This window comes from Hevea brasiliensis, chromosome 11 (genome assembly GCF_030052815.1).
Source record: "Hevea brasiliensis isolate MT/VB/25A 57/8 chromosome 11, ASM3005281v1, whole genome shotgun sequence".
Taxonomy (NCBI): Eukaryota; Viridiplantae; Streptophyta; class Magnoliopsida; order Malpighiales; family Euphorbiaceae; genus Hevea; species Hevea brasiliensis.
In genome coordinates this window covers 5,403,600-5,464,547 of record NC_079503.1, presented here as the reverse complement: position 1 = coordinate 5,464,547, position 60,948 = coordinate 5,403,600, and the positions used below count along the sequence as shown (strand labels likewise).

Below are 60,948 nucleotides of genomic sequence, written 5' to 3'. Positions count from 1 at the left end.
GTCCTCATCAATGGGCGATGCCAAATCATCAGCAATTGGTAAAGCCTCTCTTTATAATGGGCAAAGCCATTCTCCATAGGCAAAGCCAAGTTCTCCACTATTCTCTTATTTATAGTGTTGATTCCCTCAATCATAATCTAATTAGGAGTCTCACTCAATTTAAAAATAACACTTAAATAGAAGTTTTACTCTATATAGGATATACCTCCATCTTACTAAGAAATATTTTTTTCCATTCAAATTACGAAAAAATATTCTAAATCAATTAGGATTTTAGATCATAAATCTAATAATATTATATATTATCGACTACATTAATGATAAAAAAAAAATTATATCCTATTTAATTAATATATTCCCATTTTCATAAATTTATTAATTATAATATATAATTTTTTATAAAATATTATCGAATGGAATATGTATTAATTTCTAAATCTTCTCTATAAATGATTTTTAAATTAATAAATATTTTTTAAATAAAATTAACTAAATTAGTATTTAATTTAATTTAATTAATTAAATTAACATTGACATATAATAATTATAGATTATTTAATATTTAAGAGAGAGAGAGAGAGAGAGAGAGAGAAAAAAGAAGAAGAAGTTAAGGGCATTGAATGAATTCACTGTGTGGATACCTTCAGGGGTGTAATTGAAAATTGTGAGCTTCGAATTTGGCAAAAGGAAGAGAATGCCCCATTCGAATTCATCATCCTCACCCGGTTTTTAAATGCAGAATTACAACCTCCTTGAGCCGCGTGACACCGGACGGAAGATATTCCCTTCCGTGCGAATATTTGCCACTTGCTCCGGTGAACAAATGTAACCTGACGTCTCTTGCTACGTGGAAGCGGTATCAGTCACATGTGTGTGGTGGATGAAACGTTCTAGCTCGCCAACAAATAGAAACACGTCATCACCTCTTAATCTGCCGGTCCAGTCATCAACCTCTGAAAGGAGAAAATAAAATAGAAAGGAGATTAAATGTCCAGTCATTAGTGTATAAAACAATTAAGTTTCCACGTCATCGACGCCTGACATTAAATTAATTTACAAGAAAAATATAAAAATAAAAAATAAAAATAAAAATATATTAAATAATTTTACGATCTATATATATATATATATATAATTTATTAGGACACGTTGTTAAGGACATTCAAAGAGTCATTAGAAGACGATTTTGTCCCTAATCTGAATTAGAGAAGTAATGATTAGGCATTACTTAAAACAATTCTCTTGGACAGAGATCTGTGTCGTTATATATCTTTTCAAGCACCACCTTTCCTCCTTTGTCTCCCGCGTGTCTCTCTCAATAGCAAGGAAGAAGAAGAAGAAAAAGAAGACGAAGAAAACGAATAAGAAGAAGATGTCTAGCAATGAAGACCCTGTTGAGGATGTAGTTTCCAATGGAGATTCATTTCAGAAAGTGAAGCAGAGGCTCAAGGATCGATCTAAGGTGCACTCAATCTCTGCCTTTTTTTTGTTTGATTGGTTCGTTTGCCTCTGTTTGGTTTTCTTGATCTTTGTAGGTTTGGTTTGTGTACAGAAAGTGGCTCAAACCAAGGAAATGTTATCAAAACAAGCGAATCAGACCAAGGAGATCTTATCTAAACAGGCAGTTAAGATCGCAAAACAAGCAGAGGAACATCAGAGCTTCCTTAGTAAGGTTGGCCCTTTCTTTGGTATTGTATGATTACTTTTAATGGATTTTTTTTTTGGTGAATTCATGTCGGTTATAGATATGTCCTTCTATAGTTGTGCCCCTAGTGTTTGATTTTACGAGCGTGTTAAAGCTTTTGGATTTATTTTTTTTTTTCTTTTTTTATTCTTGTGTTTAGGTGACTCATCTTCTTGGTGTTCTTGGTTTTGGGGGATTTTGCTTCCTTCTGGGTGCAAGTGAGTATACTGTTTATTGATGGAATGATTAGTACAATTATAGTAAAGAATTTTAACTTTTCTTGCTTGCCTATTAATGTTCTTTGTGCAGGGCCTCAGGATATTCCTTATGTATACTGTTTGTTTTATGTCATATTTGTTCCTCTTCGGTGGATATACTATAGATTCAAGAAATGGCATTATTATCTTCTGGTAAGCTTTGTGGTCGTCTAGTTTCTCTTTATAGGTACATGAATTGTTTTGTTCAAATATGTGGCAATGCATGCTGTACAGATTTTAGGAATCATTTGTTTGAGTTACACGATTGATATGTTTGGTAACTTCCAGATCACTGCAACATAAGGTTAAGGTGATGCATCATGTATTAGAAAATAGATAATATGACCTCACAGATAGAGTAAAATGGTAACACAGGATATATGTTGCATGGTCCCAAATACATGAGATGGAAAATTGCTAAGTTTCAAAGAACAATGGACTTCATATGATGTAAAATGTAATATTACCACTATATCCTGTTCAAAGCATGGTGGAAGCTTTAATCAATTCGCTGTGCTCTGAATTTTGAGTATGCATGTCACAGTAGTATAGATCTTTCAGAACATTTGAATACCTGTCACTAAAAAGTTTTTCTGCTTGTACCACTTCCCTATCATCTAAAATTGAGAAATAAGAAAAGTAACATAGTTGTTCTTGCATTTCAGGACTTCTGTTATTATGCCAATACAATATTCTTGGTCGACCTTCTTTTATATCCAAAGGATGAAAAGCTTTTCATGATTTGCTTCTCATTTGCTGAAGTAAGAAAATAGTCCTGGGGTAGCGTATATTTTTCATTTGATGGATGATTTATCTTATCCTCTTTTGACTTTTTAAAATGATGTTGTAGGGGCCATTAGCATGGGCATTGATTGTTTGGCGTTGTAGCTTGGTTTTTAGTTCTGTTGACAAGCTTGTCAGTGTCCTTATTCATCTTTTGCCTGGTGAGTTGGTATTTCCTCTATTGAGTGACTTAAATGTCCCTTAGAACAATATGAATATTTTATTTTTTGGAAAAGGATCTAGTTTTTTTTTGGAGGGAAAGGGATTATTCAAGATCAATGTCTGTTAAATGTCGCATGACTTCTCAAGAGGGTTAAATTGTGCATGTATTGTAATTGGATTGTTCATAAGCTAGTGATAAATATAATTCTTCTGAGTTTGAAGCTAATCGTTTTTGCATATTTTGAGGGAGGAGCATATAATTCACTCTTTGATTCTTAAATCAAAATCTTCCTATTGTCCAGCCAAACTTACTGTTATGATCCTGTATCAAATCATGTTAGGTTTGGCTCCCTAGTGCCTATCTTAAGAGTTGTCTGTCTGTTGCTAAGATCTATGCAATTCTTCAGCAAATTTTAATTCCTACCCTTAGGTGTCATTTTGAGTAAGAAGTTTATACTGCATAGGTACTTGGGGTGACTAGTGTTCTACATCAATGCTGAAGAATCTGATTTCCGTGTTGGTTGATGAATGATGTTTGGACTATAGCTGCTTTTGCAGACTCATAGAGAGATTTCCAAACTAAAAGGAAAAAGGGAATAAAGAAGCGCATAAATAAAATGGTCTGATTGATGTTAAATGCTGGTTTTGTACACAGAAAAATTGGGGAGAGTGACCCTGGCAATGTTCACCAAGCCCAAAGCATGCTTGCAAGTTGCTGTATGTTTTTGTGTTGTGACCTTAGGTCGATCACTGATATAAACTCTAAAATTTAATGCTTTACTGTCAGGCTGATATGCTCCACTGATCAGGCTAACTGTTACATTATCAATAAAATAAGAGGAAAAATGTAAGAAATGACAATTGTTCTCAGAGTTGAACTGAAAATTGAGTTTTTGATAGTCTTTTACAGTGTGCCAAAGCAGGTCTTTATGTTTCATTTAGAAAGGAGCATTTGCATGGGCCTCAACGTAAAAGTTCAATTTTTCTAAATAATTCATTTCACAATCATTTTATAATGATGATTCTAGAGAGTATAGCAAATCGCAACCTTTATCAATGTTATTTTTCATGGATAGTGAGTGGACTGAGAGTGGAAGGGCAAGACCCACGTTTTATAGTATATGTCTTTCATTCAATTGTCAATAACTTCAAGAATTCCCAGTTTCTGACGGAATAGTTTTCTTTCAGGTTTAGTTTTCTTCACTATAAGGTGGTGGAATCCAGCAACCTTTGAAGCCATGCATCCTGAAGGAACGTCGCAAAGAGCATCATGGCCATATGTAGTAGAAGACAAATCCTTCCTGTTAACTTGGCTGTTCTGGGTGCCCCTAGTTGCTTATACCCTGTGGCAAGTTCTCTATTTCCTCATTGTCAATGTCCTACGTCGGCAGAGGCTACTAAGAGATCCTGAAGTCATGACTTCTTACAGGTTCTGAACTCTCCCTCTTTCCACTAATAATATGTGTACATGTTACATTTCATTGATTTTTTACTACCTTGTTTACCTTGTCTTCTTTTCTTTTCATTGATTTCCATCAGGGAGCTCTCAAAAAAGGCGCAAAAGGCCAACAATATATGGTGGCGTTTAAGCGGTTTGCTTGGGGATCAGAATCGCATGTTCATGTATATTCTGTTGCAAGCTATATTTACCGTGGCAACTATGGGGCTGACTGTCCCTATCTTTATGTCCTATGAACTGCATGCGGTTTTCCAAATACTCAAGGTTTCTGCAGCTGTATGGAATGGAGGAAGCTTTCTGCTAGATGTAATGCCAAGACAGGTGATTCTCAAAGAGAAGAAGAAATCAGAGATGCAGGCAGCACCTACCCAGCAAGACCAATGCCCAAATGTGATGGAGAATACAATGATCATTGATTCTGATGGAGTGGGATGCACCGAGTCCTAATGCCCGTGTGTCAATAGTTTTCTGACAATTGTAACAGACATGTCTTACTCTGTAGAACTTTCCATGTCCAAAAAGTAGCGGCATTAGCTCTCAATAGTTTAAATTGTGTTAGTGCTGAAAATGAAATTCAACAACTCTTTACCTTTGATGGGTCGCATAACATAGTTTTACTGAGAGAAGATTGCCATTTTTTTATTTCATTGTTGTGTACACGAAACTGAAATTTTCTGGGGCTAGAGTGAAAATTACGTCAATCTACAAGTCTTGATTTACTTTGATAACATGTCTATCAGATGAATGAGCAAGTGCTAACCAATAACCACGCATCTACTCCCACAAACAAGCTAAAAAACTTCTCGACAAAAGTAATTTCCGTATTATGGCGATGGCTCCATGCTTAAATTTGGCATGCAAGCAACATACTAATTCATTGCCTCAAGCTCCAGTAATATACTTCTACCACCTTCATTCAGAAATCTGACAATTCCAGTGCTCAGAATTATGTGCAAATGTGTTATTATTATTATTATTATTATTATTATTATTATTATTATTATTTCATCATATTTGCTTCTGGAATTTCAAGCACTCAGAAAAGAGAGCACCTGAAATCAGGAACAAAAAGTGGGGGGAAAAAAATGACGAATACATACAAATTTTTTTCTTGTACAAACAATTGCCTATAAAATGCGGCAGAAATCATTTACACTCAAAAACCACTAATCCTCAAAACCCAACAAACTATATAGAAGCAGCCTGGCTAAAAATAATAAAAAAATATGAACCAAGCCTGTTACAGGCATGAGAAAATATGAGGCATCATTGCCGCCTCCTTTGATTGCACATTATCACATTATCTGTGATACGGCATCTTAACAAATACCCCTCTTGTTTACATAACGCGAGGGAAAGAGTGATTGACCTGGACACCAAAGATGGTAGCCTGAGACTGATGCAAATTATAATATACACATGGATGGTGATAAAATAATGAGGGTATATGCGCAGGTCTTAGCTTGTTCTTGCACAGGGCGTACCATGGACATCCATGAGAACAAGGTTCCGGTACAGGGGTTGAACATGAACATCACTCGGAGCGTGGAAGCAAGAACCCAAAACCAGAGTTTTCACGAATTAATGGCGGAGGATCTATGTCAGCTATTTCTACTTGTTGCATTGACTTGGAGATGTCATCCACAGTGAATGGGATGCTGGACAGGTTTAAATCGCAACTAAAATTAGTCCTATTTTGAATGCAACTGCTATTAAATATGGAATGCACAGTTAAAAATGCTACCTTGAGTCATCATCTAACAGAAAAGAACTGCTGACAGCATTGTTTGAGTCCTCAGTCATCATAATTCTCATACTAGATATAACCTGTACAACCAAGTTGTTTAAGAATGCAAAAGCACAAACTAGAGCAGGAATTTAACACCAAAATCTAGGATGGATAAAAAAATTTTAACAATGCTCCACAGGCCACACAAATAAATACTATCATCACCAACTTTAGGGAAACTTACATCTGAAGATACACTATGCGTGCCATATTTGTCATCCCAGTACATGGTACTGATCCTATATAGTTGCTGTATGCTCAGCACCTGAAGAAGCATCAAGCAAATGATCAGTTGTGATTTTACAAGGAAAAAAACACAAACAGATGAACAGGAAATAAAATCCAGCATTAAAAAGTAAGTTGATTTAAAAAGATAAAGAGGTACTGACCGGACAAAGTTCTTTAGTAATTTCATTCAAGGTCTTCTTAGGCTTTTGATGTATGACCTGATTGCAATATTGAAAGAAAAAGTAGGTCAGCATACCATGCATATGATATTTACTAGTTAACAAGAGAAGCAATAGATATAAGTATTACTAGGAATCCAACAGCCTGTCTTATATGCTTCAATTCATCCCATGCAGAGCCCGCAAACTGAAAAGAAAGAAGATGTTAGGTATATATGTGATAAACCTGTAGGGGATAAAGGTCAGGAAGAATGTTGAATGCTCACTTCTGCAGTTGCCTCATGGCACCACTGCTCTAATTCAGCCAAACCTGCTTTCACATATTCTCCGTTACTGAATGAGCAACACTCACGCCGCAAAAGAAGACTGCAGAATGTATAAAAAAGAGGACATCAAGTAAATTGCACAAAAATGATAACCCTTTGCAGTGTCACATCATTGAATAAAAGAATGAAAAGAGACAGGAAGAGACATGAAGAGATAGGTTTTGACTGCATTTACCTATTGAATAACTGAACATTGATAAATGAGAATATCTGAGTGAACACTTTACGCATTAAGAAGGGAGGCACCTGCAAAATGGCATATCAGAGAGTGATATTTCTTCGAGAAGGAAGATCACAGTTGTTGACATTCTCTATGAAGAATTAGAACATTATATCAGTCATGACTCACATAGTTCGCCTTCATTATCATCAAATAACTGTTTAAGCTTTTAACAATGCTTTGCCAATGAGCGATTAAAGCTTGTTGAGCAACAGCGTTAGCCTGAGAGCGTCCTTTTACTAAACTTGCCCGGGAAGTTCTTGGTGCCTGCACTCATGTTCACAAGATAATAATCAACAAATGTGAATCCCAGAATTCATACATTCATGCATGTGGACGGACATCGAGAGAAAGGCAGTCCTAATCTCTAGTTCTTTCCTTTTCTCCCCCTCTTTTTAAAAATATCTAGGAGAGCAGTAGCAGTTAGTGTATGCACGAAGTAAATAAGCAGCTACCTGAATACATAAACCAAGCAATGGAGAGATCTCTTTCTTCAAATTGTCCCTGATCATTCCATATATCTTTTCAAGGAAGGCAGTAAGCTGTTGTTTAAACAGTAATGCTGGATACTTGGCCTCAACCTGTCGTAAATCGTCCAGTCTACTAAGTGCTCGACCATTAAGGAATGAGAGTCCAGCACTTTGAGGAGAAGCCCTTAGCCCCTAGAATCCATATAAACAATCAGAAGAAGAAGAAAAAGGAGAAGGTAAAATTTATAAGATTAGGAAAAAGAAAAGAAAAGATAAAGATAAATACTTACTTGAGACATCCTCCCAAAAAGAGAAGCTGATGCCGTTCTCCGCCGTTGTGGTGTTAAACTGGCTGCTCCACTTGCTTTGAGTGTGTGTTGGAGCAGCAGCAACAATGTGGATGAATTTGATAACCAATAGGCTAAGACATCATTGTTATCTGGGACCTTCAATAAAATGCAAATTTGTCAACATCAGTAATATATTCATGACTTGTTTGAGATGACAACAAAAATATAAAGGCAAATAGAGTTTGTCTGAGGCTAGAAAAAAAAAGGTAGATTAATCTCTGATGGGAACTTACCTCTATAGCTGAAGCTACTGTTTGGATAATACGATCAAACACGCTAGTCCTTTCAACTTCAAATGACCTCCAGTGAAGAAGACATTTGTATATGATGCAAGCAGCAACTGGTTTGCCTCCTGAGAATCCCAAGTTTTGTGATACACACTTGATCAGTAGATCCTGGTTCTCCTGTACCAGAAAAGCAGATTTCAGAAAACAAATTAGTAAGAGAGTATGAACTTCAGAGGCACCAGAATTTAACACTTCAAATAGAAGAAAAGAAATATTACATATCATTGGGGAAAATTGTTTCACGAATATTATCACCTTAAACATTTAACTAATTGTTCAATCAATTAAATACTTCATTTGTGAGCATATTAAAGCCGTTTACCTGCTGCTTTTCATTTAGAGATTTCTGTGGTTTTTCCTCAGATTCAGGTTCACGTGCATTTGATACAGCAACCATCATATCCTGAAACACATAATAGATGATAAAGGGTAATTTAAAATAAACCTACTATAATGATGACACTGCATTTTTTCCATTATCAAGAAAAGAAAAAAGCTCCTTACTAATGCTACCCTCGGTTCTCCATTTGCAACATTTCCATTCTCCGGGGTCCTCTGTAATTTAATAAATAACATAAATTTCTAAAAGCTTTTATGTAAAATGCATGGACAAATAACCAAAAATCCTATTCAAACCTGTAAAATTATTGATTTTGGCCGTCCAGACAAGGGTTTCCCTGTTGGTGAGATGGTTAGTGCTTGCTGACGAAGAACTTGATTCTCGGACTCTGAGTTGGAAAGTTTCTCCTCTAACCTGAAATATAAATAAACCTGCTTTTAGAACTTCTGAAGTTTAAGCAAACGAAAGCATCCATGCAGAGACAGAGAGAGCAAGCATATATGTACATGCTAAGTGTGGACAAAATCAAAATCATATGCAACACTAAAAATGATGAGGAAAATGTGTAATTGCAGACACACAAGCCGTCATCACAATGGTGAAGTTGTGGACGAACTCAAGTAACCAGAGAGGAGAGGGGAAGAATTGCATTGAATTAATTAGGCATAAGCCAATCACCAATAGTGCAACAACAAACAACAATTAAGCTTTAATCCAAAACTAGTTGGAGTCATTTATATAGATTCTTTTTTGCCATTCAGTTCTTTTTGAGACCAGTTCAACAATTAATTATACATATATATATTCCTTAGAATTCATATTGTTCCTTTTCACTAAGCATCAACAAACCTCTGCACTGATTCCTGAAGTTGATCCACCTTTTGCTGTGAATCTTCCAGTTTCTTGCTTAGTTCCGAGTTTCTGGCCTCAGCATCTTTACCTGCTTTCCTTGCTTCTTCTGCTGCCTGTCTTTCTGATAGCAGTGAAGCCTGGACAGCAAAAGAAATTCAAGTAGTACCAAAACAATCTCAAGGAGACTTATCACTAACATTTTTTTTAATACCGTAAAAAATTTTGATGCAAAGCAAACTGGTTTATTTATAGACTGATCCAGAAGGGGAAAAAAAAATCTAATCCACCATCATTCCCTGTGAAACTTGGGTATTAGCTCACCTATCCATAAAAAAATGCCTGGAATGCATTTTATGCAATATTTTAAGCAGTCAAACCAAAACAACTATTGAAACTCAGGAAATGTGAAATCCACAAGAAGGTTGAATTGTGTTTGAAACTTTGAAACATTCTGCAACCATTAGTTACCAAATTGATTACAGTTCTAGCCACTGCTAGTAGTGAAGACTCATAGCTTAATAAAGTTTCTCATAAGATCCCTTCAGTTTTATATGATTTTGTTAAGAACATCACTATCTTGTCCACAGAAATGATAGTAGGTTATAGACATTTGGGTAATATAACATGAACAGTGATAATCCATGTTAAAGTGCATACCTTCAAACTCTCCACCTCGGTCGTTAATTGTTCAACCTTTTCTGTATCTTGAACAAGAACAGGGGTCTCCTTAATGACCGGAGGTGCCTCTTCAATAGCTTTTCGAGCTGCCTCTCGTTCTTTGATAACTCTGGAATTTGCTTCTTCTACTTGTATTTGCATTGCATGCAAAGCATCCTGTAACTTGGCAATTTCTTGTGCCTTTTCCTCTTCCAAATCAGTCTGATTCGAATCAAAACAAAATGAAATGATAGTGCAGAGCAGTTTGCCATACTAGCATTTGTATAAAGTAAAATAAAGAAAGTACCCTCAATCTCTTCTCAAATTGCAACCGCCATGTCAGCTCTTCCACACGCTTCTCTAATTTGTCTTTTGCTTCTTTAAGAGCACCCGTTTCCCTTGCAGCCTGAAAAGTTAATCTAATCACTACCATGCACTAAAATCTAAGTGAAACAAAGCCATAATAAGGAATTTGATCAAACCATTTTAAGCTTTCTAAGCTCTCTCCGAGCAACTCTTCCCCTCCAGCCACATTGAGAAGCTAATGCAGCCTTCTGAAGCCTCTTATAATAAGAATATGCTATATGGCGACGCAATTGTGCCTAAAAGTCATCAACAGAATTAATAAAAGTAATTAATCATTTATAAATTTCAAAAGTGAAAAAGAAAATCAATCTGATTCCAATTATAGCAACAGAATTTTTAAAGAGTAATTGAGAAATCCATGGCTTCTTTTTCAATCATAAGAGAATATAATAAGAGGTGTGTAGATGAGACCTGGATAACAATTGCAGCTTTAGTTTGTTTTCTGAACCTGAATTCATCACGAGCAGTCATTGCCCTTAAGCCAGTCTGCAATGTGACTGCAGACAAATATAGAGTCAGGTAGGATTTCCTGGCAGTATATCGTCTGAAATTCCTCTGAATCTTCAAAGCTGCTGCTTCCCGCCGCAACTGCTCAAATATTTTGCGAGCCAATACACCTGGTTGTAGTTGCAAACAACAAAAAGATTATAATCTCAATCAGAATTTAAATGTATAAAAATAGTAAAGCAGTATTGGAACATGAATTCATGAAACAGGCAGAGGAAAAGGGGAGAAGGGGAGGGAGGGGGGGGGGACTATTTGCAAAAGTAGCTTTATAGATATTCCCTTTTGAAGTTAATTGAGTTGTTATTTTCTTGCACAGTTTTATCTCCTCCCCCCACCCCCCACACCACCCCCCCCCCCCCCCCCCCCTCCTCCCTCCTCTTCTTCTTTCCCCCTTTCTGTCTCCATCACACAGAAAATCTAATGTAAATGTGCATAGAACTTAGACACAAATACATGTACATCAACATGGCTGCACATTCAAGACAACCTACCATGCACATATGAAGATCTATATTTTGCCATTGGAAGATAGTGTCAATCACTTTATGTCTCAGCAATGGTGAATGGCTGATAATATTGAAAGGCAAAAAGACACAAACAATAATGTTTCAGAAAAAAAATAAGAAAAATACCCCGGCAATGAGATTGCAAGTGAATAGCAGCTTGCCGTAATGCAATAAACTCCTTGCGTGCAATATACGTGCGAATTTGTCTTTGAATGGTTCTAGCTGCATTTCCAAGCACCTCTGCTCTTCTTGCATCCAGTTCAGCCATCTGACCAGCTCTAAGGAAAACCTTTGTCTTGCCTATCTGTGAAACCAGCAATTTTGCACATGGTTTCATATTGCAGACTAAAATACTCCATTGGCAAGATGCAACACACAGATGAGACATTTATTATGAACAACATATAAGATGTGTGAAAAACATAGAGATTAGGCAATGGCAGGCTAGCCCCTATTAAGTAGCCCCGCACAAAGGGCTTCCAACAAAAAAAAAAGCCCATAGTTACGGAATTTTAGTGATAGGTATCACACACACAGAATTTGACAGCAGTTACCATTATAGTATTCAGTGAAGCAGTAGAAACTACTGAGGGGACCTATTTGGATTGGTGGGTGTGATTAGCCATTGGTGGTTGCAGTTAAGGGCTCAAACAACAAAGAAATCCAGATTTCAAAATTTAAACTAAAATTTTGAAATGTCAACTGCTAGATTTTGAAATCCATTTGCAATTAAAATATTTAATTACTGATAGTAATTAAACACTCCAAAGTAGCAATTGCCAGTAGGGGGTCCAAAAACCCACAGCTGGCCCCAGCCACTAACCCAAATACCCCTTCAATAACATTTTGATGAAGTTAAGACTGTTTAGTTGGGTATCCAACACCAAAGAGCCTGTAGTAAGGGACAAATGGGGACATAACTCCTTGGAACATCCGAAATTGCTCAGACCACAATGGGGCATGGCAACTGTTTCTTTAAAAGTTCACCACCCCTGCCCTCCCTTTCTCGCTTTCTGCCACTCACCCCATGAATATATGATAATCTGTCTCTGGCAACAAATATGAGGCGTAGCATAGGCAAGCGGCCACGTTTACAGTAAGATATGTCAACATGTCAAATAGCCAAGTGAAACAAATTTAAAATAAATTTACCACCCTTCTGATGTGTCTCATTATTCATTATACTCATGAGGCAGATCAAGTCAGGCTATGCCCCCTCGTACCAAGGATACTTCATTGCTGCTCCAAAGAGCATAATATGGAAAATTAGTTACAAAGAGAAAATTCCATTACCTGATAACCTTTCAATCCCATTTTATCCAGAATCATTTGGCAAGCAACCTTGTCATCATGACTACACAAAAGGCAGCGACAATTTGTCAGAGAAATAAAATGCTTTCAAAAAAATATACCAGAAGGTATCCTGAAAATTGTTCCACTTTGAATTATGACTTACTTTCCTTCCAAAACTTCCGGAGCAAGAACACCAAAACGGAGGAGAAACTCGTAGAATGTTCGTCTTGTAGGATATCCAGCACAGCTGATTCTAATTGCCTCTAGAACGCCCTAAATAATTTTACGAATATGAAAGAATAATATAAATCATGTTACTAAAATGGCCAGAATCATAAGCACAAACGTGAAATCTTGTAGGTTTTCAGAAAGAAGAATCACAAAGAAAAAGGTACAGTCTCATCATACTTACACCACAACGTAGTTGCTGGATAATGTTACCATTCTCAAAAATTGCAGGCTTGAGTACATTATTTGGCTTCACACATCTGATATAGTGGGGCTCAGTTGAACTCAAGGTCTCCATCAAAGATTGGAGTTGTAGCTGCAATTTTTAAACGCATCCCCATTGTCAACATACAATGTCTTCATGAATATAAGGAGTTTAAACAGCACAGGAAAAACAGTTCCTGTTAAGAGTTGGCATGTCTATTACTCTGATGTATGACTAATTCTACAATTACAACTAGACAAAGAGCATCATATTTAAAAAAGAGTACACATCCTTCTGGCAGTATTTTAGTGTTTCTTAAAATGATTTTGAAGTTATATCGTATTCCAAGTCCAACCTGCAACATGTCAGCTAAATCAAAATGTATTCCTTCGACAAGATAATCCCCATGGCACCCAAAAGAAGAAGGTTCAGACTTCTGAACCAAATCTATGGCCTTCTTCTTTTGTGTGCCGATGTGCATTTAAATGACACAGATTCACATGCAATGTCTTTGAAGTATTGTTTCACTCAACGCTCTGAAAAGAATCTAAAATGGAGAAATAAAGCAAAGAACTGCATTCACGCAATTTCAAATGATAAGCTACAAGGACATGACAGACTCCATTGTTACCCTTGTCTGGCCACAAGCCTCACATGTTAGGTCCAGATTTGCTGCCATTTTTTACCCGTTACAATATGCCATTCACAACTTGACAATCCATTACATCATTCATTCCCTCAAAGCAAATGCACAACTCACAGAGCCTTTGCATCACCAAAAACCTACTTCAATAAAGCTTTAATCCCAAACTAGTTGTACTAAGTTAATGTGGAACTGTCTCCTCCAATCCACCTGATTTACGGCCACATCTTCTGAAAGATCTAAGGAGTCAGGCCACCAAGTCCTTTATCTCTATTTCTCTCCATTCCATCTTAGGTTTGCTGCTCCATTTCTCATCCACCACTCTCCAATGCACTCAACCTTTTGACTAGTGCATTAGCTGGTCTACAATGTATGTGTCCTATTCATAGTTATTAAAGGCTCAAGGCGCACAAAGGCGCCAAGGGGTCCTGGAGCCTAGGCGCAAGGCCTCAAGGCGAAGGCGCAAGCCTAAGCAAGATAAGGAGCAAAAAATAAAAAATAAAAATAAAATAAATATGAATATGAATATTCTATCAAACTTCAAATAACATAAAACTAAAAATAATAATAACAAATAAGCATTCAAGTACTAAATTATTAAAACTTTAATAGTCTTTTAATCTTTCATAACTAAAGTTAAGAAATTATAAAATAACTATATCTTCTTCATCTTTTTCTACACCTTCATCCTCTTAATATTCATCTTCAAAATCAATATTTTCATCATTTTCCTCACCTTTAAGAACTAAAAGAGTATTAACTTTTTTTTTTTGAAAAAGATAATGAGTGGTAGTGTTGAAAATGAAAATATGAGAGGTTTGTAATCCTGAGTATGTTAGTTTGATGAGATTTTGGTGACTAGTTATCACCCACGATACTAATTTTGAAAACTTCTAGATCAACAAATTTCGAGTTGGGTGGTAGTACTTTTTGTCAATGGAAGTACTCGCCGAATGTAGAAATAAAAAAGGAGCGCCTTTCTAGCCTTGGGCCTGGAACAAGGTGTACGCCTAGGCGCATAAGGCGAGGGCCTAGTGAATATTGCCCGCCTTTCTCCTGTAGAGGCACTAGGACTGGAGCCTGGTGAGCCTGGAGCCTGAGTCGCGCCTTTAATAACTATGGTCCTATTAGAGTCCAAGTCCAATTGGGATTAAGAAGTATAATTAGTTTAGAAAGTTCAGTAGAATTTAAATTATATAGTTTAATAATTAGAGTCCCAAAATGACTATATTTTTTAGTGACTTATATATATGAGAAGTTGGTTGGCCTTTATATTGGGGAGAGCTTACAAAGTAAAGAGATGTATCAAATTCTGTTAGTTTTGTTTGTGTTATTTGTGAGAATGGCAAAAATAATTAGTAGTTGTAATTATTTTTCCTTGATAGTGAATCTGTTTGGTGCAATAGGCTTAGGCCGAACTATGTTAAATTTTGTGTTTTTTATTTTCTGTGGGTATGATTTTTTTACAACAAGTAATATCAGAGTTATGATTCAAAATGATGAACACAAAATTTGAGCAGAGCCATTCGAAAGGAAAAATAATTTCAGTCTGCGGCAAAGCACAGTGAAGGATATCGTTGTACAACAAGGATTAATTAAAGCGTTAAACGAAAAGTAATCGGCGATCATGAAAGATAATGATTAAGAGGAGCTTCAATAAAAGGCGGTGAGTACGATTAGATTGACGTTAGTCCCTAATGTGAAGTATAATATTTTGGACAAGATTTCACCAGTAGTTCTGTGGAAGAAATTGGAGAGATTGTACATTTCAAAGTTACTCACAAATCGCTTATACTTGAAGAAGGAGTTGTACCAACTCAAAATGGATGAAGTTACTAAAGTGAAGGATCACCTTAATGTTTTTAATAAATTAATTACTCAATTGACTAGTATTTGTATGAAGGTTGATGATGAAGACAAAGCCCTCTTACTTCTAACCTCTCTCACAATCTTATAAAAGCTTGGTGATAATCCTAACAATTGGGAATAAGACTTTGAAGGTGGACGAGATTATTGCAGTTATCTTGGATGATAAAAAGTTAAGAAAACAGATAGTGACAATGAAGGTAAAGCTTTTGTGGCTGGTCCTGGTTGTGGTAGAAGCAATCCACGTGGAAACAGTTGGAGAAAGTAGATCGAGCTCGAGACCACGAGTAGACTTTGAAGATAGAGAATGTTACTAATATCATGAAAAGGATCACATTCAATACTATTATATGAAGATGAAAGAAGATCTTACAGAATTTAAACAATTTAATAAGAGTCGCAGAAAATAAAAAGAAGAAATTACTGGAATTGCAATTGATGATGGTGCCGACGGTGAATACTTGAATGCGAATGATGATAAGGAAAAGGCAAAAGATCCATTACAAGATGAGTGGTTAATGGATTCTGTTTGCCCATTCCATATTTCCTTAAAGAATGAGTGATTTGATTTGATTGAAGAAAAGAAAGGAGAGAAAGTGAAGCTAGACAATGAGAACAAGTTGCAAGTTAAAAGTGTTGGAAAAGTGAAGATCAAACTACATGGCAATCGTGTGAAATTGTTAGATGAAGTAAGGTATGTTTCTAAATTTGAAAAGAACTTAATTTTCTTGGGTAAGCTGGATTCTTTGGGTTATGAGTATTCAATTCATGGTGAATCATAAAAGTTAGCCAAGGTGCTCTTGTGATCATGAAGGGTAAAAAGATTGGTGCAAAGAATCTTTACAAATTGAAAGAAAGCACATTGATTGGAAGAATGCAAGTTAAGGCAAGAGTCAACATCAATAATTAAGAGTGCAAGGAAACACCCAAGAGAAAATTGACATTTGCAGAAATTGTGAAGACTAATTCCATTTTTCTTGGAGGTGGCGATTATTAGAGTCCAAGTCTAATTGAAATTAGAAAGTACAATTAGTTTAGAAAATTTAATAGAATTTAAATTATGAAGATTAATAATTAGAGCCTCAAAAGAACTATATTTTTTAGTGGCTTATATATATGAGTAGTTGGTTGACTTTGTATTTGAGAGAGCTCACCAAGTGGAGAAGTACGTCAAATTCCATGAGTTTTATTTGAATGATTTGTGAGGGTGAGAAAAATAGTTAGTGGTTGCAATTATTTTTCCGAATTTTCTTGGTAGAGTAGGTTTACGCTGAATCACGTAAAATTTTGTATTATTTATTTTGTGTGGATGTGTTTTTTCACAACATGTTCAAACCATCTCAAACTCCCTTCTCTAAACTTTTCTTCGATAGAAGCTATCACATCTTCAGGTGAATATATTCACTACTTATCTGGTTCATTCTTGTATTTCACATATATCTCATTTTTTCTCAATATCAGCCACTTCACCAATCACCTAAATGCTATAAATTTTCAATAAGTGCTGCATACATTTACATTCAGAAGAAGCTCTTCTTCTTCTTTTTGAGAGCTAACAACTGCCATGTAGAACCAGGGTTGTATATGCTTGAAGGCATTTGTTGGAACATTTTCTCAGCTTTCCACAGCCTTGGACCACAAGTTTTGATCCAAAACAACAGGCATAACCAACGAGCTCTTATCTTCATCAAATAAATTAATTAATGAAAATAGTTTCTCTTCTAGGAAGACTGAGAAGAAAGTAAATCTTTACTACCTTAAAGCGTGACCCAATGGAAGAAAATTTAGAGGATTTTGATGATTCCTCTGGAAGTGGAGGAAAGAGATCAGCCACAAAGGAGCACTTCGAGGCCGTCAGAAGATCCTGGTGTTCTGCCACTACATAATCTTTGTTCTTGTCAAGGAATTGATCGGCCAGATAAGTTACCTGGATTAAACATGAAGCATTTTAGCATATATTGAAGTTGAAACAAATTGAACAAAAATTTATAAGAAAAATGTGTTTACCTCCCCTGCATAGTGCGATATGGTAAAACTAGTACGAGAAAGCTTGGGTTTGATAAATCGCTTGTTGTTTTTAAATGTCTGGTACAACTTCTGAGCAAAAGTTTCATGCGTCGATTTAGGAAACATGCTGTATGAAGCATTTAAGCACACTTGAGTCAATTCTTAAAACATACAATAATAAGTAGCAACATGTAGTGTGGATTCTGTGAAGTGTGATCACCAAAATAAATATAGCAACTATCTAAGTCCTGAGGAATATAAAAAAATTAGATCAAGCAAAATCAAATGAGGGCTATACCAGGCTTCATCTAGAAGTGCTATAATTCCCCCAGGTTTCTGCAAAATATTGAAGAGAACAGTTTGAATATCTTGACCATGCATCAGAAGTATAAGGCAAGTGCACATATAAATAAAAAAAGAATATATATGTATATATATATATATATATATATATATTGTAATGAGCTTCACAGTGCTCCACAAAGCATATTATTCTTCAAACAAATGAGAAAAGCACTGGTCAAGCATATAAGACCTTCTCAATCAGATCTAGCACATCTTGGTTATCAACAAATTCTATGTAGCTCCAATTTATTTCTTCTTTTGTATATTCTTCCTGCTCCATTTTAAAGACATGCTGCATACATACAATCACCATACAGTCAAATTCAGCAAAGCCAATGTCACCACAAATTAGTGACCAGGGACAATGCAAGGCACCAAACCTGATTGAAATGCTGCTGCAGTTTTTCATTTGTAAAATTTATGCAAAACTGCTCAAAACTGTATAGAAAGGCAAAATAGTGAACATTAAGGAAAAATGTTGTATAGCAAATAACATCTAAAGTTAAAGACTTACCTGTTTTGCCAGGGGGAAAAAAAAAGGAGGCTTACCTATTGAACTTAAAACTTTCAAAACCATATATATCCAGAACTCCAATTAATTGTTTTGAGTTGGGATCCTGCCCAATTGAACTATTAATTTTATCCACAAGCCTGCAAAAAATTTTTAAAAGGAGCTCATTAAAACAAAATGTACGCAAATATGATTTTGAACATTTAAAGATTCAGTAGCCCCCCTTTTTTTTTTAATTGTTGTTAATGATCCTTTCACACAGTGAATATGCTACAAATGTGATCACAGACACGCACACACACAGAGAACAAGAATGGATACTTTACCAATCAAACAAACGGGAATAAATAGTTTTAGCCAAGGCATCCCTGCTAACCACTGCAGCAACAGGATCAAGAGTCCTTGTGATAATCTCTTCTGGAGTTACCATAACACGTTTTATCAGTGCATCTTCCAAGCTCTTGGCATCACACCTACAGTACAACATAATTGGCATATATGGTTCAAATAATCATACAGAACAAAATCACTTAAATGCATCAGAAACAGGAAAAGATTAAATAAGCTATACTTGAGCAGCTCTGCTGTCATATTAAGATGAAATCTAGATTTGTCATCCTTGATAACAGAAGAGTCTATCTCCACTCCCTTTGCAAATTCAATGTTTCCAAGATGCAGAATTGCAGCTACAACCCTAAAAATAGCTTCCTAAAAAGACATAATATAAAAGTTGTGAGTGCAGTAGCATGTAGACTACAATTCTTAGAAAACAATTAAAATCTAACCTGTGATTCTTCACCGATGCCAACTACATCCATTGCCCTTCTAGTTGCAAGATATTCCTCAGCATCATTTACTCCATCCAGCTGATAGCAGTTGGATTGGTTCAAGTAATGGAAAGACTTAGGGTATTCCAACTTGTACTTCTCTCTTTCCTAAAAATCCAAGGGCCAATAACAGTTACATTTACAAAAAGAGGCACAGGCAGTACGAAATACAACTGGAGTCAGGACATATTTCAATACAAAGTGCAAAGAATCAATACCTCAGGTGGAGCTGCACAAAGAAGGTAGAAACAATGATAGTTTCTTTCAGGATCAGAAATTTGGCAAACCCGAGACCTCTCAAGCAAATAAGTTCGTATAGCTGCCCCGGAAATCCTCCCATTCTTGTCAAATTGGATCTCAACAAATTTACCAAAGCGACTGCATTTGATACCAAGATGAATATAAAAAAATGGTTGACTAAGCTCCTTGAAGTGAATAAGCTCATTCACACAACAGTTTGAACAATAACACTAATGAATTCAAGGAAATAATGTCTCAAAACAGGAGGGAGCAAAAAATAATGATGGGTAAGAAACAAGGAAAAGAACAGTTAATGGCACAACCATGAAGTGACTCCTGGGTTCATCTAAGTCGACCAGAAAAATCAGTTACAGCTGAAAAATAAAACATCAATGGCATTGCTCATATTTATGTTCTATATGCATTTATTTCATCATTCAAAAGATGAGAAGAAGAGGACACGCAAAGGACTACATTCAACCTTCTGAACGTTACAACCAATCAATCAAGAGAGAACTCTTAAGCCTTGAGGAAAAAGAATTTAATTCCTATATAATCTCTTCATTGGCTAACTTGTTCAACTCCTTTTGCAGTTCAACCTCCAAATCAGACTGCATATAACATTAATATTTTTAATACATTTGTCAAAGAGTAAAATGGTAGTTACCTTGAGTTGTTGTTCCTAACAGTTTTGGCATTGCCAAATGCTTCAAGAACTGGATTGGACTGCAAATTTAAATGGACCAGAAACCCCATATCAGAGAACAATTCCCATTTAATAAAAGATACTGGATCTATAACAATTTGCAGATCTGTAGACTTTAGGAAGAGGTGGGAAAGCTCTTCATCTTACTTCTAGAACTTGCTGTTCAACAGTTCGCCCTTCCACCCCAGCCCGACCACCCAAGTGTGCAAGATATCGCATGAGCATCTTTGTTGTCTCAGTCTTACCAGCACCACTTTCTCCACTAACTAGAATTGAGTTGCTCTTTCCCTCATTGATCATTGCCCTGTGCAAGCAAAGCAGAAAGTTCAGCACAAGCATGGCAGGAAAAAATAAGATCTAATTAATATTACCTGTATGCAACATCTGCAACTGCAAAAACATGAGGGCTTAGCTCCCCAAATTGAGCACCTTTATATTGTTCCATCATGTGAGTATCATACAGATGAGGTAATCTTTGAAATGGGTTTATAGCAATCAGTATATTTCCAGTGTACGTCTGTAAAACATAAAAGGGACATCTTATCAACAGTTCAAACAATGAAAGGTATTTTACTGAATTGGGAGCTTTATTGATGCAATATTTACTTCAGCACATAAATTGAGAAATAAAAATCTGAAAGTATTCTTACATAGATTTCATTAAGTTCATATCTGGTAGCCAAGTTATGCAAAACTCCAGGTTCATGCAAATATGACAACTTTGTCATGTCATCTACACCCCCTGGAGGAGCTTCAGTATCCTTGGGGAACACTTTGGATATATTTGCAACAACCTGAAAAGTTATTCAATTTTACAGTCATGAGACTATAAACTATAAAAATTAATTTGAAAGAGAGAGTTGGAAAAGAAGCCAAATCTCAACCAAGATTAAAATTGAAGTTGCCAATTGACACTTGGTAATCGCTATGCATTTTTGTTACAGGTAAATTCAATACTTGAGATTGTAGATTCAAATTTACAGAGTAAATGATAAACACAGTAATTAATACACTCATAGATCCACGTAATGCAAATAAAACAACAAAATGAGTCTGCAATGTCCGAACTCACTGTTTTCCCATTTGTGGTACGAACACGAACTTCTTCACCGTTTATTTTAAAAACTTCACCATCTATCCATGCCTCTGCTGCATCTTCAACCCATACATGAGAACCTACTATAATGTTCACTGGTGCGGCCTGAAAATAAAAAATCATATTAGACACATAAAGAGAATGAAAGGTGAATCTTTGAACAAGAATAGGATTTGATCTGAGAAGTGTTTAGACAGTGAACTGAATACGTAGAGCATGTAACTGTCGGAGCCATTTGTAATGTTTCCTACCAAAGGTTGAAAAGTATTATGAAGATGCAATCACACAAAGAAGGATCACCAGAAACCAATTAAGGCAATTCATTTTCTAAACAGAAAGACAATATTCACATGCTCCAATGATATAATCACATGAACAGAATATTTGCCTTGTAAAAATTCATAAATAACTTTTGGGAAATTCCACATTGAAAATATACATAGTAAAAGGGCATAATATAAATGGTTGAGTTGTAACATTGAATTGACTAGTCATTTTGATGTATAAGCAGCTCAATCACTTATATACGCATGTATTAAAAACAAATTAATATGTAATATGCCCAGCGCTCTCTCTGAATTTAACAATAACCATAACTAGATGCTGTTAGAAAGAAAAAAATATATAATTATGGCTGCATTTCAGATTGATGTTTGTGGCATATCCAGTATAAAATGCATCCACTGAAGAAGTAACAAAGAGTTACTACTCATATTATGGAATCACCTAGAACTATAAAGGGAAGGGGGGAAGGAGAAGAAGGATAGAGAGAGAGAGAGAGAGAGAGAGAGAGAGATAGAGTAGGGAACAACAAGAAAGAGAATGTGGCAATTTCTTGATTTTGGCAATGAAAACATCGCCACAAATATACCATAACATTCTTTTAAGTATTTCTACAATTGAATAACAGCTGAGAAGCTGACTGTGAAGTAAACATCAGCAGTCAGCATTGCAGAACAAACTTCCCAATTCCCAAACAGAACTACTCACCAAGTTTCAGCTTTCTGAGGCTAGAAACAGTAATTAGGTGGGTATACCGTTATGGTACCACCATACAACGAAAAAACAAAAAATGCTAGTTTGCCCGACTAACCTTACTACTTGATACTTTATCTAAATCTTAAGTTGCGATACGCAAAAACCAATAGTATTAAAAAATGAAACTGCCATCTAATTTTCTAGTTGCCATTCTCCATGTCCTTGGTAAAAGATAGTTCAAAGCTATTCAAAATCTACAATTCTCGCATCTCATATGCCATATCCTCTCATCTAGTAATGCAAGTTATCAAACAGGCTCGAATTGAAACATAACCCATACTTTCTAATCCATAAAATTCACCCAAGAAAAAAGTCAAAATCCAAAAATAAAGAGGCGCAGTTTGCCATGAGCTCAACACACAAAGTTCATATTCATTATCACAGAAGCAAATAATAACAATGGATTAAACTCAACAAATCAACAAGAGTAGAAGAAATCAGGCAATAAAAAATTGAAAAAATAAGAAATGTTCCCATATCTTAAAATTACCATGGCGATCCAACACTGCGATCTTCTTTCTCTTTCAACTCATTAGAAGAAAGACCAAGTCGACGCGAAATGAGACTCAGTGAGACGGATCGGGAAGAATAAGACTCGGTAGGTTTTGTCTTTGTGAGTTCCAACGCTAGAACTTCCCTTCTTCTTCGTCTTCGACCGACAAAAAAGAAAGCGGCGGTTGAATTGAATTTGAGCTGGAGAAGAAGATGATAACCAGAAGCAAACAAAAGTTTTTTACGGATTTTGCCCCTTTTCAAAGCTTTTTTTTTTTTCTTTCTTTTTTTAAATTTAAATTAATCTCCTTCAAAAACGAGGTTAAGGAAGCTCATATATACCAAAAAGCAGGCGCTAACCTCTAAGCTCCCTCTTCTTCACTGTCTAAAATTCTCTCTTACTGGTCAAGTGGGGTCCAAGCAGGCAGGAGGCTAGTTGGGCATTCGTGGTCGCCAATAACAATTTGTTTTTTTTTTTTTTAATTATTAATTTTATTACATCAAATAAATAATTAAACGCTGATTTAGCTCTAAAACCGCCATTATAGGAAGATTAGAGACAATTTATTTAAAAAATAATTTTTTTCTTGTCCTTTTAAAAATATGCTTGCTGGTATTTACCGTTTCAGGCATCAGGCATCCCTGGAATACTCGAAAACGACAGGATTACTCATCTGTACATAAGAAAAAGTTGGTACGTCATTAACCGACCAAAGCGACTAATTCAACAACGCTTTCCAATATGTAGTGGAATTGCTAATTAGCAAATACTATGAAAACTCTTGCTTTGTTAATATAGGCTCATTTTTATCATTTTAATAATAAAAAAAAAAAATTTGCAAATAATTCATCGATAAAATTTTTATTAAAAATCTTTTGATGTTGAAGTTTAGAAGTAGAATTCTAATGAAAAGAGAAAGAAAAAAAAAGTAGAGTACAGAAAAAGTATATAAAAAAATCTTTTCCTTTTTATTTGCTAATAATATAATTTTTTTTAAATAAAAAAATTAATACTTAAAATTGCATAAAATAATTATAATAATATGAAACACTACTAATGTCATGAAAAATTAAGTTTAATATGCTTCTTATTTATTGTATTTTTTTAATTAAATTAAAAGTAAATTATTATAAATAATTTAATGGTGAATATTATAATTTTTATTTTAGAACAATTTGAAGTGTAAGGAAAGAATGACTAAAGAAGGGTATTTTTGTACTTATCTAATTACTTGTGAATGAATAACTGGGGTAGGTAAATAAATAATTTTACAACCATGTAAAGAAGAAATTTAAAATCAGAAAATTTGAGACATTCCAGTACGATGTCCGCCCACCATTTGCTGGATCGTAAATATTTTAGATAAATATTTAGGTAAGCGAATCTCTAACGTGTGTGCCACTGATACCCTTCTTCTGTCCTTACATTTCCACCTCTAGACACATTTCATTGAGACTAATTTATACGTATAATTAAAAACTCAAGGGCATCTCATTATATTTTTTATCGAATAAATTCAATTCATTTAAATTTTATTAACTTTGAGACAAGTAATATTAATTTTTTTATAAAATTTAAAAATATTATTTATATATAATTTATTTAATTTAATGTAACTAATTAATTATTAAAATAGTAATTTTATTAAATATTATTTGAAACTCATTTAATAATAAACATAATAAATCATAATAAAAATTTAATGTATTTAATTGTTTTGAAACCATATTTTAAGTAATTTAATTATATTATAATTTTAAATAATAATTTGTAATATACCATTTATCTATTTTTAAATCTAAATTTCTTATTTATTTAATACAAATTAAATTTAAAATAGACCCATTAAAAAAAAAAGTCAAACAAAATAAAATTCTTTGCCGTTGCCTAAAAGTAGGCTTAACGTAGGTACGAAACACCTAAACAAAGCTTACGGAAGCTCCCAAATTGGACACGAATTCGAGAGGGGGCGACTGGCGACGTGAACATTGACATTAAAATTACAGAATCAACCCTACTTTTGAGGTACTATTGACTCTTTATTGTCGAAAGCATATTCTTCGTGGCATTGCCTCATGGGTTTGTAAGAAAAGCTTGTAGTGGAATATCCCCACCGCAAGGAGAGCCAGCGTGTCATTGGTAAGAAATTTATCATTTGAATTTGTCACAATTTCACTTAAAATATGCTTAGTTTTGATAATTTTAACTAAGATTTATTATATAAAATATTATTTACACCTTCCTTTGTTAATTTATATTTTTACCAATAAAATAATTAATTTTAATATTATTAAATAAAACATTTGACATGATAATTCTGTAAAACTTTTTGAACAAAGTGCTTTCTTAAAATTATATAATGCTGGGAAAAAATTTTTTACTGTAAAAAAATGAAAAAAATACTGTTAAGTATTTTAATTAATTATTTTTTATAGATTTATATTTTGAATTTTTTAATAAATTTATCAATGTCAAGTTAAATAATTTGTCTATATATTAGCTATTCATTTTTTTTATTAATTACTTAAAATTAAACTTAAAATCTCACATAATTAAAGATAATTTTAATATTATTATGTTAATATTATATATTAATTAATTAGTTACTGGGTAGGAGGTGAATAATTTCTAAAATTTATTATATTTTAATAATTCCTAAAATTAAATCGAAATTACCCCAAAACTGTTTTGAATAAAATCATTTTAAATCAGAATCATTTTCGAACTGAAATTGATCCGAGTCGTGAAGTCGATTGAACCGGTAGTTCCGGCCGTGGCCGGGCCTATGTACGAACGTGGGCAAACCAATCGGACCCGCACACCAACCGTCCTCCCCGTCTGTTAACAACCACCACGCGCATCGAATCCTATTTATCTCTAAAATAAGCAAAAAAAACCCAAATCAAGCACACGAAGTCATCCGCCGCCTCCCTCACTCACTCACAGACATGGCTGCTTCTTCCTCACTCCTCCACTCCTCTTTTGCTTCTTCTCTAAGCTACAAACGGAAACGATTCCATCAAAACCCGAAACTAGCCACCTTTCGTCGTTCGCCAACAATAATTTCTTGCACCTCTTCCACGCTTGATCCTTCCTCTTCGTCCAACAACACCCCCGCGGTAACCAAGCACCGCCGTCCTGCTGACGAGAACATCCGCGATGAGGCTCGGCGCCAACGCTCCGGCTTGGCTGCGAATACTTTTTCAGCTAAGTACGTCCCGTTTAACGCCGGGCCGGACTCACGCGAGTGGTACTCCCTTGACGAGATCGTGTACAGGAGTCGGTCCGGTGGTCTCCTCGATGTCCAGCACGACATGGAAGCGCTGAAGAAATTTGACGGTGTGTACTGGCGCGACCTGTTCGACTCGCGCGTGGGCAAGACCACTTGGCCTTATGGGTCGGGAGTGTGGTCTAAGAAGGAATGGGTGTTACCGGAGATTGATCCTGACGATATAGTCTCTGCTTTTGAAGGAAACTCGAATCTGTTTTGGGCTGAGCGTTTTGGCAAGCAGTTTCTGGGCATGAACGATCTGTGGGTTAAGCACTGCGGCATTAGCCACACCGGCAGTTTTAAGGATCTGGGAATGACTGTTTTGGTCAGCCAAGTGAACCGTTTGCGAAAAATGAAACGGCCCGTCGTTGGAGTTGGCTGCGCTTCCACCGGAGACACCTCAGCGGCTCTTTCGGCCTATTGCGCGTCGGCCGGAATTCCATCCATTGTCTTCTTGCCCGCAAACAAGATCTCAATTGCGCAATTGGTTCAGCCAATTGCAAATGGAGCTTTTGTATTGAGCATAGATACAGATTTCGATGGGTGTATGAAATTAATCCGAGAGGTTACAGCGGAATTGCCCATTTATTTGGCGAATTCTTTGAATAGTTTGAGGATTGAAGGGCAAAAAACTGCTGCAATTGAGATTTTGCAGCAGTTTGATTGGGAAGTTCCGCATTGGGTTATAGTTCCTGGTGGTAATTTAGGGAATATATATGCCTTTTATAAAGGGTTCAAAATGTGTTATGAGTTGGGGCTTGTTGACAGAATACCAAGGCTAGTTTGTGCTCAAGCAGCAAATGCTAATCCGCTGTACTTGTATTACAAGTCGGGGTGGGAAGAGTTTAAGCCCGTGAAAGCGAATTCTACATTTGCTTCAGCTATACAGATTGGAGACCCGGTTTCTATAGATAGAGCTGTTTATGCTTTGAAGAATTCGAATGGGATTGTTGAGGAAGCCACAGAGGAGGAGTTGATGGATGCAATGGCACAAGCTGATTCTACTGGGATGTTTATATGCCCCCATACTGGGGTTGCACTGACAGCCTTGATTAAGCTAAGGAATAGTGGGGTTATAGGGCCTATGGATAGGACAGTAGTGGTGAGCACAGCTCATGGGTTGAAATTTACTCAGTCTAAGGTTGATTACCACTCCAAAGCAATACCAGATATGGCTTGCAGGTTTGCTAACCCGCCTGTGCAAGTTAAGGCAGATTTTGGGGCCGTCATGGATGTTTTGAAGAAGTATTTGGGTGACAAGGCCCCTAAATAATCTGTTTGGTGGCATTGTAAGTTCAGCGCTTGTACTCTTTTGCTTTGTGTCTGGTTTTTTTAAGAGCTTTTTTTAAGAAGAAAAGACAAACATTTCTATTTCGTGGCGTTTCCCTTGTTAATGTTGTTGTAGGTTAGGTTGCATGACAGTATTTTTTGTCTTATAGGTTTTTATGTGTAGAAACTTCACAAAGCCACTGTTCACTATAAGCATTACCCTTTAGACATGTTCACAATTGTCGCAGGAAGCTACTATTTGGCATGGTTGTAAACTTGTTTGGGGGTCAGGGGCAGTACCAAGTTAAAGTGGGGACAAGTTCTCCCATTCAAACTTGGAAATTTTGTAGTCATGTAAATAGTATATTTACATTTTTATTTATGCCCCCTCTTACAATTTAGTTGCCTCTATGTTCTTAGAAAATTTTGCCCATTGCTTATAAAATTCTTGTCTATCAGGTCTATTAAATCCATCGTGGCAGCAATAACAATAACAACAACTACTACTACTACTAAGCCTTAATCCCAAACTAGTTGGGTTGGCTACGTTCTGCTAATCTCAGCCTATATTGAAAATATGATTTATGATGTCCACTGAAATTCTAATCATTATTGATTAACTATTACTTCAAAAAGAGAAAAGCCAAGGTATGTGCCTTGTAAGTTTAGCATCATCACACTTGTTAAACCAAAAATATGAAAATAGAAAAGGAAAAAATGTGAAAAGAGTGAGGAGTAGATATCAATTAGTAAAAAATGATCTCAAACTTTTAGTAAGTGGATTATTGGGTCTCTTTCTTTAGCAGTTTAGAAGAGAAGAAAAAGGGACATAAAAAAAGCCGAAAAAACAAGGTTGTCCAATCTATCCCACACATGTTGAATGTGGGGGAATCGCATTATTTTTTTGACCCCCATTTTAAAAGTGAATGTGCTTTCCATGTGAATTCACTTTCTCATGCTCATGAAATGGTACCATATTGAGAGTTGTATCTATTGTTTTTTTATATGAGAAGGTATCTTATTAATAAATTTTTGTGCCCCTACTAAACATAATTCCTGGGTGTGGAATAATGGAAATGCATTGATTTAAGTTTTTCATTGAAATTCATTTTCTTACAACTGGTTTAACATTTTAGCTTGCTTTTTAGTAGCAAGTTCAGTTGAATCAGATCATTAGAAAGGTTTTCTTTTTGCAGAGAAGCAACCTCCTTAACTATCTAGTTTCAGTAAGAAACTTAAATGTGAAGTGATTAGTAAGCAGCGTACAAATTTGTGAAAGGGGAAAGGTTATTTGCTACTTAAGTTTTGGCATGAAGATATAAAATGGTGTAGCATGCTGAGAGAAACATCAATCGGCAATGTTCTACAGTTGGGTGATATGATGAGATGCTAAAGGTATGGATTTTGGTTCATGCTCTGTAGACTGCATCTTTAACAGTTTGGAATCCCATCTATATCAAGCATATGGTTCATGCGCAGAAATGCTCAATAGATTGTTGAAGCTTAGTATCATGTACCTCGATTTGTTTTTGTCAGAATGTGGCCATGGGCACCGCAGTATTTCGGATGTTAAATGGCGTTTCCTGCCTTCAGAATTATGTTTTTCTTTACTAAATAAGATCTAAAAGATAGAAGCTTCTGGCAATTTTGAAATTCAGATGTTCTTTTGATTATAAATATTAAAATGTGAGACATGGTTTATTATGTTTGTAGGACGAAAAATTAGCGGATTCTGCCATTGGATGGATTGTTGGCGGGTTTAGCTTTGTTAGCTGGTTAGGCCCTTTTAGCTCTTTGTAAGGCTGCTGCCTGGTTTGGCATGTTCTGCTTGCTTTATTTATGATAGTAATGTATTAACAATCAAGGGGGTGATGAGTTTCAAATTTTATCGAATCGGCAAGTTTAGATGAGCTGTTTGAGCTGGGTTTGTTGAACTCGTAATTGTTTAATGGTTTACGGGCTGATTTGGGTCAGAATTGCCTGAGGATGGTCTTAGTTCTCAAGCATGATCGAAATTTCTTTGAAAAAAAAAAAGCGTGATCGAAATTTTAAATTGTGAATTTTTTTTTTAACCAAATATGAACATTTTAAAAAAATTAGTTTAATCTTTAAATTGTTTCAAGCCGAATTGAATGAGAATTGAATTCAAATTGAAACTATGAAAAATAGTTCGATTCAAGTTCCTCGTGACCACGAATTCAAGTTCCTCTCCGCTATGAATTAGGACCATCGATTCTCGGGAATCAATCTTATAGCACCACTCTATGCGTGTTAGATCTTAAAAAAATTTCAATTTTGTTATTTTTCAATTTAACTTAACTCAATTAAGCTTTTATCTCAAGAATTTGGGGTCGGCTATATGGATTCTCTTTTTCCATTTTAAACAATTTTGAGTTAAATCATAAAAAATGTGTAATGCTTTTAGGTCATGTTGTACCACTCTCCTCTAAGTCAATTTAAATCTATCTCTTTTTTTTTTTTATCCTCTAACCTAATGTGCTCTACTTGTTTAACTGGAGCCTCCATATGTCCATGCTTTACATGGCCAAACTATCGCAATCTCTCTTTTCTCAACTTATCCTCAATTGGCACTACTCCTACCTTTTCTCTAATACTCGACTTTATCTAGTCTAGTATTATTACTCATCCATCTTAACATTCTCATCTCCGCAACTCTTATCTTAAACACATACAACTCCTTCAGTGCCCAACACTCACTACCATATAACATATAGCTGTATGGTAAAATTTTCCTTTCAACTTATTAGGAATCTTGCGATCACATAAAACTCACTTAATCCTTCTTCACTTTAACCATCTAGCTTTAATCCTATGACTAACATCCTCTTCACATCTCCCATCTACTTGAAGGATTGAGCCGAGATATTTAAAGTGATTATTTTGGAGCAGTACCACTCCATCCAAACTAACTGTTTCGGCCTTCAATGAATTTGCAATGTATGTATCTGTCTTCGTTTTACTTAACTTAAAACCCTTTGACTCTAGAGTACTTCTCCAAAGCTCTAGCTTTTTATTGACTCATTTTCGCATCTCATCTATTAAAACTATATCATCTGCAAACATCGTGCACCAAGAGATACTCCCTTATATATGTTTCTTCAATTCATCTAAAAATAATATAAAAAGGTAAGGGTTTACAGCTAAGTTTTGGTGTAATCTAATTGAGATAAAAAAACATTTTGTGTCCTCTTTCACTGTGCGCACAATAGTAATTGCTCATTCATACATATCTTTTAACAGTTGTATGTATCTAATAAATATACTCTTTTATTCTAACACTCTCCATAAGACATCTCTTGGAACATTATCATAAGTCTTCTTCAAATTGATAAAAATCATGTGTAGATCTTTCTTCAGATCTCTATATTTCTCCATCAAGCTTCTAATGAGAAAGATCGCTTCTATAGTTGAACGACCGGGCATGAAACCAATTTGATTGGTAGAGATAGAAGTGTCGTTACATAGTCGATATTCCACAAACTTATTATTTTTATTTGCAAAAATTATTTTGGATTAAAAAAATCTCTATTTATTTCTCAACCGTCAGACGTCTCAAATACAGATTTGATAACAAAATGGATGCCATTGGTGATAGCCTGTAGGTGCATCACAATTGACCGGCAAAAGCAGCACTATGGCTGATCAGGTCAGCCTAGTTCAGATCCACAGGCCATTTCTTAGAACGTAATCTCTTATTTTCCATCCTTAAGTAATCTCTTATTTTCCATCCTTACGTAATCTCTTATTTTTTAGCCCCTCCCAAACAATGGGAAATGGTAAAGAATAAATCTCAGATCTGCCTCTTCAGTTCACCATATCATCAAGCAAAGACAAATTAAATGTAAGATAAAAGAATCAACAACCAAACATTTCTCTGAGTTCAGTTTGATAAATAACAAAAAAAGCAGCAGTGAATCTTGTAAGTTGTAACAGAAACAGGTGCTTGATGCTTTTACACCCAACATACCATGTATGCTCAGGAGTAATCATAGAGTGATATACTTTTGTCATCTGATACACTAGCTAGCCGACCAGCACGGACAACAGTCCCTCCAGGTGGCCGAAATGCCACTCCCCAGACCTGGTCTGCATGATTACTCATTGTCTGCACAGCAGCCCTCATGTTGAGATCCCATAGCCTCACGGTTCTATCACTTGAGCCTGTTGCAATAGCAGCCCCATCAGGGCTTGCATCAACACTTAATACCCAGCTTGCATGACCTGACATTGCTGTAACCAGGCTTTTCCCCTCGGCATCATACATGTGCACATGAGCATCATCTGATCCAGAGAAGAGCACCCGAGGATCTATAGGAGAATACACAAGAGAGCGCACAGGCATGAAATGACCTTCCAGATGATGTAGAAATTTTGCTCGAGCTACATCAAAAACAGAAATAGTGCCATCCATCGAGCCACAAGCAAGCCTTTTCCCATCAGGACTCCATGCAACTGACAAGACAAACTTCTTACTGCTATTCTTATCTGAAGGCTTGGGTCCTTCTGGACGAGGAATAGATAGGGAGGCAATCAGTTTCCATGTAGCAGTGTCCCAAAGCTTGACTGATGCACTACCTCCGCCAGCAACTGCAAGAGTGGTACCCTGTAGGTAGAACTATAGTTAAAATCGGTTGAAAGCAAACATAGAACATCTGACATGTTTCCAATGCTCTGCATTTTGACATGCCTAAATAAGAAACCATTCACATATGTAGTGTTTGCTTCCTATAAGAAGAAAATGGAAGCAGTATATATATTCACAACATTTTCACACACACACACACACTATGTCAACACAAAGAGGCTTTTGATTATTGTGGCCTATACGCATTTATAGTTGTGCAGTGTGCTTGTGTCTCACTGCCTCATTGTCAAATTATTTAATATTCTAAATTGTTTTAAGCTTCAACCTGGGCCTAAAAATATACTCATGAACAAGACTGGTGAGTTTAGCAGTTATTTTAAGAAGTGAAATCCCAAAATCATATATAAAAAAGCACTCTTCATAAATTACAAGAACTTACAATTGTCAAGTAATTTCCATATAATTCCCAGAATAATAACACTTGAAGATCATAAAGTCCATAAAAAATGTGTTTGACAAAGTAATGAGCTAAGTTATAGAACTTTGTTAACTAAAAAAATAATGAGGCAGCTCCATTGATCAGACCTCCTTAATGCATTTTAGGAGTAGAGAATTTTCAATTGTTAGCTACCATATCACCAGGTAGATAATTTGAGTAATATACTCTATAAACCCAACAAAACTCTTTCTGAAGGCCATATTCTGTTGTCTTCTAATCAAAACATAAAAGAATCAATAAGCTATACTACCTAATTAAGCAAAGCCACCCATGGAGATGATTATTTGAGAAACCTTTTAATGAAAGTCCAATGCATGAAAATATATCCATTCAGCAGAATACAACCCACAAGCAAGTTCCAAACTAATTTTATAAATGAAATTGTAACCTATCAACTGAGAACTGATGCAAATTGGAACTGAAGAATTGAACTTAAAAAGCTTGTACACCTCCAATTATCCCGTGAGAAAGGAAGAACAGAGAAATAGAAGAATATCAGCTAATTGGGATCTATATAGCTTCAAAGTGGATTACAAAATAGGAATATACAGATTTCTAGGCTATTTTACAGATCCTAGTAATATCACACATGATTACAGTAGTCTAATTAGGCAAGAATGTCAACATAGTCCATATAATATTCTACTGAAGCTTTCAAGCGGTTAACAAGCCCTAAAATTTATTTCAGCTTCTAGTATTATTGCAAATGAGTGCCCTTATTTCCGCAAATACTAGGTTTGAGCAGCCTCAATGCCTTGCAAAGCATTTTTTTTCCCCTAACTTCGTTCTCACAACTGCGAGTCACATCTTCTCAAAGAATATCAATATTTTCATATAATTCCCAAAAATAAATCTTCAAGGCCAATTGATTTCCCCTCATGAAGTCTATAACTGTTAAATGAATGCTCTTACTGCTATAAAAATTCAAGTTCAATAAAGCAGCAATTTTCCCATATTCAATTATGAGTGCAAAAGATGTATCTCTCAAATTTAACAGACAACGAAACCCTAAACAAAGAAAGCGAAAATTCTCAATCCCTTTTTCCCTGTTTACCTTGGGATCAAACCGCATTTGCCACACTTCCGACGGTGGAGCTTCGAGAGTCGCAATGCTAGCATTAGTATCGACATCGAAGACTCGAACGAAGCTATCAAGCGACGCAGACGCAGCGATGACGCCTGAGGGATGTGCAGCCACGGCGACGACACCGAGGCAGTGTCCGGTGTTGGTGCGCTCAAGGTTAAGCTCGTCGGGCTTCCAAAGCTTGACAGTCTCGTCAAGCGATCCGGTGAGAAGAAGCGCTGGTCGGGTGGTGGTGGCAGGGACCCACGTGGCAGCCCATACAGACTCGTCGTGCGCGTTCTCTACGGATTTTAGGCCTGCAAGTTTCATTGATTTGGTGCGGGAATTAGGAACCGCTGCTGACAAGAACCCTAGAAGGCTAGAACGTTTTTTGGGGAATTTAAATTATTGTGTTTGCCTCTTGAGTTGTGACGACATGTCGTTGATGTTCTGTTTCCCCTTCGCTAATTGCTATGATATTTTGGCGTTTAGTTGACTTTGGCCCTACTCAAGAGTTAAGTAAACGGAGCACAACTATACCATGTTTGCCAACAGACAAGGGAAAGGAAAGGGAAGGAAAGAAATGAAACGTCAATATGCGAGGCACAGTACATTGTCGTACAGTGCTATCGGATCTCAGCGGATCAATTCCATCACACTAATGTCATTCAAATTATTGTGTAACACCATCAAACAATCCAAACTTGATATTCAACTCTCTCAAACTCTAAGCATGGCTCCAACATGTGACCAAAAAACACACCCAGAGCCCAACACCATTCACATGGTGCATACCTATACATCAATCCTATCTTTGCCACATTCCAAACTCTATTTAAAAAAAAAAAAAAGAAATCAACTCACATTCTCTATGAGGGGAGCTCCAATAGGTGGCTGAAAAAACATGCCCAGAGCTCCCTCCTATTTATTTCATATATACTAAAATGCATTAATTATGTTTTAAGACAATTCTTTTTTGTGTGCATCAGATGAAAATGAAGGAAATGCGGGCAAACTTTGATCGTCAGTTCCAAGTCGTAGATGGGCGAGGGATTGGGCTTCTTTATGGGCCTACACTTCTCTTCTCCTTCATCGAATTTAGTTTCTCCAGTCTCCATTCGCCTCTCAGCCTGGCAATGAAAGTATCAGCCTTGGCGTTCACATCTGGACTGGGACAGAACACGGATCCACCGCTTCCGTCTCCACCCTCCATCATGTTGACCGTCTCCGTTGACTGCTTATCCTGCTCCTCCAACTCTGGAGAGCTGCATCGTGAGCTGTGAGCGCTTCTTATCTTAACATAGTCCCCTTTGACTGTAAATTTAAAACCTGGCACTCGGAACGGCGGAGGTGGAGGTGGTGGGGGCATTGGAATGAGAGGGGATTGCCCTTGGCTATTCACATTTTCCTCGTAGGAATTATTATTAGCTCTTGTTGGTAACGGTGGCCGGCCTGTTGTTGTAGAATTCCGCCGTCTGGAGGGTGCTCGGGGAGGTGTTACTGGTGCTGGGGGCGGGGGCGGGGGCGGTGGAGGAGGTGGTATCTGACTCTTACGCTTGGACCACCTCTTTGATGCGGTGAGAGACTGTCGTGGTGGAGGAGGAGGTGGTGGTGGAGGTGGTGGTGGAGCTGAAAATGAATGAATTCTCTTATTTTTGCTTCCTTTTCTGAACAAATTATAGAACACTGATTGAGGTGGAGGTGGAGGTGGAGGTGGAGGACGAGGAGGAGGAGGAGGCGGAGGTTGCGAAGGTGGAGATATACCAAAGGATGGTGATTCAGGCTGATAGTGAAGTGTGTCATCGTATAAACTCTTTGATTTCTGCTTCTTCTTTCTTTTACTCTGATGGTAAAATGAAATCAAAGCCATCTTTAACTCCGTAGTCGCATTAGTCTTTTTACTCCAGTACTTACGCTCTGGTCGAGTCGCCTTGGTAATTGGCGGAGGCGGAGGTGGTGGCGGGCGCGGGGGTGGTGGTGGTGGAGGAGATGGCGTTGGTGGAGAATTTTCTTTTCTTGGGAATTCATAATCATTTTCATCCGCTTTCTCTACCTTTTCTTTACGTGGAACAGTTTTACAAGTTCGCCTTTGTTTGTGATTGCTTTCCCCTGGTGGCGGGCGCGGGGGTGGTGGTGGTGGAGGAGATGGCGTTGGTGGAGAATTTTCTTTTCTTGGGAATTCATAATCATTTTCATCCGCTTTCTCTACCTTTTCTTTACGTGGAACAGTTTTACAAGTTCGCCTTTGTTTGTGATTGCTTTCCCCTGGTGGCGGTGGAGGATCAACAGGAATTTCCTTAACATTAGATTCTTCAAATACACTTCGCTGCCTGCCATGATAAATATTATTGTACTCGGAAGATGCCGATGACCGATACTTGCTTATTTCAAAATCGTCAAAGAACCGAGACCGGTCATCGCCATATTCCCAAAAAGACTCTTGCCTCAGATCTGGGTAGGAGCTACTGCTCCTCTTTAGCCTCCGCATACCAGCAGCAGGTGTCGCAGCCGCTAACTGATCAAACCAATGATTGGAAACAGGATGGCGATCTTCTTTATTATCGTGAACCCCATGTAAAACGTTGCGGTTAGGAGCAGATTCTTCGTCATTTCTTCTGGCAAAGATCCCGCAGATGATCGCAAACAAGACAAGAAATACGTTGAGAGAGTCCCAACTCTTCTTGACAGTATTGGGTCGAAGTTTAGTATGAGTAGAGGAAAAAGAGAAAAATGAAGGGATTGCCAAGAAGAAGAAGCATAGAAGGAATGCAAAGATGGATAAGAGTAGGATCAGTAATGGTAGGTTGAGGAGAAGTGATGGAGAGCTACGGCCTCGAGGAGGCATGGAGGAGGAAGACGGCGAGTGAGTTGTGGGCAGAAGGGTGGTGGGTCTGTGCCCAGTTCTTTAGCTTTGGGTTTTTGCTTGAGAGGAAAGAGAGGGCTTGGCTTTTTGAGAAACTTGACCTAATAGACAGAGATGTAGCGTGCTAACCAAATGAGTACAATGCTCCTTTTTAAATGCCAGTAAATAGTAATAATAATAATATTTTTTTTTAATTTAATTTATGTTAAAAGTCCAATTGAAAAAAGGTGAAATGCATTTTTCTTTTTTGAAATGAATGCATTTTCAAATTTTTGAATTTTTTTAATTCTAAAAACATTTTCATTTTTCCATAACTTATGCATAATTTTTTTTATAATTTTTTTATAGAAATTATAATTTTTTTAAATTTAAATATGCATAACTTATTATAATTTGTGAAAAAATAATCATAAAAAGACAATGCATTTTTTTGTAAGTGGGAAATAATTGAAGTTGGAGAAATAGAAAAATCAATTTCTAAACACATGAAATTTTTGAGGTTTATCTATTAATTATAATTTTTTAATTTTTTAAACTAATTTCTTGTTTCTTATTTTAAAAATTTTTTACGTTCTTAAATTAAAGTATCTGTGGATTTATTAATAAAGAGATAAAGAATAAGAATTCAAAAAATAATGTTAAACATTTAAGGACTTGAAAATGGAGTTTTCTATTATATTTAGAGAAACACTTATTTTTATTATGTAATTCAAATGATAAATAGTAAATAAAAAAAAAAGAATATGACGCTACATGTGAGATATGCACACGTGTGAGTTATAATTAAATAATAATAATAATAATTTAATATTGCTTAAATCATCTTTAAATTTGTAAAAGTTTTAAATTTAAATTTTACTCAAAATTAATATATATGATATTTAAGAATAAAATTTAATATAAAATCATAATAATTTTATTAAAATTCTCCTTAATTTGCAGGCAACTTTCCCCTTTTATTTTATTTTTCTAGGTGGGTGCAGTATGATTGGAGCGTGGATGCAATCATTGAAATCATATCCTTTACAACAAGAAGCACCAAAATAACAATACCTTTAGGCCTTGGCTTCCACTTTCTGTGTTAAAAAGAGCATATTCAAATGTTTATAACTCAACTATGCCCCTTTTCACTGTTTGCTTCCATTACCCATTACCATTATTATCATTAATTTTTGTTTAGATAACTGTGCATCTCAACTGGGTTTTGTCTGTTGAAAATATATGGAAATTGAAACTTAATTTTCTTCATTGTTCCTTGATACAGCGGAGTCAAAACAATCGAACTCATAAAGTTCAGATCAATCCAATCTAAATCTGAACGTTCTCCAAATTCGAACTTAAAGATGGTCGCTGAACTGACAGTCTCTCCTCCTAGTTTGATCGCCCAGATAAAGATTGACATTTTTAGATATCAGATTCATCACATTAGAGATTTCGGCTAAATTTTTATCTTTTTTTAATAATTATAATGCTTGATCTTAACCAGCATCAACTTTTGATAGTCTACGTATTACTTTCCTAAGCCTATACATCCCATTCCCAAGAGAGCAATGGCTATTTTTCTTTTCCTCCAAACGGCGGCTTCAGATATTTTGAATTCGATTTCTGAGAACCTTAATTTGCTATAAAACCCAAAAAGATATTCCTACGTATATTATGCCTTTAGCTGTCATCCACACGCATGGAAAAGCACTGTTTGGCAAGTGGAAAAATAATTTTGAGACAAAGATTGCGTGTGACAATCGCTGCTGCTTTAAAATCATGGCAAATTTATAAAAAAAAAATTATATAAACGATAATTTAATTTAAAAATATGTAATTATAAAATATTTAAATTCAAATTTATAATATAATTTTTTTATTTTTAATTTAAATAACATAAAATATTTTTAAAATATTTAATAATTGATTTTCAAGTTTACAATATTATATTTTTAAGAATTAAATAGCTTTATAAGTAATATATTGATATAAATAATTTTAAATAATAATAATGTGAATATTTTTTTAAATAAAATATTTTTAATTAATTACTATATATTTAATATTTTATTATCTTATATAATTAATTTTTTATAATTAATTTATAAAAAAATCATAATTAATTTTATTATTAATATATTGAGGAAAAAAGAATTATTTATGTTATTTTTATTTTATATTATATAAATGAATTATTAAAGGTTAAAGAAGTTTATTATATAAAATTTTAAAATTTAAGAAATTTCATAAAAAAATTTTAAATTTAAAGGTAATTCTTGGAGCTTATCCTGTTCGTATAGTATTTGTCCCCACCCTTGAACCAACCATATGTCATCTGTGCAAAAGTTCCCATGGCCCAGGGCTACCCATTTTCTCAACATCATGGAGGACAGCTTGCATGCTGTAATTTGCTACGTGAGAAGTACGCGCGCTTGTATGGATTAGAATTAGGGTTGTGGGGGTGTTTGATTACAAGTTCAGTGGGGGACTTAGGGTTTATTTATTTATTTCTTTCTTTCTTTCTTCCTTTTTCTTGGAAGATAATTTGAGTAAAATGGACAGCCTGAAAGATCATAGCCACTGGCCCTCGATGTGTCCTCCAAGTCTCCCCAACCGTAGCTTCTAGTCGACAGCCTCTTCTTTCTCGCACGTGACTATTTTATACTCTAGTTAATGGGTGAATAAAATAAATATAAATGATAAAACATTTAAAAGAATTGCTGACAAAATAATTTCAAATACAAATTTTCGTGGCTAAATAAATAATAAAAAAATTAAAATATTTTACTACAAATTCAACAATGAAAACCATTTTCTCACAAATTTTGATGCTAAATAAATTATTTTTTTTTAATTTAATGAAAAATGATATTTAAAGTCTCAACAAATAAATTAAATTAATTAATCATCGATATGAATGATTTGATTGATATGACATTTATATGCATGTTATAATAACCTTTGAAGCAAATGAAATTAAAAGGTAATGAGTCATGCATAATTCCAATACATTTATCATATAAAACAAAAGCATTGATTATCTCATAAGCAAAGGAGTCTCAGCCAAGAATTATTAGATTTTTAAATATTTCTATAATGACATCCTTATGATGATGATGATATGAAATTAACTAGACAGTTAAAAATCCTTATGATGATGATGATATGAAATTAACTAGACAGTTAAAAAACAAACTACCAAAAATTAATGCGAATTTAAAAGGTTGATTCCCTTCAAAAACATTATTAATTAAAGATTGGTTCTCTGCGTTAATTAATACGTCAATTGTGGAATCATTCATCACTTCCTAGCGTCCAGCTTATCAATAATTTGACAACGAAAGGTGCCAATAAAATATTATATTAATTTTTATTTCAGGGTTTTTTTTAACGATTAATGTAAAAAAAATTTTATTTGAATTTCCATATATTTACATTTTGAAAATGAATTTATATTTCCTATAAATTTTAAATATTAAAAATTTTAATTAATTCTATATTATAGTCAAATAATAATTTTTTTTTTCACAATACAAACACACAGTCTAAATTATCATCGTTCAGCTTGGACTGTGAAATTCATATGCGCTGGAAAATTCGAGATATCCAAACTAGGCACATTCAGTTTTGTGGCTGATGCCCAATGATGGAATTAAACGGTGTCGCTTTGATCGGATAAAGCAGCAAAACAGGCGGATTGCCAGCTGCCATGTTGGCTCTAGTCCAAGAGATCCAAAACGGTGCGTGTAGGAGTACGCTGGGTCTCGATTCTCGAAGCTTCTGGGCTGTGGGTCCGTGAATTGGAAAGAAATAGAGAAACCCTAATTACCTTGTCTAGCTCCTACTTGCAGAGCTCGTTTTTCACCTTCTTTCATCCCTCTTAATCGAACCAGAGCACTAGAGCAATGGTGTGGTTTCAGTGTGAAGATTGCGGAGAGAACTTGAAGAAGCCTAAATTACCTAATCACTTCAGAATTTGCTCAGCCAACAAGGTTTCAATTTCTCCTTTTCTTTATTTGATTTTCGTCCAAAGCAATTGTATCTCTGTTTGATTTTTGAGTTTTAATGCTGTAGCTATCATGCATTGATTGCGGAGAGATTTTCGGGCAGGAAAGCGTTCAGGGCCACACTCAGTGTGTTACTGAGGCGGTTCGTTTTCTCGTTGTCTTTTGCTTATAATTTCATCATATTCAGCTTAAACTTCTCTTTACAGTTTGTTTTGTGATCAGGAAAAATATGGTCCCAAGGGTCAAGGGAAAGCTTCAAATGGTGCGACTCCTAAACCCAGTAAGAACACAAAGCAACAGCCTGATATTGATATAAATGTTGGGTTATCTGAACGTCCTCCTTGGTTTTGCAGGTGGGTTCAAGTTGTTGTATGCTTTCTCATTTCCGTTGTGTATGCTTGTTCCTTTATTCATCAAATCATACTCTCTCCAATGGGAGACAAAGTTTGTGCATCTCTTACCTTGTTTATTACATATATGATATTAAGTAAAGAAACTAGAATTTTCATGCTTGTTTTTCATGGGCAAAAATGTTTTGCAAAACGTTATGGAGTGGGAATGCATTCAACAAATTACAAATATGTATTGCTGTATAGGCTTTTGTGAGTAGATTGAGGACTGCTCTATTGGAAATGTCTCTCCATGGTAAAAGAAATGGGTTGAATTGAGAATGGAAGGCAATCCTGGCTTCTTCCATGAGGTTTGCATTGTATTATTAATTCAATGTTTGTTGTGGAGCTAATCTAATGGTAAGAAGTTGAGAATGAATAATGTAAAAATTTATCTTAGAATGACACCCAAGTGACTGATACATGTGGAAGTGAGGAGATAAATTTTGTGAAGTCACTTGTAGATGCTTTTATTTGTCATATTTTTTCTTATGATTCCTTCCAAGTCATCATCCTTTGTAAAAATGTATGTATTTGCAGTCTCTGCAATACCAAGGCTACTAGTAAGCAGACCTTGCTTCTCCATGCTGATGGAAAGAAGCACCGGTCAAAGGCCCGAGCTTTTCATGCTGCTAAGCGGCAACAAACTAAACAGATAGAAGAATCTGCTCAAGATAAAACTGCCATTAATGGAAATGCTAGAAATGGTGAAGTGCCTGATAATAATCATGTTGAGGAACAAAAAGGAAAGGAGATGCGAAAACGTGACAGACCAAGTGCCATCTCAGAAACAGAGACTGGAAAGTTGCAATCGAAAAAGAGAAAACTTGATGAATTTGGGAGTGATGGTACTGTGATAATGACTGATGGTGATGCTACAGACTATATAGGCGATGGTGTGACCCAAGTTGATAAGGTGGTGGAATCTGGCTGTAAGAAAGATGCCAAAAAGAAGATGAAGTTGAAGAGATTGATCAAATCAGCCTTGAGAACTGTATGTATCTTTGATGAATGTCATGTCTTACTTTTCCTTTCTTTTCTTTTTTGTTTTTGGAGCATCTTTTACATTATAATTTGGTATACAGTAGTTGAGGCATCTTGATCAAATACATATATTTTGGATATTTTGATAAACTCAATGACATGAACACAGATATAACCTTTCTATTATATTGAATTGGCTTACATTAACCCATTTTCCAGTATCTTCCTTATCCTGGTTTTTATATTTTGTATGTTATTGCATGCAAACACAGAATCCAGATGGGGTTTTGAAGATGAAGAAATTGAAAAAACTTGTTCTGAATTCTCTCCGGGAATCTGGCATAACAGATGATAAGGCTCAACTCAGTGGCGTGCTTGAGCAAAAGGTCAGGCCTTTAAAGAGTTATATTATTTCTTTCTACCTTCAACTTGTTCAAGGTTAATGACCAAAAAGGCACAAACTTTATCTAAATTTTTTTATCATACCATAATTGTAGCCAAGATCCAAACTTTTAACTTTTAGGTTATAACATGGTTATTAAAATAATATTTGTTTAATGAAATATTCCTCTGTTAGGCTCATAGTATGAGAGTTTAATATCAACTCCATCAGAATTCATATCACAAAAACAGAGTCTCATTAAAGAAAGAGACTTTCTCGTTGGATAAATATGATATATTATTTTAAAGTTAAATTATTGTCTGAAATGAAATTTTTGATATATAAACTCCATTTGATGAAAACAAAAAGGATTATATCAGTTGATAAATAGTATAGTTTTGATATTTATGTCATTGCCTTGGATGGAAATTTCAACCTTGGCTAAAATTGTATCATTTGATAAATTTTTTTTTTTTTTTCATTGGTTTGAATGGAAATTTCAACCTTGGCTACAATTGTATCATTTGACAAAAAAATGTAGTTTTGATTTTTTTTTTTTTTTTTGGCTTGAATGGAAATTTCAACCTTAGCTACAATTGTATCATTTGGTAAATACTATAGTTTTTTTTTTTTTTTTGGTCATTGGCTTGAATGAAATTTCAACCTTGGTTACAATTGTATTTGGTGTAGAAAGATTGCGCTATATGTTCTCATAGAATTGGCCCTAATTGTAAATTTAGCAAAAATTTGTGCTATTTTTAGTAGTTAACCTATTTTTAATGTTGTGGGCAGATAAATTCAAGTTCCAGATTTAGAGTTGATGACAAATGTGTCTGGCTGGTGGCAAAAGATTGAAAATGGAATTGAGCATTTTGATTGTGTGGAAGAGAATCTGCTATAGGAGACAGCTGCATCAAATTGCATAGCATCCATTAATTAACCCGTTGATTAAAAATCAAGTTGAGCTGGTCCTCGACTCTTTTTTTAGACCAACAATTTTGGGGGCCTTTTGTAGCTTGTGCTATTATTTAGTGCCGTCTCATTTTTGTATTACGCTAGGTCAGCATCATAGAGAAAGGATTTCCAGAGGATGGGCAGCCTTATTTTATTTTATTTTGGCTCTTTTCATAATTGATAAATCATTTTGAGTTCTTGTTCACAATTTAGATCTTATGATATGAGGACGGGAATGCAATAGACTTTTCCTAATTAACTAAAGACAAGTTAGGTTTATGCATTCGATTCTATTTTTGGCTACATATCCAGTGATCGTCATGGAAGAAAATAAATATGTTTTATTCAATTGAAATCCCATCTTGATTTTAAAAAATCAGACTAATAACAAGCTCAAATCATGTTCTCGGGGATCAAAATGATTGGGGGCCCCTTTTTGTCTCAGCAGAATACCGTGGACGCAAGCATATAATTAACTATAATGTGCCCTTTTAAGTTGCAACAGAAGAGTTAAAAACTGAAAATCCACTTTAGACAATCACGTTCGTCAAGACCTTGAAGATGCAACGACTGCAGTTACTCTCAAAATAGCCATGGCTGAAATATCACAATAGAACCAGTGTACTAAGTTCCCATTCAAGATAAAGAGCTTCCAGTCATGTCCGCAAATAAATCTATTTGATTGAACCCATGACATATCCTCACATATAAACAGTGCCTCAAGCATCAATGCCTAATTCGTACATAATTGTGTATATATTAAGCTAATCGACAATGTTCCCTAACACCACAAGCCCATTGGTACAATAAAACACAGGGAAAGAAGTTCCAAGTTTTTGTATATGCTTATGAAGTGTTGGTATCTGCAATTGTTGAAGAATAGCCTTGTAATAACATTTACTTTGTGCTCTTCCACCAGTACTTCCTATCTACATTTGCATTGGCAATTTCTTCCAGTTGAAAGTGTCTTGTTTTGACACGTACATGTTAAGAGCACACTAGCAAATGAAATGCTGAGCTAAAAGAGAACATGGTAAGCTACTATGACCAATAACACAACAGAACATGCCATCGCCTGCAGTAGGAATTGGATAAAAATTTAGGTGTTAAATTCAGTTTTACATTGAACATTATTCTTGAAGATTGGGCAGAGGGGACTGAAGATGCATTCACTTAACGCCTTGGTCATTGGCACAGAGTAATAAGAATCTAATTATCTAAGTCCAGAAAGCACTATTAACGTTTTCACTAATGCATGTTTTGGGGTGTAGGTGTGCGTGCGGGTGGGTGGGGGTGTGTGTGTGTGTGTGTGTGTGTGTGTGTGTGTGTGTGTGTGAGAGAGAGAGAGAGAGAGAGACTTACAGCAATGGCAGCAGCAGCGAGGCCAGCTCGCTCCCTAGGATCTTTTCTGTAATAATTTCCAAAGTAAAGAATTGTGGCATAGTACCACATCAATGGGAACACAAATCCTAAAAGAAAGCTGCAAAAGAAGAGAGAATCATGAGAATACATGAAATGATGCAGAAGGAAGCAGGTAGTTTTAAGAATACTCACGAAAACCATCCTATACCACAGCCAAAGCATGGAAGGGGTTTGTCATAGATCCCAACTTGGAAGTCCTCAGGATCCCTAAGAAGAGTATACTTTCCCTTTTCACGGTCTGCAGCATCTGGGGCTTGCCCTGCCATTATCACAGTGTCTTCAGCTGTTTGGATAACACTAATACATGCTATGAAATTTATTTATTTAACATTAGTAGAAGCCTGATTGACAGATAAAATATCTTCCACCAAATCGAATAATGTAATGTGACAATATAGAAACTGGGATGTGCCATTGCAATAGTAATCAATAACATTTAGGACCAATGAATCAGTTTCAAAGTAAAAAAATGAAAGAGGAAACAGGATTCTATGACACTGATGTAGTTGAAAGTAAAAGAAAATTTCAGTTTCTACCCGAATTATAGATTGTGAGTATGTGCTAGATTCCAATGGTAGAAAAAAATAGAAGAAAAAAATGGAAGAAAATGGAAGGTAAAATATAGAGAACATCAAAGTCCTTAGGATTCATGGTCCATGCAATTGGATCCCAAGAACCATACTCTGTTATTTGTATCCGTACAACCGTGACTGTTTCTCAGCCTAAAAAAAGAACTGTCTTTTTGCAGTGGTTCCAGGGGAATATACAAAAATGAGTCATCAATGCATACGCAAACATGAACAAAAGTGACAAGCAATAAGCAAACCATGGTCATATATAAATGCAATTCACAATATATGTAAGAGATATCCATACGACAAACAATTATTAAGGTTAAGGTCTGGATAGGATTACTACCTCTAGCCGCTGAATGGTATCGAGCAGATGGCCTAAGAAGATCAATATGCTTATCAGAGGCAGATTTCACCATCTCAAGGCCATTCCGTATATCCTCTTTCCCCTCAATTGCAACACCTGCAGCACCAAGAAGTTATACATAAGTTGAAATAACTTAATTTTGACATGCTAACCAATTTGCTTTATGGTGTTCTGCAAGAATCTCAATGAAGAAATCTACAGTAAAAAAATCCATAGATATAAGCCTAGAGATTCCCACAAATTCCTGTCTTTTAACACATGAGCATACATACATTATAAATGCAAGAAAATCAAATTGTAACAGGATTCTAATAATAATGATGATCATCATCAATTCTCAATGAACATATTTATTCCAATTCAAAAATTGATCAAATAAATCAAGAAAGGCACAGTACTTTGATCCATTAGTGCTAGGGCAGCCTGTTCAGCAGGTTGTACTCCTGAACTCTTTATTGAACTCCAAAAATACCTGAGTCAAAAATTAAAGAAACTCTTAATATTAAATTATATACCAATTATGTCAATGATAGTTTCTTTTAACTCGATGCAATGCTCAATGGCAAAAAACTAATAAAAGAAAGTAGCAGTATAACCATTGGTGATTTGATTAGATCAAGGCTTAAAATGTCAACAAAATTACAATGGGACAAGGAAATTTAAATACATACTCAACTCAACTTTTATCCCAATAATTTGGAGTCGGCTATATGGATTATTTTTCTCCATTTTAAACCATTTTGAGTTAAATCCTCGGAAATATGTAATGCTTCTAGGTCATGTTGTACTACTCTCCTCCAAATCAATTTAGGTCTTCCCATTCTTTTCTTTCTATCCCCTAACCTAATGTGCTCTACTTGTCTAACTGGAGCCTTCGTATGTCTACGCTTCACATGACCAAACCACCTCAATCTCCCTTTTCTCAACTTATCCTCAATTGGTACTACTCCTACCTTTTCTCTAATACTCTCATTACGGACTTTATCTATAGTCTAGTATGACCACTCAACCACCTTAACATTTTCATCTCCGCAACTGTTATCTTAGAAACATACGACTCCTTCAGTGTCCAACACTCACTACCATATAACATGACCGGTCGTATGGCTGTACGGTAAAATTTTTCTTTCAACTTATTGGGAATCTTGCTATCACATAAAACTCCCGTGGCACTTCTCCAATTCAACCATCCGGCTTTAATCCTATGACTAACATCCTCCTCACATCCCTCATCTACTTGAAGGATTGAGCCGAGATATTTAAAGTGATTACTTTGGGGCAGTACCACTCCATCCAAGCTAACTCCTTCCCTATCACCAGATCGGCCTTCACTGAACTTGCAATGCATGTATTATGTCTTCGTTCTACTTAACTTAAAACCCTTTGACTCTAGAGTATTTCTCCAAAACTCTAACTTTCTATTAATTCATTCTCGCTTCTCATTTATCAGAACTATATCATCTGCAAACATCATGCACCAAGGGATACTCTCTTGTATATGTTTTGTCAATTCATCTAAAACTAATGTAAAAAGGTAAGGGCTTACAGCTGAACCTTGGTGTAATCCAATTGACATAGGAAAATCTCTGGTGTCTCCTTCCACTGTGCGCATAATAGTAATTGCTCCTTCATACATATCTTTCAACACTTGTATGTACCCAATAGATACTCTCTTTTATTCTAATACTCTCCATAAAACATCTCTTGGAACACTATCGTAAACCTTCTCCAAATCGATAAAAACCATGTATAGATCTTTCTTCATATCTCTATATTTCTTTATCAAACTTCTAATAAGAAAGATCGCTTCCATAGTTGAACGACCGAGTATGAAGCCAAATTGATTGGGAGAGCTAGAAGTGTCATGACGTAGTCGATGTTTCACAACTCTCTCCCACAACTTCATAGTATGGTTCATGAGTTTAATTCCCCTATAGTTTGAACAACTCTGTATGTCTCCCTTATTTTTTAAAACTATAATATTTTCTATATTTCATGTGACAAGGTCAACCATTCCCGTCAACACATACATTCATAGATAACAGCTGAAATCATTAAAAAAGTCGACTAGATTTTGGTAACAAGCACCATCAACTTGATAGGTTAAGGCTCTAGCATAGGCCTAGTCTCGTTACTCTCGTATATGATAGAGTGAGAGAACTTACATCCCCCAAATTCACCATTACACAACCATGTGCAAAGATTCATATGAGGCTTACATATCATGGAGTAAGAAACATAAAGTTTACAAAGTCCAAACAGGCAAAACTTTTACCTCTAGCAGCAGTGTTTTCAGGGGATAGGCTGGCGTTGTTAGCATTTTCCCATCAATAATTCAATAATAACTTTCCACGGGTCTTAAAATATACTATATAGGCATATAAGCCAACATGAGAAGTTCTCAAGATGGAGTATTAAACTTCCATTGGAACAATAAATTTAGCTGCATATTCCAAAAAGCTAGCAAAATCTAATTCAGTTCAATGGATAGTAATACTCAACAAACTACTAAGATAAACGCATAAGAAACAACCCCCAAAATTCCATTAATCACTAAGCCAGAAGACAACTTCAACACCCCGCTGGCAAACCAAAAATCTAAGAATATTATCCAAACCATCAAAACATAGATACCCACAACACGAATAATTTTCTACTCATATCTAAACATTAAAAAGAACAAAACTTTGGATTAAAACAGATGAAAGAAAAAAAAAATGGAAAAGGGTTCTTGCCTGCCAAAACCAGGGAGTGAATTGTTTCAGATCAAAGAGGAGATACAAAAAGAGGGTTATTTGAAGCGTAGAAGAAGTATAAAGAGAATAGATTTACATAACAAGCAAAGGTCTTTGTTTGGTATAAATCGCTCACTGGAGACGCTCAGCAAAATTGACTCTTCTTGGTCCCTTCACTTCTGATGATGGAAAATAAAATGATTTTGCCAAATAATTAATAATTATTAAATATAAATATAAAATGTAATGCTTAATGGAGTAGTTAAAATGACCTATAGAAGCGAGGTTGGCAGGTCTGAAAATAGTGAACTCTGATTGGGCATTAACATTTAAAGACCATTATGCCCCTATTGTTTATGTTTTGTGGTCTACAAAGCTAAGTAGTTTCATTGGACAATAGTGCCATTCATGGTTGAGAAATCAATTTTTTTCTTTTCCTTTTTTCTTTACTTTTAGATAATTATTAATTTTGTTACATCTAATTATTTATTGATTTACTCACTTATTTATTTTACTTAAGTAAATTTTAATTTTTTTTAAAAGAATTAATTTGATTTAATAGTAAATCACAATGTATATTTTTATTTTAGTAAAATGTCCAATTTAATTTATGTACTTATTAGAAAAGATAAATTTAATCTATTTTTAATTTTTTATTTAGAAGTTTCACTTTAATCTCAATTTAGTTTAAAAATTAAAATTTATGAACTAAATTTTTTTTATTTTTTTTTATTTCTGCTCAACTCAAATCAACTAAGCCTTTATCCCAAAAATTTGGGGTTGGCTATATGGATTCACTTTCTTCACTCTAAACGATTTTGAGTTAAATCCTCAGAAATTTGTAATGCTTCTAGGTCATGTTGTACTACTCTCCTCCAAGTCAATTTAAGTCTACCCCTTTTTTTTATTTCTATGTGCTCTACTTGTCTAACTGGAGCCTCTGTATGTCTACGCTTTACATGACAAAACCACCTCAATCTCCCTTCTCTCAACTTATCTTCAATTGGTACCACTCCTACCTTTTCTCTAATATTCTCATTACGGACTTTATCTAATCTAGTATGGCCACTCATCCACCTTAACATTCTCATATCTGCAACTCTTATTTTAGACGCATACGACTCCTTCAATGCCCAACACTCACTACCATATAACATAGTCGGTCGTATGACTGTACGGTAAAATTTTCCTTTCAACTTACTAGGAATCTTGTGATCACATAAAACTCCCATGGCAAGTCTCCACTTCAACCATCAGGCTTTAATCCTATGACTAACATCCTCCTCACATCCCCCATCTACTTGAAGAACTGAGCCGAGATATTTAAAGTGATTACTTTGGGACAGTACCACTCCATCCAAACTAACTCATTCCCTATCACCAGTTTGGCCTTCACTGAACTTGCAATGCATATATTCTGTCTTCGTTCTACTTAACTTAAAGCCCTTTGACTCTAGAGTACTTCTCCAAAGCTCTAGCTTTCTATTGACTCTTTCTTGCGTCTCATCTATCAGAACAATATCATCCGCAAACATCATGCACCAAGAAATACTCTCTTGTATATGTTTCGTCAATTCACCTAAAACTAAAGTAAAAAGGTAAGGGCTTATAGCTGATCCTTTGTGTAATCCAATTGAGATCAAAAAATCTCTTGTGTCCCCTCCCACTGTGCGCACAATAGTAGTTGCTCCTTCATACATATCTTTTAACACTTGTATGTACCTAATAGACGCCATTTTTTGTTCTAACACACTCCATAGGACATCTCTTAGAACACTATCATAAGCCTTCTCCAAATCAATAAAAACCATATGTAGATCTTTCTTCATATCTCTATATTTCTCCATCAAGCTTCTAATGAGAAAGATCACTTCCATAGTTGAACGACCGGGCATGAAGCCATATTGATTGAGAGAGATAGAAATATCATGATGTAATCGATGCTCCACAACTCTCTCCCATAACTTCATAGTATGGCTCATGAGTTTAATTCCCCTATAGTTCGAGCAACTCTGTATGTCTCCCTTATTTTTAAAAATAAGTACTAAAGTACTCCTCCTCCATTCATCAGGCATTTTCTTTGAGTTTAGAATCTTATTAAAAAATTTAGTTAACCATGCCACTCCTATATCTCTCAAACACTTCGACACTTTAATTGGTATTCCATCGGGTCCACAAGCTTTACCCACTTTCATTCTCTTAAGTGCTTCCTTTACTTCTAAAGATCTAATCCTTCTAGTATAATTCACATTCTTTTCTATCGTTCTATAGTCTATATTCACACTATTACCATTTTGACTATTATTAAAGAGATCATTAAAATAATTTCTCTATCTTTCTTTAATGTCCTCATCTTTCACCAACACTTTTCCTTCTTTATCCTTAATGCACCTAACTTGATTGAGATCTTGACATTTCCTCTCTCTCCTCCTTGCTAATCTATAAATATCTTTCTCCTCTTCTTTAGTTCCAAGTTTCTTATATAACTTTTCAAAGGCCTGTGCTCTTGCTTGACTAACTGCATTTTTTGCCTCTTTCTTTGCTATCTTGTACTGTTCATATGCCTCATTATTATCACATTTAGGTAATTTCTTATACCATTCCCTTTTTCTCTTCACTGCCTTTTGTACTTCCTCATTCCACCACCGTCTCTCTTTTGAGAGTAGTTCATGTCCATTAGACTCTCCAAGTACTTTTCTAGCTACTTCTCTAATCTTTGATACCATCTTTATCCACATATCATTGGCCTCCATATTCAGCTTCCATGCTTCGGACTCGAGAAGCTCATTTTTGAGCTTCATCTGCTTTACTCCTTTGAACTCCCACCACTTTGTTCGAGCTACACTATTTCTTCTGACCTTACTTGAATTGTTCATAAACTTGATATCCAAGACCACTAACTGGTGTTGACTTGTTAAAGCCTCTCCTGGAATGACCTTGCAATCCTTGCATAGAGCTTTATTTGTCTTCCTGGTTAAGAGGAAGTCGATTTGGCTTCTATGTTGCCCACTTTTGAAAGTCACTAAATGTGACTCTCTTTTTGTAAAGTAGGTATTTGCTAGTATTAGGTCGTACGCCATAGCAAAATCTAGGATATTTTTTCCCTCCTCATTTCGACTGCCAAAACCAAAACCCCCATGAACATTCTCATAGCCTTGCCTATCACTTCCTACATGTCCATTCAAATCTCCACCAACGAAAATATTCTCTTCATTCAGTATGCTTTGCATTAAATCATCCATATCTTCCCAAAACATTTGTTTACTCTCACTATCTAGTCCTATTTGTGGGGCATAAGCACTAACTACATTTATTGTTTTTCCTTCTAGTACTAGCTTTACTAGTATAATTCTATCTCCTAATCTTTTCATAGCTATTACAATGTCTTTCAATGTCCTGTCTATGATTATGTCAACTCCGTTTTTATTTCTCTCCTTTCCGGTAAACCACAGTTTGTACCATGAATTACTCATTTCCTTGCTTTTTTCTCCTACCCATTTAGTCTCCTGAATGCAAGCAATATTCACCCTTCTCCTTTCCAAGGTATCCACAAGCTCCATTAATTTTCCTATAAGTGATCCAACATTCCAAGTACCAACCCTAATCCTCATCCTATCCTGTTCCTTCCTAATTGGTCTCCTTTTATGATATCTTCTATTGTTTTCTATGTCTATCTTATGTTCTGTTTCACTATCTGTTCTACTATCTATCATATGGGCTAACTTCTTTACCCTCACCCGTCCATGATGTGGGAATCCTTGCTCACTTAACACCACACCCGGGCTCCTGCGTAGCGCGTCGCTTTCGGTGAACTCCCAATACCCTTGCATATTTCTCACTACACCCGGGCTCCGATGTAGCGTGTCGTTAGTAGAGGACGCCCCAACGTTTATATCATTTGAATCCATATCATAAGGTGTGACGAAATTTTTATGCTAGTTGTCACCTACCACAACCCTTCTCCTTTATCTGTGCTTGAGACCGGCTAAGCGCAAACTACCTAGGCGGAGTTTTTATTTTATTTTTTTTATTTAAATAAAAAAATTAAAAGTTTAATATCTTAATTTTATGACTAAATTTTTTAATTTCTTAACTTAAATAAAAATAATCAATAAGCTCAGTTTGATTATGGATTGTGATTCTCTAAAGAGATAAATAATATTGTGAACTATTCATAAATTTATAATATTTCTAATATTAAATAGAATTTAGTAAGAAAAGAAGCTTTCATAATCTGATTTTATGTGTTTTTCATTCTTAATATTAATTTTTATTGTGAATTTCTTTAGAATAAATCACATGCAATATAACTCAACTCAACTCAACTCAACTTAACTAAGCTTTTGGCCCAAAAATTTGAGGTTGGCTATATAGATTCTCTTTCTCTACTTTAAACGATTTTGAGTTAAATCATCGAAAATATGTAATGCTTCTAGGTCATGTTATACTATTTTCCTCCAAGTCAGTTTAGGTCTACCCCTTCTTTTATTTCTATCATCTTACCTAATGTATTCTACTTGTCTAATTAGAGCCTACGTATGTCTACGCTGATAAATCATATACAATAAATAAATTAAATTAAATTTTCGCACAATAATTACACAATTTTTTATCTATTTTTTATTTATTTTAAAATAATTTTTTTGGGTTAAAAAATTTTGAATTCTCTCATTATTTTCCTATTTAGAAATTATAATTTTATAATAATTCAATTTAAATTTTTTTTATCAATTTTTATGCCAAAAACTTAATAGATTAAATAATTAAATTATTTTTTTACTTAAAAAATAATTTTAAAAGAAATAAAAATCATATAAAAAAAATATGATTTTGCTAGAATTGAATTGAATTTTTTTTTATTGCAAATGATTTTTCCTCTAAATTGTCATTATATTTCTAAACATGATAATTGATAAAAAAATGAATTAATTAAATTAAAGTCTTGTAAATTTTTAGTTTTCAAACAGGCTACATATGATTTAATTTCGATATATAAATGAATTTAACAAATAAATTAATTTTAGTGCAACAACAAAATTATATTATTTGTTATTTAGATGTTACCTTCTTGTAAATTAAGAGAAATACTGCATAATCATCTCCATAACCCACAAGTGTGGAACGTTTGTTTCATGCAAAGAATTACTTTCTTTTTTAGAATAATTTTAATGTAATGATAAAATTATTTTTTTTAGTATTTAAAGATTATAAATTTAAATCTAAAAAAATAGACTCAAATAAACTTTCCCAAAGCCCATAAATACAAAAGGTTTCATGAACTCATTAATGAATTTAAAAAGGAAATAATCTCAATTTGCTATATATTTTTTAGAAATGTCTAATTTAATTTATTTTTAATTTTTATCTAATTTAATTTTTTTATTTTTTTTGTTTAAGTTTAAATTATTCAAAAGTGTAATTCATTGACCACTTAATATGTGAGTTGCTTTTTTTTAATATTTTTAATATTAATTATTTAGTTAATCATTTTTTAATGTTAATTAAATAATTATAATTATTTAATTTTTTATATTTAACTTTGTAATATTAATTAATAATATGGAAAAAATAATATTTTATCTTTTAATTTTATTTGATTATAATTTTCTAATTTTAATTAAGAAAATGAAAATATAAAATAATATTTTTTTATTTTAAATAATTAAAATTAATTATAATCATAATTTTTAATTTTAATTAATTATATGAAAATAAAAATATTTTTTATTATTGTCCATTTAATTAATTTATTTTTAATTAATTAATCAAAATATAAAAAAAATATTTTTCATACTTTCATTTTAATTAGTAATATTAAATAATATTATTTTTATTATTTGATTTAATTAATTATAAAAAAATAATGTTTTAATATTAAAAAATGAAAAAAATAATAAAATATTAAAAAATCACAAAATGTTCCATTTAGGTACTATACTTGTTGGAGAAGTTTAATTTAGCCCATTTTTAATTTTTTATTTAATTTAGTTTAAAATTTTCAATTTAAAATTAATTTAGTCCAAAATTTAAAATTTATAAACTAAATTTCTTAATTTTTTGATTTTAAATCGAAAACTATGAAGATTAACTTTTTAAATTTGGGATTAAATTTTTTAATTTATTGATTTAAGCTCAAAAATTAAAAAATTTAATTTATTTTTTTAAAATTTTTTGAACTTAAATTGCAATTTTTAAGTTAAATTAAATAAAAATATTTAAATTAAATAAAAATTTAAAAATAAGTTAAATTAAATTTTTTTAATATAAGAGTGAAATTGACCTTTAACCCATTTAAAAATATCTCTTTAAAAGCAAAAAGGGTGTAGTATTTAAAGTTATTAGGCCAAACTGGATAGTAGTCCAACCCCGAAATTAAGGCTGTTACATACATATCGAAGAAAAAGATAATGACTCAAAAAAGTGCTATTCCCTACTCGTCCAACGTCCTCCACTTTCTCTCAGGTTAGCATTCGGTTTGAATAGAATCGAATCAAATCGAATTGAAACTGAATTAAATTATAAAAATTAAAATTAAAATTTTAAAAATTAAATCAAATTAAAATAAATGAAAAATCAAATCAAAATGCTCTATTTATATTCGGTTCGGTTTAAACTGATTGGTTTTAATTTTTGATTGATTTTTCAATTTAGATTTGATTTTCAAGTTATTTAGTCTAATTTTGATTTTGGTTTAAACTTAATAATTATTAATCAATAAAATTAAACAATTAATATATATATAATTAAATATAATTCACAAATTTTTCATAAAAATAAATCAATTCAAAAATAAATTCGATTCGATTTGATTGGATTTGAATATATAAATTACTATTCGATTTGGTTCGGTTTAACAGTTTTTTTTTCTTTTCAAAACCAAACGAACAGAAATAACTGAAATTTTTATAATGTAAAATCAAATCGAACCGATTGAATTTTAAAACTAAACCGATTAAATCGAATTGACTCAATTCCATTCGATTTTCTGATTTGAACCAAATTCTGCTCAGCTCTACTCTCTCTTAATATATATGAAAAACAAATAAGGAGGGCTGTTTATTTTGTGAAAAATATATTTTTTATATTTTTTATGTTTAAAATATTTAAAAAAAATATCGATGAAAAATATTTTTTAGTAAAACAAAATAAATTATCTTTTTTTAAAAATGATTTTTTAAAACATTTATTTTAATATTTTTATTAAAATATAAAAACATAATATAAATATATATTAATAATTTAATATTTTAATCAAATAATAAAAAATATTTTTATTATAAACATTTTTTTAGAAAATAATTTATATGAAAAATATTTTCATATATATATATATTTTTACAAGGTAAACGGAACCTTAAGGTTCTGAATTATTGGTGAAGATTTAAAAAACAAATTATTGATGAAGAATTTTCTTTTAATCAAAGATAACCGAAAAGAAAAACGGCTAAACCCAAACAAGACATGCAATAAAGAGCACTTATTCTAAAGAATTACATATGAAAGACAAATCATGAAGAACTTGCGTAACAATAAAATAAGCTACCATATTACAGTTTCTTTTCACAAAATTGAAGGAGATGAATGAGAAGAAAGCAGATAAAAGCTTAATATCTGAGATAATGCCCTGAATGGCATTATCTAATTGACCCATCTCATGTAGTCACACCACTCTTATACAGGGATCACAATTTTACACAAGATACGTAAACATAACGCGAACACGATATTAAAATATAGAGTCTATACTAGATTTATTTATATTTATATCAAATTTGTGTCAACCTATTTATGACACGATTATAATAGTATCGTGTCACAAATTAACCCGTTAACCCAACTTGACACGTTTATAACACAATTTAATATTCATATTATATATATTGATCCGTGACTCACCAATTTACTTGACCCATTATGATCCATGAACCCACTTATATAACCTATATAACGTGTTAAATGGGTTAAGTCATGTAAAACCACGTTAAATGGACCATTTCATGTTAAATGAGGTGGTATAGTGTTGAATACACCTAATATAATTTAATATTAATCGTGTCGTGTCGTGTAACCTGTATAATAAAAAGATCATGTTCGTATTTAAATTTTTAACATAATTTATTAATCATGTCGTATTAGTGATCTTAATTATATTCGTGTTGCGTGTCGTGTTGACACGAACATAACCCGTTAACTCCTACTCTCGTATTCTTCTTTTTCCTCCTCCTTTTTCCTTCTCTCGAAATTCTCGATATCAGCTATCCTCTTGAAATCCTTGAACCCGGCTCTCATCTTTTTAGGTCTGCTTGTGATTTCGGGTTTTGAAAATTTTCATTTTAAACACTATAAAAAATTAAAAATCAGACCAAACTTATGTCATCGTTCTGGTTCGACTCTTATCAAAATTTATTAAAGTAAAGCAAAATTGAACCAAATCGTGGCAAATAATTAAAGTCAAAATCAAGTCTATATACATTTATAACATTTTTTAAATGTATTACAAACTTTTAATATTATATGTATATATAATTGATTTTATTATAACTAAATAAACTATGGAAAAACAACTTATAATTAATTTCTTATTTTAACAATAAAAATAAAATTATTTAAAAATAAAATTTAATATTCGAATTCAATTATTATGGATTTAACTTGTAGTATAAATACAAATTTTAATTAATAGTTATTTTTTTTTATTTTTTATTAATATAATATAATTTAAATTAACAAAGTAAATCATAATGTATAAATTACAAATATAATATAGGAAAAATAAAAAAAATTGGAATGATAATTAACTTCAAGATTGAAATTGACATATTGATTTAAAAATAAAAATTCAAATTAAACTCAAATCAAACTAAAAATCAAAGATGAAATTAAAATAGAATTACACTATGTTAGTATAAATATTTCGAGAGAAAGGAAAATAAAAGAAAATTTGTTTATTTTTATTTTTATTTTTATTTTTTATTCTTTATTTTTTTTTCATGTTTGAATGAATAAAAATAAAAATAAAAATAAAAATTATCACTAAAAATAAAAGTAATTGCATGATATAAAATTAATTTCTTTCTTTATTTTTATTTTTTCTCTGATTTAAAGAAAATTATTTCCTTTTTTATCTAAACAAGGAAAGCACCTTATTTTACTTACTTATTTTCCTTCCATCTTTTTCACATATCCAAACAGGGTGTGAAGTTGAATCTAACTAGTATAGAAAGATGGAAAGGCCAAATCAAAGTACATCCACAGACTTCAATTTCAGGGAAACATTCTAGAAAATCTGGATTATTTTTTTTTTCATTTGTTTTATTTTTTTATTAAATATAATTTTTAATAATATTTTATTTAGTGTGTGCTCTCAATAACGGTGTAAACTGTAAACTGTAAACTGTCAATTGTGCTTCGGGCAATAGTCCAAGAGTTTATTAGAACCTTTTCCGTATGAAAATATCAGTCAAAATCTTTGACAGAACAGGAGAATAAAGTAATCCAGTTTCCAGTTCCCTCTGCCACGTTTCTGGTCTAATACATTTGAGGGTCCTTACTCTAAACTGTATCAAAAGGGACACGTTCTTTCTTCTTCTTCATCTCTTTTTCTTTTCTTCTCTTCCCACTTCTACTCTTTTCTTGTTAATTCTCAGGCAATTCAACATGGGTGATCAAATAGTTATCAACAACAGCCACCGTGAAACTAGCAGCGATCAAGGTTTTGTTATAGACATATACCCTCTTAGTGGCTACTACTTTGGATCCAAAGACCCTCTTCCATTCAAGGAAGAGACTTTAGCTGATCGTGCCCAGAGGATGAAATCAAAGTATATACTCTTTTTAGCTCTCTGTTCTTTTCGGTTTAGTGGGTTATTTTCTTTTTCTTTGTTCGTGACTTTTCTTTTGTGGAATGATTTTGAGCTGGTTTTGGAATTAGCTATCATGCTCATGGATTGAGGACGTGCGTGGAGGCTGTTATTTTGGTTAGTTTTCTGCTTTCTTTCAATATGCAATTGGCTTTTCTTGCTCTTTTTCTTTGATGATTTTGTGAAATCGTATTATTTTGTTCATTGCATCGTTTGATCGTCGCATATGGTTCTGTTCTCCAAGTTTGAGGGTTTACCAGTTAGTATATGTTTAATAGAGATTGAAATATTGGCAACTTGTTATTTACCAAGAAACCTTAGCATTTGAGATGACTATGAATTGGGATGTTGTTGTAATGTTATTAAATCAGGTTGAATTGTTCAAACATCCTCATCTTTTGCTACTGCAACTAAAAAATTTCATCTTTAAGCTTCCTGGTGGCCGCATAAGACCTGGTGAATCTGGTAATTCTCTATTTGTATTATCTTATAAACATGATATTGACAAGATGATCATTTCTTTAACCATGGAGTATCCTTGTGAGGCTTATTGAACAGGGATTTTGTTTGGACTTTCCAGATATTGAAGGACTGAAACGTAAACTATCAAGAAAGCTCTCTGTAAATGAAGGCGAAACTGATTGGGAGGTAATTAGTTGCTTTTTTGGTGCTTATGTTGAAGTATTATCATTTCATGATGAGTGGGAATTACATATTTTCAATTATCAGGTGGGAGAATGTCTTGGGATGTGGTGGAGGCCTGACTTTGAAACTTTGTTGTACCCATACGTGCCCCCTAATGTAAAAACTCCCAAGGTAATTGAACTGAGTCTGCTCTCTTGGCATTTTTATTGCATAACTTCTTAAATTATCGTGCTTGTCTATTTCTGTAGGAATGCACAAAAGTCTACCTTGTGAGGTTACCAGTGAGTCGAAGGTTCATTGTACCAAAAAATCTTAAACTGCTTGCAGTTCCATTGTGCCAAATTCATGAAAATCATAAGGTACAATTATTTGTTATGATTGGCCGATACTATTTATATCTTTCCATTGAGATTAATCAGTCTGGTAGTGGTAGATTGCCTTAGTGGGTTCTAGTTGAATTTATTATGCTATAGATTGATTCTAAATACTTCCTCTCTGAGCATGTAAATGATTTAATACTACATTGATTCTTACATGGAAATATTCACTAAAGTTAAATATCAATGTAATTTTCATTTTTAATGCATTTTTGGTGTCATATTTTGTAGACCTATGGACCAATAATAGCAGGAATACCACAGCTGCTATCAAAGTTCTCCTTCAACATTATCAATACTTAAGCTAAGCATCTTTATTGTGATTGATTAGCTACAAGGTAAGTATAAAGGGCTGCTACAAGGTAAGTATAAAGGGGTGAATGCACTAGTTAGAAAAGGCTTTTTGCTGGGACATCTACTTTTTGAGAAATCTTGATAGAGATATTGTATACAGAATAGAATCTTACATTTAGTCAATACTGAGGCTTTTTAATGTTGGAACAGCAATATATATGTTGTATTTATGTTGAGGTGTCACTTTTTTGTTCGGATGTTTCAATATTTGAACTACAATACTCCATTATTAATTTTCTATGCCCTTCCCTCCATCTTTCTTAACCTTGCTTATGAATATTTCCGTAAAATGTTCGTTATATCAAAAAGAGGAAAGGGAAAAAAGGAAACAGTGATAGAGCAGGCATGCTTTTAACCATGGGATGAGTTTGATCAAACATTTATGTTGGAAGTGGCAATGTTTGTTCATATTTGTTTCAGGTTATGAAGTGTTTACATAATGGTGAAGGATGTTGTTAGAAGCAAAATTATCACCAATTAGCTCCTAGAAAGTTGTACAGACATGGAACCATCAGAAGGACTGTGTCTGTGAGACAGTCAAACGAAGAGTTTGATTACTTAATTAATAGATGACTTATATTTTTCTGTTATGTGTAACTTTTCTTGGATACTTCATGATCTGGTCTGAAGCAATTTTAGGATGTCTTCATTTCTGTCATTATAGCTTTAGAATGTGAACGCCGACCAACCTTTGAGTTTGCCCAGCATATTTGTTAAGGTTTCATTTTATATCATTTGGTGGCTTAGTTCGAGTAGAACTGCCAACTACTGTAGTTGCTATAAGCCTCTGACTGAAATGGCTTATTTTTTATTTTGTTGAGGTTATTGCAATTTTTCATTCTAGCTGAAATCTATCGGTTATTATTATTATTATTTCTCCCACTGTCATAGGATGTGTTGGCTTGGGCTCATCTGTTTGCACCTGCTAGTTCAAATTTTTAGCAGTTGTTTAGTTCTGATCTGCAGTTAGTACTTCCACTCTTCTCTATTCTGGTCTACTATACCTTTTGTTTACTTAGTTGAAAAATGTTGAATATGTTGAATGGTTTTTAAATGTGTCAAAAATATTGCAAGATGCTTCTCAGTTTATAAATAAGTTGGCTGCCAATGGATTCAGATTTTAGCCCGAGTAGCTAATACTGTGCGTCTCCAATGGCAGCAATCTTATATTATGTTGAGTATGGAGTGTTTGTGTGTGTGGTGGCTGTTAAAGAATCTGCGAGTGTTGACTTGGATGGCTTAAGGTTTGGTATTTAATCTTAGCTTTGCCTTTTTTTTCTGAATGTCTTGTGGCACTGAACTTACATCAAGCTTGAGCTCCAGCATTCCAACAATTGTTAAGGGGAAAATAATTGTTTTAACCAAAGGAATATTAAATACTCTCCTTGCACATGTATTTTCACTTATAGAGTTATTGGTTTTACACT

At 34.1% G+C, this 60,948-nt stretch overlaps 8 protein-coding genes across 14 annotated transcripts; 4 read left to right on the top strand and 4 right to left on the bottom strand.

The window, feature by feature from the left end:
* Nucleotides 1–1,198: 1,198 nt before the first annotated feature.
* On the top strand, nt 1,199–4,938 carry LOC110633604 (glycerophosphocholine acyltransferase 1). The gene is made up of 8 exons (XM_021782275.2): nt 1,199–1,462; nt 1,553–1,672; nt 1,845–1,902; nt 1,994–2,094; nt 2,607–2,702; nt 2,792–2,885; nt 4,075–4,315; nt 4,426–4,938. The coding sequence occupies exons 1-8, from the start codon at nt 1,214–1,216 to the stop codon at nt 4,790–4,792; spliced, it is 1,326 nt and encodes a 441-aa protein (XP_021637967.2). The 5' UTR covers nt 1,199–1,213; the 3' UTR covers nt 4,793–4,938.
* Nucleotides 4,939–5,438: 500 nt separating this feature from the next.
* LOC110633605 (myosin-17) lies at nt 5,439–23,241 on the bottom strand. The gene is made up of 39 exons (XM_058129739.1): nt 22,918–23,241; nt 21,366–21,494; nt 20,944–21,087; nt 20,665–20,810; nt 20,441–20,597; nt 20,255–20,313; nt 19,566–19,725; nt 19,306–19,455; nt 19,092–19,228; nt 18,847–18,993; nt 18,559–18,660; nt 18,390–18,447; nt 18,200–18,301; nt 17,963–18,000; nt 17,665–17,791; nt 17,414–17,584; nt 13,128–13,259; nt 12,879–12,988; nt 12,716–12,776; nt 11,549–11,726; nt 10,821–11,026; nt 10,526–10,645; nt 10,351–10,449; nt 10,044–10,265; nt 9,384–9,523; nt 8,831–8,948; nt 8,699–8,749; nt 8,517–8,597; nt 8,141–8,311; nt 7,848–8,003; nt 7,543–7,749; nt 7,217–7,354; nt 7,043–7,113; nt 6,808–6,907; nt 6,672–6,728; nt 6,524–6,580; nt 6,319–6,399; nt 6,090–6,172; nt 5,439–6,003 (listed from the first exon to the last, which is right to left on the bottom strand). The coding sequence occupies exons 1-39, from the start codon at nt 22,918–22,920 to the stop codon at nt 5,880–5,882; spliced, it is 4,593 nt and encodes a 1,530-aa protein (XP_057985722.1). The 5' UTR covers nt 22,921–23,241; the 3' UTR covers nt 5,439–5,879.
* A 2,483-nt stretch (nt 23,242–25,724) lies between these two features.
* On the top strand, nt 25,725–29,370 carry LOC110633607 (threonine synthase 1, chloroplastic). Of its 3 annotated transcripts, XR_002490859.2 has the most exons (3): nt 25,729–27,480; nt 28,657–28,855; nt 28,997–29,370. XR_002490859.2 is itself a non-coding variant. In XM_021782278.2 (2 exons), the coding sequence occupies exon 1, from the start codon at nt 25,869–25,871 to the stop codon at nt 27,462–27,464; it is 1,596 nt and encodes a 531-aa protein (XP_021637970.2). In that variant the 5' UTR covers nt 25,725–25,868; the 3' UTR covers nt 27,465–27,480; nt 27,920–28,636. The 3 variants fall into 3 exon arrangements, 2 of the variants coding, with proteins under 2 accessions (XP_021637970.2, XP_021637969.2); XM_021782278.2 differs by lacking the exons at nt 28,657–28,855; nt 28,997–29,370 and adding an exon at nt 27,920–28,636 and having other exon boundaries at nt 25,725–27,480; XM_021782277.2 differs by having other exon boundaries at nt 28,657–29,370.
* Nucleotides 29,371–31,301: 1,931 nt separating this feature from the next.
* On the bottom strand, nt 31,302–34,478 carry LOC110633609 (WD repeat-containing protein VIP3). Its single transcript, XM_021782282.2, has 2 exons — nt 33,620–34,478; nt 31,302–32,084 (listed from the first exon to the last, which is right to left on the bottom strand). The coding sequence occupies exons 1-2, from the start codon at nt 33,956–33,958 to the stop codon at nt 31,458–31,460; spliced, it is 966 nt and encodes a 321-aa protein (XP_021637974.2). The 5' UTR covers nt 33,959–34,478; the 3' UTR covers nt 31,302–31,457.
* Nucleotides 34,265–36,607, bottom strand: LOC110633608 (formin-like protein 14). The gene has a single exon (XM_021782279.2). The coding sequence runs from the start codon at nt 36,471–36,473 to the stop codon at nt 34,692–34,694; it is 1,782 nt and encodes a 593-aa protein (XP_021637971.2). The 5' UTR covers nt 36,474–36,607; the 3' UTR covers nt 34,265–34,691.
* Nucleotides 36,608–40,261: 3,654 nt separating this feature from the next.
* Nucleotides 40,262–43,397, top strand: LOC110633601 (UBP1-associated proteins 1C). The gene is made up of 6 exons (XM_021782269.2): nt 40,262–40,465; nt 40,548–40,622; nt 40,703–40,833; nt 41,410–41,863; nt 42,126–42,239; nt 43,028–43,397. The coding sequence occupies exons 1-6, from the start codon at nt 40,379–40,381 to the stop codon at nt 43,088–43,090; spliced, it is 924 nt and encodes a 307-aa protein (XP_021637961.2). The 5' UTR covers nt 40,262–40,378; the 3' UTR covers nt 43,091–43,397.
* A 397-nt stretch (nt 43,398–43,794) lies between these two features.
* On the bottom strand, nt 43,795–48,498 carry LOC110633602 (uncharacterized). 4 transcript variants are annotated; one of them, XM_058129737.1, is made up of 6 exons: nt 48,286–48,498; nt 45,949–46,022; nt 45,530–45,646; nt 44,744–44,918; nt 44,552–44,669; nt 43,795–44,264 (listed from the first exon to the last, which is right to left on the bottom strand). In XM_058129737.1, exons 2-6 carry the CDS (start codon nt 45,956–45,958, stop codon nt 44,208–44,210), a joined length of 477 nt encoding a protein of 158 aa, XP_057985720.1. In that variant the 5' UTR covers nt 45,959–46,022; nt 48,286–48,498; the 3' UTR covers nt 43,795–44,207. The 4 variants fall into 4 exon arrangements, with proteins under 4 accessions (XP_057985720.1, XP_021637964.1, XP_021637965.1 ...); XM_021782272.2 differs by having other exon boundaries at nt 44,744–44,894; XM_021782273.2 differs by having other exon boundaries at nt 44,744–44,870; nt 48,286–48,492.
* A 9,264-nt stretch (nt 48,499–57,762) lies between these two features.
* LOC110633618 (pre-mRNA cleavage factor Im 25 kDa subunit 1) lies at nt 57,763–59,718 on the top strand. 2 transcript variants are annotated; one of them, XM_021782291.2, is made up of 7 exons: nt 57,769–58,106; nt 58,217–58,262; nt 58,517–58,610; nt 58,726–58,793; nt 58,875–58,961; nt 59,039–59,149; nt 59,399–59,718. In XM_021782291.2, exons 1-7 carry the CDS (start codon nt 57,943–57,945, stop codon nt 59,468–59,470), a joined length of 642 nt encoding a protein of 213 aa, XP_021637983.2. In that variant the 5' UTR covers nt 57,769–57,942; the 3' UTR covers nt 59,471–59,718. The 2 variants fall into 2 exon arrangements, with proteins under 2 accessions (XP_021637985.1, XP_021637983.2); XM_021782293.2 differs by lacking the exon at nt 59,039–59,149 and having other exon boundaries at nt 57,763–58,106.
* Nucleotides 59,719–60,948: the final 1,230 nt, after the last annotated feature.

Coding starts and splice junctions, on each gene's coding strand:
- LOC110633608 (XM_021782279.2), bottom strand. CDS start 36,473: ATGCCTCCTCGAGGCCGTAGCTCTCCATCACTTCTCCTCAACCTACCA.
- LOC110633604 (XM_021782275.2), top strand. CDS start 1,214: ATGATTAGGCATTACTTAAAACAATTCTCTTGGACAGAGATCTGTGTC. Junction 1,903..1,993: donor TTGCTTCCTTCTGGGTGCAA/GTGAGTATACTG, acceptor TTCTTTGTGCAG/GGCCTCAGGATATTCCTTAT. Junction 4,316..4,425: donor GAAGTCATGACTTCTTACAG/GTTCTGAACTCT, acceptor GATTTCCATCAG/GGAGCTCTCAAAAAAGGCGC.
- LOC110633601 (XM_021782269.2), top strand. CDS start 40,379: ATGGTGTGGTTTCAGTGTGAAGATTGCGGAGAGAACTTGAAGAAGCCT. Junction 40,466..40,547: donor GAATTTGCTCAGCCAACAAG/GTTTCAATTTCT, acceptor TTAATGCTGTAG/CTATCATGCATTGATTGCGG. Junction 42,240..43,027: donor GTGGCGTGCTTGAGCAAAAG/GTCAGGCCTTTA, acceptor TGTTGTGGGCAG/ATAAATTCAAGTTCCAGATT.
- LOC110633607 (XM_021782277.2), top strand. CDS start 25,869: ATGGCTGCTTCTTCCTCACTCCTCCACTCCTCTTTTGCTTCTTCTCTA.
- LOC110633602 (XM_058129737.1), bottom strand. Junction 44,919..45,529: donor ATACCATTCAGCGGCTAGAG/GTAGTAATCCTA, acceptor TAAATTTCATAG/CATGTATTAGTGTTATCCAA. Junction 44,670..44,743: donor TGTGGTATAGGATGGTTTTC/GTGAGTATTCTT, acceptor CTTCTTTTGCAG/CTTTCTTTTAGGATTTGTGT.
- LOC110633605 (XM_058129739.1), bottom strand. Junction 6,729..6,807: donor GCCATGAGGCAACTGCAGAA/GTGAGCATTCAA, acceptor CTTTCTTTTCAG/TTTGCGGGCTCTGCATGGGA. Junction 6,400..6,523: donor TTACTAAAGAACTTTGTCCG/GTCAGTACCTCT, acceptor ATGCTTCTTCAG/GTGCTGAGCATACAGCAACT.
- LOC110633609 (XM_021782282.2), bottom strand. CDS start 33,958: ATGAAACTTGCAGGCCTAAAATCCGTAGAGAACGCGCACGACGAGTCT. Junction 32,085..33,619: donor AAATGCGGTTTGATCCCAAG/GTAAACAGGGAA, acceptor TTCTACCTACAG/GGTACCACTCTTGCAGTTGC.
- LOC110633618 (XM_021782291.2), top strand. CDS start 57,943: ATGGGTGATCAAATAGTTATCAACAACAGCCACCGTGAAACTAGCAGC. Junction 58,107..58,216: donor GCCCAGAGGATGAAATCAAA/GTATATACTCTT, acceptor TTTTGGAATTAG/CTATCATGCTCATGGATTGA. Junction 58,962..59,038: donor CTAATGTAAAAACTCCCAAG/GTAATTGAACTG, acceptor CTATTTCTGTAG/GAATGCACAAAAGTCTACCT.